A 60,441-nucleotide genomic window follows, 5' to 3' on the forward strand; every position below is an offset into this window, starting at 1 on the left:
CCTACAGTAGCCTACACGGTCTTGATGTCAAAGGGTGGTCTTGTGGTGAAAGTGTTTGCTCGTAACATCTCCCGGGTTCGATTCCCACATGGTTGCAGTATGTGGGGAACACGTACTCTTCAAATGTTCACTTTCATCAGAACGCTTAACTAGTCCTGTATTTCTGAACGTTTCTAGAACACCGTCCGGGTACTGACAACACGAGTACGTGAGTGAGCCAGATTATACGCCGCTTTTAGCAATATTCCAGCAATATCGCGGCGTGGTACTCCAGAAATAGGCTTCACACACTGTACCCATGTGGGGAATCGAACCCTGGTCTTTCGAGCGACGAGCGGACGCTTTAACCACTACGCTATACCACTGATCAGCATAATATGACTTATTTCCTTCAATGTACCCCAGTATTTATGGTTTGATGTCGGGCGTCAGGCAGGCCTGTTGTGGAGACTGAGATATGTTTTCTTCTTCTCAAATTCAACGCATGTCTATTTAACCCAACTACCCAGTTATATTACTACAACCTCAGGCACTACACCTCCACCTTACTGGGGCGGCTGGGTAGCCTAGTGGTTAAAGCGTTAGCTTGTCACCCCGAAGACTTCAGTCATCATACCCCCATCTTCCTACAGCCTTAGTCACCATACCCCCATCTTACTACAGCCTCACTCACCATACCCCCACCTTACTACAGCCTCAGTCACCATACCCCCTTCTTACTACAGCCTCAGTCATCATACCCATACCTTACTAAAGCCTCAGTCATCATACCCCCACCTTACTACAGCCTCAGTCATCATACCACAACGTTACTTCAGCCTCACTCATAATACTCCCACCTTACTACAGCCTCAGTCATCATACCCCCATCTTACTACAACCTCAGTCATCATACCCCACCTTACTACAGCCTCAGTCATCATACCACCACCTTACTAAAGCCTCAGTCACCATACCCCACCTTACTTCAGCCTCACTCATGATACTCCCACCTTACTACAGCCTCAGTCATCATACCCCCACCTTACTACAGCATCAGTCATCATACCCCCACCTTAGTACAGCCTCAGTCGCCATACCCCCACCTTACTACAGCCTCAGTCATCATACCCCCACCTTACTACAGCCTCAGCATTACTACAGCCTCAGTCATCATACCCCCACCTTAGTACAGCCTCAGTCATCATACCCCACCTTACTACAGCCTCAGTCATCATACCCCCCACCTTACCAGTCACATACAGCCTCAGTCATCATACCCCACCTTACTACAGCCTCAGTCATCATACATACCACACTTTACTACAGCCTCAGTCATCATACCCCACCTTACTACAGCCTCAGTCATCATACCCCCACCTTACTACAGCCTCAGTCATCATACCCCACCTTACTACAGCCTCAGTCATCATACCCCCACCTAACTACAGCGTCAGTCATCATACCCCACCTTACTACAGCCTCAGTCATCATACCCCACCTTACTACAGCCTCAGTCATCATACCATACACCTTACTACAGCCTCAGTCATCATACCATACACCTTACTACAGCCTCAGTCACCATACCCTCATTTTACCGCCGTGATATTGCTGGAGTATTGCTAAAAGCGGCGTAAAACTAAACTTCACCTATCTTACTACAGCTAAAGGCCCAGTTGCTTTCGGCCGCTTGTGTAACTGTCACCGTCATCATGTATTCACTGTCAGTGTCCTCGAGACGTCAGTTTCCGAAGTGTGTGTAAGTCGCCCCATTCAACTTTGTTATGCCTTTACTGTCCCTGTCTTAATCCTCAGCCTGTCTTGGGTCTTGAATGGCCTCATCCGTGGAAGTAAGTGAACTAAACGTTCGTAAAATCACACAACCCATGCCCGATGCTCGAACGGCACTATTCGAAAGTGTAGAATTGGGACCTCACGGAGCACCCCTCCCTTTCATGTACATGTATATAAGAATGGATTATTGCGTGGTTATTGTAACTGGGGGGCGTCTAGTTTGCCTCACAAAGTCTCGGTTTCGCTGCCGTAATACACACTATGTCTATATATAGCGGCGTAAAACAGCATGCGGCCAAACACTGTTGGACACCATGGGTATATATCTATTAATAACCTACTACAGTAGCTACGAGGAAGTACGGAATATCCGTTCGGTGTCAAGATCCGAGTCTTCCGTACTGTATCTTACCCACCGTCATATCACTGAGGAACTAGCTGTTAATCATTAGTTTCCTGGTCTCAGTATATTGTCATCTATGACGTTCCTATAGGTATCTTCGCAAACAGTGGAACAACTGATATAGACTGGCGAGTCTTTCTTTTAGTTAAAGGTGCTCTTAACGTTGAATCCGCTGAGCAGAATGCATAACTCCTGTGTTGGACTATTTGTAGGCCAGTTAACCGCATAGAGTGTATCGGGGTTGTGTTGACCAGTTAACCCCACGGGTTGCATAGGGACTGTGGTGTCCTCCGCCGTGATATTGCTGGAATATTGCTATAAGCAGCGAAAAACTAAACTCACTCACGTATAGGGACTGTGTTGAACTATATGTTGGCTAGTTAACCCAGCAGGGTGTATCGGGACTGTGTTGGACTATATGTTGGCGAGTTGACCCAGCAGGGTGTATCGGGACTGTGTCCGACTATATGTTGGCCAGTTAACCCAGCAGGTTGTATCGGGACTGTGTTGGACTATATGTTGGCGAGTTGACCCAGCAGGGTGTATCGGGACTGTGTTGGACTATATGTTGGCCAGTTGACCCAGCAGGGTGTATCGGGACTGTGTTGGACTATATGTTGGCCAGTTAACCCAGCAGGTTGTATCGGGACTGTGTTGGACTATATGTTGGCCAGTTGACCCAGCAGGGATCTGTGTTGGACTATATGTTGGCCAGTTGACCCAGCAGGTTGTATCGGGACTGTGTTGGACTATATGTTGGCCAGTTGACCCAGCAGGTTGTATCGGGACTGTGTTGGACTATATGTTGGCCAGTTGACCCAGCAGGGTGTATCGGGACTGTGTTGGACTATATGTTGGCCAGTTGACCCAGCAGGGTGTATCGGGTGTATCGAAATACTTTTTCTTACTCGTATAAAGTACAATTAACTGCCAATTTGAATAATGACCCTCTAAATTCTTTCAAATATCAAAAACGCATAGCCGATTTTGCTCCTTCTCAGAAAACATCGAAAATAATGCTACAATATTCCCTAATTTCGCAGTTTCTTGGTAAAACTTGACAACATATGAAATATTTGATAAATAAGCTTTCAAAATGTGTATAATATTCCGCACATAGAGTGTTCGTTTCTTTACACGAGAGTTAAACGTACCCTCACCCTCACCCTCACTGTACAAGTTGATAGCCGCTAATACAGTGGTTGATAGCGGTTGGTAGCGGTTGGTTGATAGCGCTTTCAAAATAAATCACTGTAAGGTTTCTAGTTAGTTCATGTTATCATTTCTAAGTAATTGAAGTTCTTAATTAAATATTTTGCTTCATTTTCTTAAGGTACTGCTGAATTCAACACAGACCCACAATATGAACACTTCAATTTGCTATTATTGTGATTTTCGGAGAAATCCTTTCAACATTATCATTGACCACTGTATTATCAACCACCCATCCAGTGAATTCAAATTCAAATTCCAATATCATGACGACACAACCCAAAAACCTTATCTAGAAAAAAATAATTCAAAATTATACCAGAAGTATTAAAATCTGAAGGAAAGTACATTGTACTTTGTAATGACAACAAAATAGAAATCATCAAGCATATGAGGATTAATTGTAGAATCATGTGTCATGATGTTTAATTTGCATAACTACCGGAAATGTCTGTCTTGCCACGCATGCGTCCTCTCCTTTCCGTCCCGCCTGCCATGCTTGTGCGGCGTATATCATAACCTTCATCTTTTAAGTTTTAGTATAATCAACTTTGGACTTATGCCATCGAAACGTAAGTGTTCCACTTGTAAAGAAGCTTTATCTGGACACGACGGGCCTTCCGGACGCTTCTGCAAACAGAATGAAGACAACCTTTACCTCGTAGACGAAAGTTCCTTTGCTGCACTGCAGCGGCAGGCTGGACGGGTGCGCGACCGAAGACACCGGCTCCGTGAAACGAGAACTTCAGGATAGTCTCCCTTTGCCTCAGGACGGGCAGAAATCTGCACTGGTCTCGGACTTAAATGAAACGATTCAGGCTTTAGAACGTCAAGACAGGGAGTTAGTGTCACAAATCTCAGCAGTGCGGCTGACTGGGAAAAAGCAGTCAGCAGTTCCCTTATCATCGTTGAGGAAGGACAGGACTGCCGTCAGCAGAGCGGACAGCAGAGCTCGTCAACTATTAGAATTAGACAGAAGTACTGATTTGTCCTTAATCAGGTTTCATATTCTATACTGAAACACAGGAAGTGATTAAGCTGTTTTCGATGTTGCTTGGCCACAAGAATATTATTCTGGGAGTGAAACACACATAATCCAATATGTTGAACTTTCATGCTACAAAGACAGTAGAGCTAACCACCTCATACAGTGCACGTTTTGTGTTGAGAAATTCCTGTGGGCAAATGTTTTGCGTTTCCATCAAGATGTACTGCATGAGATTGAAAGTGGTCGTGCCACATGGAGTGATAGTTTTGAACATATAAAGGCCAGGAGACTTTTGGACCCCTTACCTGCCTTCTACTGTGGCTCTTTGCAGCAAAAATGACAGGAGCACAAGAATGCTCTTGGGCATCTGGAACAACATATTTGCAGCCAATGCCGCACACGTCGCCGGGTTTCTGCGAATCATCCAGCTAAAGACTGCAAGCAGGTTAACACACCTTCTAACAGGAATGCTCAGGCCAATCAGTTCAGAAGAAACTCTGATCATCAATCATCAAGTAATGCTCAGATGGCATGACCTTTCAAGGACAACCCAATGTTTGCTCATAAATACTTCATTCAGTTACATGCTAAAATTTTCAACTCGGGACTTCTAAATTGCAAAGGCAAGCGGATACTTGTGGCCTCCAGTATTAATATAAACTTTCTCCGAAGAGAGCTTGTCAATTACAGGGATACCGAATTTTTAGATTTTATGACTTTTGGATGGCCAGTGGGCTACACGAAGTTGTCTCCTTCTTTACCAAAGGCTAGTCATCAGAATCATAGGTCAGCTATTAATTTCAAGGCACATACAGAAGATTTCATTGTGAAGGAACTTCACTATGGTGCCATTATGGCCCCTTTTGCCTCACAACCACTATGTTGTGAAATGATGTTGTCCCCTCTTATGTCAGTCCCTAAGAAAGACTCTCTTGAGAGACGAACAGTCATGGACTTGTCTTTTACTGGCAACACTTTTGTCAGAGATGGTATTCCTCAAGACAGTTTCCTAGGGGACCCTTTCAAACTACATTATCCATCCACTGATCATCTGATTCGCCTTATCAACAAGCATGGTGGAGGCTGCTTGCTATACAAGGTTGATATCAAACGGTGTTATCGTTGGATACCAGTAGACCCAGGAGATTATCACCTGCTAGGTTTCACATGGAACGGACAATTATATTTCGACACAAAGGTGCCCTTTGGAGTCCGGACAGGCGCTATGCAGCTCAGAGAACTACAAATGCCCTCATGTACATATTTGAACAAAGAGGTTATGAAGGAGTCAACTACATTGATGACATAACAAGCGCAGATACCACAAAAGCTGCGGAGGGTTTTAGAGTCTTGCAAAATCTCATCATTGACATGGGGATGCTGCCAGCAGTGGAAAAATGCTCCTTCCCAACCACTCAGTTGGCATTTTTGGGCAAGAAATTTGACACTATGGCTATGACACTAGCTATTCCTCCTGAAAAATTATAGGAAATCAAACAAGTGCTTCATAAGATGTTGTACAAGAAAACATGTACCAAACGGCAGTTACAGTCTCTGATTGGCAAGCTGGCTTACATATCAGACATAATCAGATCATCCAGGCTATTTATCGGTCGTCTCTTGGCTTTACTGCGTAGTGTGAAGAGTAACTTCCACCACATCAACATATCTCACGAGGCCAAGAAGGACATGCGATGGTTCTTAATATTCATGGAGGACTTCAATAGAGTATCAATATGCTGCTTTCAGACCAGGTACACACAAGAACCTGCACTGCCAGTTGAGAACCTATCTTCTTTTCTGTGGCGAAGTAAACTGTAAGGATTTTCCAACCACTGCTGAAGTTTTGAGTCGTTATGCATGCTTTCTAGCAGAGAACTTCAAGAGTGTTCAGTCAGTCAGAAACTACATTTCCGGAGTCAGGACCTGGTCTACCATCCTTGGCATAGACACTACAGATTTTTATGCTCCTAGTGTCAAACTCACACTAACCGGTCTGGAGAAAACGAGTACACACTTGGTCAATCAACAGTTACCTTTATGGCCTTGGCACTTGGAAGCCATGTTCCATCATATTGATCCTCACAACAATGAAGACTTATCCTTATGGGCGATGATTTTACTTCGATATTTTGCTATGCACAGAAAATCACAGTTCATTAGCTCCACTGGAAACTCGTTTGACCATTCCAAGCAGTTTACAAGAGATGACATTTCTTTGGGTGTGTCAGGATTAACCATTCGGATTAAATGGACTAAATCTCTACAGTCCCGCAGATCAGTGAATTATGTGCCTATAAAAAGAATGCCTCATTCATTATGTTGCCCTGTGCGTGCCTATTGTCGTATGGTGAACGCCATACCAGCCAGACCTTCTGATCCAGCATTCGTTCAGTGCTACAAGGGACAGCTACGTTCTTGGTCTCGACAGCAATTAGACCAAAAGTTTAGCTGCCTTTTGCACAAATGTGGCCTTGACTCTCAATCATACTCGTTCCACAGCATAAGAAGGGGTGGCGCTTCGCTGGCTGCAGCTACAGGCTCAAGTGACAGTGACATTTGTGCAATCGGCCTTTGGTCATCGTCGTCTTATAAGGACTATATCAAACTCTCGCCACTCATTCTGTCCAGAGTTTCTGGCAGAATGGCACAAACATTTAAATAACTTGGTCAGAGTACAGAACTTTCCCATGTAGTCAGTCATACTTGTATTCTTAATCAGGCTGTCATAACTTGTCACAACTATGTTCACACATTACCAGTTTTTCTATTTCCTTTATTTTCTCAAAGGCTAAATGTCAAGCCATTTCCTTCATTTATTAGTATATATTGATGACTGTTCATCAGTAAATGATTTTATTGTAATGTTGGTTCTGCAGCTGTTTGAACCTATATTTTCAACACATGTCAATCATATTTGTATCCTTAATGAGGTTGTCATAACTTGTCACAACTATGTTCACACATTACCAGTTTTTCTATTTCCTTGATTTTCCCAAAGGCTAAATGTCAAAGCCATTTCCTTCTTTTATTAAGTATATATTGATGACTGCTTTCAGAAACTGTTTTTATTATAATGTTGAATCTGCATAGCTGTTTGAACCTATATTTTCAACATGGCTTCCTTTTGGTTTAGATGTGATGTTATGTTACATATTAATAATAATACTGTAAATGTTATATCCAAGTTATCTAACTCAATGCATGTGATTATGCGATATATCTATCAACCAAAGCACGAACGTACAGCGCACTATATCCGGTTTGCACTGTATGAAATCATACACTGTGACTGCATCGCCCGCGAAACATCGCCAGGAAACCAACTGCTTTCGTCATTCGTAACTACTCGCCTCTTTCCGTGACTTACAAGAAGTTACGAATGCTGCTTTCGTGTCCGCCTTGCATTTGCAAAGGGAAGTAACTCCGCTGTATCGCCTTGTAATTCATGCTGTCAACAAACAACCATTATCTCACCCTGTTCCGTGACCTAAAAAGATAACAGAGACCATATTATATGGTCTCTGAAAGATAACAACGGAACGGACAGGTACAGCAGATTACGCAATACACTGAAGTTGTTACACCGGGCTAAAGCGAGGCATAGCGTATAAGGGCTTGTGTTTGGATCGTGACACAGTTGTTACACCTGTCACCGAACCTTCTCAACAGAGAGCGATTTCCACACGATCGAACAAGCAAGTGTCCCTCATTCAAGATCTTTCGCAATACGGATGAATATGTGTTTATGAAGAAGTGTAAATCCAGTATATCCTTGTCTATAGGTCAGTAGACGCTTTGTATCGGTAAAGCGGAAATGGCTTTGAAATTCACTCCTGTTGTGTTGACGGCGAGGCAAGCTAGACTTGCAATGGGCTTCTGTAGAGGAAAAGCGACAACAGTGACTTCGCAACCAGACATGCATGAAGCCAAGCCGATGTCACAAATCCCCGGCCCAAAAGGATTGTCAATGATAAGCAGCACCTTCCAGTCGGCCACTAATGCTGCGGCATCTCACAAATGGATCCAAGGGAGGCATGAAGAATTTGGACCAATCTTCAGGGAAAGGATGGGAGTTATGGATCTCGTCTTTATATCCGACGCGGACGCTGTCGAACAGTTGTTGAGACAGGATGGGAAATACCCGGAGCGATTACAAATTCACCATTGGTTGGATTACCGGAAGAGGCACGAGATCCCAACAGGGCTGTTCATGTCGTGAGTTTACAAGTGCATACACACACGCATGCACGCGTGCACGCTCTCAAACCACCACACACACACAAGCACACGCACACACACACACACACACACACACACACACACACACACACACACACACACACACACACACACACACACACACACACACACACACACACACACACACACACACACACACACACACTTTCGCTTTCACCTGTCCATAACAACAACTGAGTTATGTTTTAAAGTAAATGTTGCTGGGAATATACACTTCATGATTGATGATGGCTGAAAGTAAGAAATGGTTATTCGATGCATTTGATAGCGATAGCTTTGGTGTGATTATGCCTTATGTTTGCAGTGTTTTGTCGACTGTTTTCATTCTGGTACCATCTTGATATAACGGGTTTTTTCAATCCATACGCTATTTTGCCTGGCAGTGTATTTTGATACAAGGACTGGTATGATATCTATAGTCCCGTGAAGATCAAGTTTAGACTTGATCTTCAGTAACCCATGCTTGTCGTAAGATGCGACTAACGGGATCGGGTGGTCAGGCTCGCTGACTTGGTTGACACATCATCAAATCATAATTGCGTAGATCGATGCTCATGGTGTTGATCACTGGATTGTCTGTTCCAGACTCGGTTATTTACAGACCGCCGCCATATAGTAGGAATATTGCTGAGTGTGGCGTATAACTGAACTCACTCATGATATCTATAGGCTACGGTCATCTTTATGATCCACGCTCAGAAGACTAAAATTATGACACATTCGAAAACTGTTTTAACCTTTTTTGCACTCTGATTCTATCCTATTGTGTCACTGAATACAACTCTAGATATATAAGTAGATCAAGTAATTTACTAACTGCAGCTTAATATGATAGTAGCAGTTTAATCTTAAGAACTATCGCGGCGGCACCACCGACAGGAAGAACGATATTCGTTCAATGGACTTAACGTCAATTTCTAACTTGTTTTTACTCAGATCAACGCATTATCCTACACCATGTTGGCTGGCATGAGTTCATTTTAAAAATACGTTTTAGGTGAAAAGATTGAGTCTGAGAAAATTAACAAACACTGAATTTGACTTTGCTCTTTCCTATTTTATCGTTCTAGTTTCACCATACTATATATTATGCTCTGTCTAGAGATGGACCTCACTGGCATCGACTCAGAAGGGTCATAGATAAACCTATGCTGAAAATCCGAGCTGTCAACTCCTACGCCGTAGAGTTCAATGACGTTGTTGCCGAGTTCATTGCCCGGATGCATCGTGTGCGGAGTTCAGATAATTCCATACCGGATCTTGCCGAAGAGCTGTTTGGTTGGAGTGTTGAATGTACGTAAAATGCTGAACAGAAACAGAAATTGTGATTGCGGATGGCGCTTTTAGGTTTCGTTAATGAATTCGTCTCCGAAATTTGGTCCAAGGTGTAAAATTGATATTGAACCACAATGAATATCACTGGCACACATATGTATCACGTTAAAAAAATGAGTGAGTGAGTTTTAAGCCGCTTTTGGAAATATTCCAGCAATATCAGGGGGACACCAGAAATGGGCTTCACATATTGTACCCATGTGGGAAATCGAACCCGGGTCTCATACGTATCGAGCGAACACTTTAACCTACTGCCCCCACGAACACAAGACGTATGTGTTCATAAGATACATTAACTGTATTCAGCAATATTTTGGATTAGGTTTATAAGTTACGTGTTATAATTTTATGTTAAAGCTATTGGCCGACTCTTGTTTGAGAAGAAACTGGGCTGCTTGTCCGACCAGCGTGACCAAGAGACCCAAGCCTTCATTGACAGCGTCCATGCAGTGTTTGAGAGCACCAGGGAAATGATTTTCCTTCCGCCATGGGGAGCTCGGATATTCATGCGAGGTGTTTGGAAACGGCACGATGAGGCATGGAACACTATATTTAGAGTCGGTTGGTTGACTGTTTTTCTATATTTAGGATCTACACATATATTATAATATTTGAATTCAATTCAAGACCAAATGAGGCAAGATCAAAGGAACCGTCAGTCAATTATAGTACTATAGGAATGAGCAGCTGGAACGCCTTCCACTAGTTATCCTAGCTTTTACGCTGAAGTTGTTTCTGACTTGCGAGGTCTTCTACAACAAACTGTCAGTGACGTCACGAGCAGAAGACCGTCAAATCGTGCTACGTCACCTACGACAGATTTCGCCGGCTACACGAACTAGGGCTGAAGTCGAAGACATATCCAGTGTCCTAGTGCCTATTCGCGGACGGCAGGCACTGGAGACGACGTAGGCCCAATGTTGTGTACACAGATTCCGGAAGTCAGCTGTGGGAACAACTTCCTGACTTCTGGTCATCCGTGGAAACCTCACAGCTGCTTTACCGCGACAAGGTGCTCACCCCTGAACTCGTTCCTTCATATGGCGGCTCATGGCCCAGGTCTACGACCAGCATGATAATGCTCGGCTGGCAACGTCACGGCCATCGAGGTTGACCTAACCGGCTCCAGAATTATTTTCACTGTTATTTCATGCGTACGTAGGGATTCGAAACCAGCGTAAAATACGAACACTTAAATGTATGACTACGTCACTAGACTCACTACCCTTCTGTCATATGACCTGAAGTGTATCAGTCACATTATCCCTGATTCTCAGTGTTACATCATCGTTGTGATAAGTACCCTGGATCAACATGCATCAACCGTATCAGCTGGTGCACGTGTCACCATTTAAGTATCTGTTATCACCAGCTGCAATGTATTATTGTGTGTGTCCCAGCAAACGACATAATAGGCACCAAACTGCGGGAGATCCAGGAGAAGGGCGCCGATGGTTCTGAGGTGGGGTTTCTTGCCAGCTTCCTTGAAGAGAACTCGCTCTCCACAGATGAGATCTACAGCAACGTGTCCGAGCTCTTAGGTGCTGCCATTGACACGGTAACGCCCTTTGTTGAACTTGAGTTCTGTGAGTTTAGTGTGCTATATTATTTGCCATCTCAAAGTCGTAAATGTGTTTTAAGGCGTACATAACTATCGTGTTCCAGACTTCTAACACCACCCAGATGATTCTGCAGGAAGTTGCCAGCAATCCCCAGGTTCAGAGTAGACTTCTGGAGGAAGTGAACAGAGTTGTGCCCCCTGACCAGCAACCAACTGCAGAGCATCTGAAAGATATGCATTACTTGAAGGCGGTCATTAAAGAAACTCTCAGGTGCGAGTGGCTGTTTTTCCAACAATTTTATTGGAAGCATCATTTGTTCATTTGAAGGATGCAAATATCAACTTCACATTTATACGATCCTAATTTTGTCAACACCATATATCTGATCCTCGAGTCATAGATTTACTATAAGTCCATATGTTATGATAAACGTTACTACTGATACAGCAGATCTATGTTTTGATATCATAAAACGGTTGTTGATATCAAACATATCATTTCTATATATGTATATAATATATTATTAATACAATTATGATATAAATATATCATTAACAGTAAGCTATGTGAAATATATCGATGGAATTACACGTGCATTAGACACGAGTAGCCTATTAATTGCAGTAAGATGCCATGAAGTGAATTTTGATTGACTTCTATATATAAATATATATAGTTATTCCTTTTTAAAAATGATTTAGTGATATCCAACATCGAATTTAGGACGTCCAAAAATCAAATGTCAATGGCCTGCCAAACCTCGTTTTTTCCATCTAAACTGACACGCAGTGACATAAATTCAGATCCATAAACTGCAGATCCTTGCAGGTCTAAGGGAAGCAACCCTGACACCTGAGACAACTAACATATTTTGGTTTTCTATGCTGAGACCTATGCATGTTTTAACATATCCTCTGAATGTTATTTCAGGATGTACCCTACCGCTGCCGTTGTATTTCGGAACCTGCAGCAGGATGCCACCATTCTAGGTTACTCTATACCTAAAGGGGTGAGTAATTTATACTCTCCATCTATAGACTGTGAAACTGTGGGGATCGGGGTTAGAACTGGTCTTCAACCCTTTCTTGTCGTAAGAGGCTACTAACGAATCAGATGTTCTGGCTCGCTGATTTGTTTCATACATGTCGTCATATCCCAATTGTGAAGATTAATGCTTTTGAGTGTCAATAACTGTACTGTATGGTGCAGATTTTATTATTTACGGATTACCATTGGAGCAGTAAGAAATACACCTTAAAGCAAACGACGAGGAACAATCAATTGCACTGACCTTGGTCCCATTTTGACACCAAACCGAAAATTGCTTCTTGTCCATATTACTAAAATCACGGTCGTTGGATCGATTAGGTGCCTGACTCTGAGGGTGTGAGTTCGAATCCCGGATGGGGCTCAACTCAAAAAGTACTAGAATTTGTACTTCACTATGAAAGTGTAATCCCAAATATAACATATGTTACATATTACTGAAATCACGGTCGTTGGATCAAACATATATATGTTTGTGTAAATTACAAGTAGATAAGTAATGTCTTCAGTAATATATAAGGTGATAAATGACTTAATGCTTCAGTATCAGCCTCCGTGGTATGCGTGTAAATTAGACTTTTCATAATTTCATCCATACAAACTATCGGTTACGGGAAGACCTTGTCCTGTCGCGTCAATTAGGCTGATTATCTCAAATTATTTCTTTTGCTGCCCACGCGCTTATTTAGAGGGAGGAGTAGGTTTTGAAACGGTTGTAACTCCCCTACTTTATACAACGCCACGCCCACTCTACACAGGTTTCCATGTGTGTTCATCTCTATGCTCTGGGGCGTCATCCCAAATACTACGAACATCCAGACGAGTTCCGACCAGAACGTTGGCTCAGGGACGAAGGCAACAAGAAGATACACGCGTTCGCCTGGTTGCCTTTCGGGTTTGGACCTCGGATGTGTGTAGGTGGGTAGAACTACTTGTTGGTATACCGATTTGTCATAATGGTGGAGTGAGTGAGTTTAGTTTTACGCCACATTTAGCAATATTACAGCAATATCACGGCGATGGACACCAAAAATGGGCTTTACAGATCGTACCCATGTAGGGAATCGAACTCAGTTTTTCGGCATGACGAGCGAACGCTTTAACCTCTAGGCTACCCAACTGACCCTCATACTGGTGGAAACTGCAGATGCATTTAAAGAGGAAATTGTGTGTTTAACCCCATCATGTTCCTTCAAGATGACACGGGAGAGAATAGTTACATAGGTTTCTGCTAGATTTAAACAACTGGTGGTCAGTCCCATCGAACTGGTTCATTGGGCGTTGTGGTACCCCACCGGGAGGCCGCTGGGATAGCTAAGTGGTTAAAGCAGTCAGTCGTCACACCGACGACCCGGGTTCGAGCCCCTACATGGGTGCAAATACTGCAATGTGTGAAGCCCATTTCTGGGAAAGAGTTCCGCCCGTACCCTCCTCCCCCATGAAAAACCAAAATTACAAACAAACATGCACACCTCACCCTAAATATACATTAAAAAGAGAGGGACTCGATTCCAAAGAGAGGGGGTTACGGGCGGAACTCTTTCCCATTTCTGGTGTCCTCCCGCCCCGATATTGTTGGCATAATGCTGAAAGCGGCGTAATGTTCATCATACTCACCCAGTAACCACCCCACCTCACATCCGTCACTGCCTTGTCCGATCCAGGTTCAGTTCTTTCCAGGACAGATGGAACATTAGGGGACTTGAACAAAGTACAAACAATCTTAAATTTATACATTTTGGGAAAGGTTTCAGTTTTTTACACCACTGTGCGGTAGGTCTAATGGATGCAGTAATGACGCATATGGTGTATGTTAAGTCTCCTCCTGTTGTCCTCAAACCCTTTCTGTGTACACTAAGTCTCCTTTATACTGATATCTACAATGTATGACGTATGTTGTTTAGGGCGGCGTGTTGCTGAACTTGAAATGCAGTTGCTCATATCACAGGTAAGCACACTTCTGACACTAAATAAACACAAGTACTGTCACTATACTTCTTTGGAACATTTACCAGCTTGACTGCGTATATGTTGTATATGAGCCATCGCGTTTTTGGTTGTTTATATATTTTAAGAAATCCACATTTTGTAAATTCAAAATCTTCTGTGATTTCTTATTCACAGGTTATGGCTATGAATGTATGCCTCACTTCCCTCTCACTTAAAATACACTTTTTTCAAGGGTAAATTCCATTGAAGGTCTGTCTGACCTTTAGTTCGTGTGCCTCCCCTCACTGTCATGAATGTTCTTTTTTGTTTGTAAAGCTTGTTCGGAAGTTCCACATTGAACCATTGTCTGACAAACCGATGGAGATGAAGACGAACCTTCTCCTGATGCCTGTACATCCGGTTGAAATACGCCTTGTAGACAGAGCCTAGTCTGAAACTACACACGACAAACACATGTGGTTTGTAAGCCATGTATAGAGAGAGCCTTGTCTGGCAGCGTAGTGGGCTTGGAAGCGTTGACTCGTCACGTCGAAGACACGAGTTTGATTCCCAAAATGATTACAATGCCACAAATGCACACTGACACCATAAATCCGTCGACAATTGTTATAATGAGTACAGTTCACGCTCGTTCCGTGATTGTTCCACGACAAAGGTTGTAACTGACTCCCTCACTCATATATTCATATATAATGCACCTCACACTATCGAGATTTACACCTGAAGCAGATATAAAGGCTATGCTATGCTGATATGTTTGGTTTAAAAACAATATATTGCACAGGCAGAACAGCAGCTACGTTTCTCAAACTGATCATGGCATCTACTTGCATTTTGTATTGGGAATAAAATATTGGCGTTTTGTTTTTTTGTGTTTTGTTTCTAAAAAAGAAAGTATTTCAGTAATAGGTGTTGTTTTAATATAAATGATTACTAAAGATAATTTTTAGTGTTGATTTAATGTCGCTTCATGTCGCTTCAAAGTGACGCAGGTCTGATATGTTTACCATTTTGGTAAAATCCACAAGCACGGTTGTAAGTATAGTGCTAATGGACCTAGACACGCAATCATGCTGATCCAGGATTCGAACCCACGATCATAGGTTCCAAAGCCATAAAGCGGCGCCTTGGAATATTGCTAGCAGGAAAGCTCACTCACTAAACCTTGATACATTATATTTTCATATACCGTACATTGAAATACCACGTGTTCTTGGAACCAATCACCATGCTTAAAACATTGAACTCACATTGAAATATGTCTAAGATACCCGAAAACAATACATTGTACTAATGGTACAAAACATTGCGCGTTTCGTCAGATGGTCACACGTGCTAAGACATATGTGAGGTAAAGGTGCGGGGGAAGTAAAGGGTAAACAAGTAACAGTTGCCATGTGAGTGAGTTTAGTTTCACGCCGCACTCAGCAATATTCCAGCTATATGGCGGCGGTCTGTAAATAATCGAGGATGGACCAGACAATCTAGTGATCAACAGCATGATCATCGATCTACGCAACTACGATACGATGACATGTGTCAATCAAGTCAGCGAACCTGACCACGTGCACCCGATCCCGTTAGTCGCCTCTTACGACAAGCATGGGTTACTGAAGACCAATTCTAACTCGGATCTTCATGGGTACCATGGAACAGTAAAACGCAGTGTATTTTAATATGAAATAGTTTGTAAACAAAACTTTTTTTGTTTAAAACCTGAATACTGTATACGAATATTTAAATCTCCCTTTGAGCTGGAATATATAGGAAGTGGTACTACATCTCATCATGTTCCATCTCATTGTTCATAACAAATGGTTTATTGCATACAGACCACATTATAGGTCTCAAACTTTGAAACATCTCAAATTGCTTGGTCCAGTTGATGTCCTGAAGTGGATCGGTCCAGTTCGGGCCTGTGTACTTATATGTCCAGATAGCATCGGACGTTGGCCCAACGTTGGCAATGTTGACAAAACCATTGCCAACGTTGGGCCAAAGTCTGAATGCTATCTGGGTGGTCCAGTTAAAAGAACCTTTAGATGTCTCAGCATAGTGAATGAGTATTGTTTTACGCCGCTTTTAGCAATATTCCAGCAATATCACGGCGGGGACCCCAGAAATGGACTTCACACATTATACCAATGTGGGGAATCGAACCCGGGTTTCGGTGTGACGAGCGAACGCTTTAACTACAAGGCTACCCCACCACCATTGTCTCGGCTTTGACAGACGCTGTATCTGAATATATATAATTTTGAAACAAATAATTCCATTTAAATTGAAAAGCAGCCTCAGTGAGATAGGAGATACTAAACCTGGGGAAAACTAGACTTGCTTCATTTAGAGCTTTTGCATTGTAAAGTGGGCTGGGCGGAGGGAAAACGTAGTTCGGGGACAAATGTCGACCCTGTTACTGGACACACGTAAACAAAGATAAGCTATCGAGGCCTCAGCTCCCATGTCAGTATCTGGCATGTGTGAGTGCAGTAAACTTTCACTCAGTGTACTAACTCCCTTAATGCAGACACCCTCGGTGTAAATTAGTTCTTAATTTGTGAATTATGTGTCACCAAGTGGGGGTGGGTGTGTGTGGGGGTGGTGGTTCCACCACATATGTGACTGTACTTGTTAACAAATCTATCCCAAATGAAAGTCCTCTTTCAAACACCACAGAACAGATAGGTAAACCCGACCGTTTATACCTACAGGCGGCCTGTAATCTATTACAAGCAACATTCGCCCTGTGCGTTTAATCCGGGGCAGTCAGACAGCTATTTCTTGGTAGGCTGTAAATGTACTGGTCAGGACGAGTGAGGATACGGTGTTCTCAAAACTGCCGTACACTGACGGACTCTGCACTCGCTGACAAGTTATTACAGGTTACTCCTGACAACCTTAGGACTGGTCGGTAAACCAGGGCGGTCGCTCAAGCTGCAACACGTGACTGTGCTGTTCATAGGCTTACAGTGTAAACATTGCGCAAATATATAACAGTTTGTGAAATACAGAGTTGTGATTCGTCGTGCTTAACTTCTTTTTCTGCGGTGTCGGTGAACTGACAAAACCACAGACGTACAAAAATGTCAGTGTGTCGTGTCACAGGCGGAGTCCGATTCGGACAGTGTAGGTCAGCGCTCCTGGTCTTCAGGCGACACAAGGCAACAGCTGCGGCTATCCAGTCTAAAGAAGATGGCGAGGCCGTGAAACCTTTTTCGGCACTTCCGGGACCGAGAGGTCTGCCTTTCATCGGGACTCTGTTCCACACCTTGAGAAATTCCTCACGACTGCATGAATCTATCCAAGATCGCCACAAGACCTATGGACCAATTTTCCGCGAGAAGCTCGGGGTCTTAGACGCCGTGTTCTTGATGGACGTGGATGCTGTGGAGTCGTTACTGAGACAGGATGGGAAATATCCATCCCGTATGCAGGTTGACATATGGCACGAGTACAGGAACATCACGGGCCTAGGAAAGGGACTGTTGTTGAAGTAAATGAATATCTGGATTTTAGTACGTGGGGATGTATCGACTGTTTATGCCGCTTAAAGGCAAGAATATTGGTGCGGGGACGTAAACCCGTTGGTCAACTATCTGGTTTAATTCTGATTTGTAAGTTGTCGTTTTGGAAATGTCCACAGTTAGTAAGTGGGTATTAACGCCGAATTGAACAAAATTGACCTACATCAGATCGTTACTTATCTTTGCTTGAGGAAAACCTCAAACCTATGCACTGCAGGATCACGACTTCCATGAAAGCCCAGACAGTAAACCACGGGCACAAGCAGTGGTGTTAAACCCCAGAAACATAATCAGGGCAAACCTCTCAAAGGTGGATTGAAACACACATTCATAGGATTCTGTCTCTCCCAAGGGAGCTAACTCAGTGAAATGAGGCGACTAAGAGATCTGAGTCCCCCAATTCCAGGGTGGTCATGTTAATATTTTTATGAATCACAATATTTTCCTGCAAATACAGACATGATGTAGGTACGGTAATTATTACATTCATATCTGTCTATTCAGCGAGGGTGAAAAATGGCATTCTCTGAGGCGTATTGTGGACAGACACATGCTGAAGACTAGAACTGTGGAGTCTTATGCTGGGGACTTCAACACGGTGGTGGCTGAATTCCTCGACAGACTGGACAGGATCCTACCCGGCGATAAAGAGATGCCCAGCCCTGACGAGGAGCTGTTCAACTGGTCCCTGGAGTGTAAGTATGTCAGTTGTGTAGACCCCATTATCTTTGTTACTGACAACCGCGATGGGAAGCTGGGTATTATTTTATGTTCCAGAGGTTGGACCGATAATTGACCAAACAAGGTGGAGGCTGTAGAGCACATCAAACATTTCATTTACAGTGTTAGGAAATCATGAAATTCATGTTTTGCCAGTTTCTGGCGTATTTTGTTTTTGAAACCTGATGAACTGATGAATGTGGTGTGAAACAAAATCGCCACAAGTCAGTTTCAAGATAGTGTACATCTATTTATATCCTATTAGGAGTGGGCTGCTTAGTGGTTCCTCACGATCCGGGTTCGATTCCCCACATGGGTACAATGTGTGACTTGCTTGAATATTGCTAAAACGGCGTAAAACTAAACTCACTTACTCCATTGTTGTTAGTGAAGTTCCATGTTCCTTCCACAGCCATCAGCAGAATTCTATACGAGAAGAAACTGGGGTGTCTGTTGGATGGGAAGAGCAAGGACGCACAAGATTTCATCAACAGCGCTCACGAAATCTTTGCGACATCCCGAACACTCGTATTGTTCCCTCCTCAAGTTTCTAAAGTGATCATGCCAAAACTTTACAAGCGGCACATGGCATCCTGGGAAACTTCATTCCGTGTGGGTGAGTCTGACACACCATCCTATGTACCTCATTCTGTGTAGGGGAGTCTGACACACCATCCTGTGTACCTCATTCCGTGTAGGTGAGTCTGACACACCATCCTATGTACCTCATTCTGTGTAGGTGAGTCTGACACACCATCCTATGTACCTCATTCCCGCTTAGGTGAGTCTGGCACACCATCCTGTGTACCTCATTCTGTGTAGGTGAGTCTGACACACCATCCTGTGTACCTCATTCTGTGTAGGTGAGTCTGACACACCATCCTGTGTACCTCATTCTGTGTAGGTGAGTCTGACACACCATCCTGTGTACCTCATTCTGTGATTCTGACTCACCAAGTTGACGAACTCACTATCGAGAATATATCATCCTGTACACCGCATACCATGCGGGCATTCCACGTGACTATCCAACTTTTATGTATCATACTGAGTGCTTTTAGAGTGATGGTACGACGTATCCTGTCGGTTGCACCGGTCATAAACAAATGCAAAGGCTAGTCAATCGTTAAATTCAATTAAAAGCATGGGAACAAATCATCACAGGGAATCACATTGGACGTAATTTTTGTCTTTGCTCAGATATTGCTTGACACAATGATAAAAGAGATTAACCCATCCCGTCGTCCTATCGTGACTGTGACTAAACGTTGATGGGAAGCAATGCCAATATCGAAGATTTCCGCATCAGTACCGCAAATGCAGTTCTCGGTTTTGACTTCTACACGTGATTGTTGGCCATTGTATCTATTTGTTGTAGAACCGGAAGACGGACAGCCATCCCGCCTTCCTAGTGCGCACATCTTGCATGCACTATTTCATAGTAAAACCGGAATAATACAATGGCCTCTTATAATTATGATGAGGGTGCTTTCACTATTATTTCAGCTAAAGGAGTAATCGATGAGACAATTGAGAGGATTAAGAACAAGGCTGAGATGGATGAAGGAGACGTTGGTTTCATCACTCACTTCCTGAAGGAGAACATGGACATTGAGGACCTGTACGTCAATGTGTGGGAGCTCATGGCCGCCGCCGTGGATACGGTGAGTCCTTATGGATACGGCAGATCTTAATGGACACGGTCAGTCTTTATGGATACGGCAGATCTTCATGGATACGGTGAGTCTTTATGGATACGGCAGATCTTCATGGATACGGTGAGTCTTTATGGATACTGCAGAGCTTCATGGATACGGTGAGTCTTTATGGAAACGGAAGATCTTCATGGACACGGTGAGTCTTTATGGATACGGCAGATCTTCTTGGACACGGTGAGACTTTATGGATACGGCAGATCTTCATGGACATGATGAGTCTTTATGGATACGGCAGATCTTCATCGTGGTGAGTCTTTATGGATACGGCAGATGAGTCTTTATGGATACGGCAGATCTTCATGGACACGGTGAGACTTTATGGATACGGCAGATCTTCATGGACATGATGAGTCTTTATGGATACGGCAGATCTTCATCGATATGGTGAGTCTTTATGGATACGGCAGATCTTCATGGACGCTGTGAGTCTTTATGGATACGGCAGATCGGTGAGACTTTATGGATACGGCAGATCTTCATGGATGGATGAGAGTCTTTATGGATACGGCAGATCTTCATGGACACGGTGAGTCTTTATGGATACGTCTTCATGGACACGGTGAGTCTTTATGGATGGATACGGCAGATCTTCATGGATCTTCATGGATACGCGTCTTTATGGATACGGCAGATCTTCATGGACATTTTATGGATACGGCAGATCTTCATCGATATGGTGAGTCTTTATGGATACGGCAGATCTTCATGGACGCTGTGAGTCTTTATGGATACGGCAGATCTTCATGGATACGGTGAGACTTTATGGATACGGCAGATCTTCATGGATATGAGTCTTTATGGGCACAGTCTTAACTGATACGTTGACACTTTAAGGATACGTTGAGTCGTAACTTTTATTGGGAGTCCTTATGGATAGAAGAAAAACGGGTATAATGAATATTACCTATACCGATAGGAAGAGAAAACTTAAAACATACAATTTCAACGAACACTGATCTAAGCCTCTGTATGTCGGTGTGCAGAGTTGTAGCTCTTAGCTGGAGCAGGGTCTGCTGGCCGTGTTTTCCATCACATTCCCATGTTTGGGGGTTTCACAAAGGAAATAATGATCGGCATCACTTGGATTCTTCCATGCAAATAAAAAGGAAACTTTCTGCTGCAAACAAACAACCCCCTCTCTCTCGTTGTAGACGTCATACACAACGCTGGCCATGCTGAACGAAATATCACGTTGCCCGCGTGTACAGGACGCCATCTATGAAGAAATCACACGAGTTGTTCCCCCTGGCGAGCACCCCACAGCTGATCATCTGAAGGAGATGCATTACATCAAGGCGGTCATTAAGGAGACGCTCAGGTACACGCAAAGGCCGTTATATCTGTCTCTTATACTTCAGTAAAGGTGCTGTGGAGCTGTGATATGGGATAGAGCTATTATCCCCTACCTCCATATGTTATTTTCCAAATGTTCCTATTTCCATGGCACTGATTTTATCACTATTGGAAGTAACCTTCTTTTTAGTAAACATCAGTTGGAAGGAATTTTTTCAATGTTAATTTAACTATATAGTGAAAATGAGAAATTGCCTATATAAGTATATCTTATAATGTCCGTAAGGGACTTTCCATTAGATGAACAAATATTTTGGCTCCTGTTTTACCAAGGGAAGTTAACTGTTCACTGAACATGCTGGATGTTCTGGCAAAAATACTGACTTTATTCCTAATTTAGTAACATAACATGTATTTATTTAGCTTGACATTGATACCCGTCTTCCAGGATGTACCCGACTGTGGGTGGTATCTCCAGGATTACACAGAACGACCTTGTGCTTATGAATTACAGTATTCCTAAAGGGGTATGTATTGGCACTCGGTCTTCAAACACATACCCCACTACTTCACTCTTTTTGCGTTCACTGTTTCTTAATAAAATGATCCATACAAACCGATTAAATACAGGCGGGTGTTAGGGTGAGGTACAGGTCAGCATATGGTCGTTGTTAGGTCAGGAAACGGTAGCCCAGTGGTTTAAGCCTTCACACCTCACACCAACTACACCGGTTTTGTAATCTAATGGTCCGGACCGTGATGTAATTTTTGAAGAACAAACACTACCGCTTCATATCTTAGATATATCCACTACACCCGACCCGTTGGCTTGTTCACTCAAGACATCGCTTTGTTATTTATGATATTTTACATGTGAACTTAGACCACTGTCTGGGTGGACCCTTACACCATGGGACGTCTCCGATGTCACTACGACGACCCCGACACCTTCCTCCCCTGAACGCTGGCTCAGAGCTACTAGGACGACCAAAACGCACCCTTTTGCATGGTTGCCATTCGGGTTTGGAGTCCGCGCATGCGTGGGTAAGTATCATCCAGACTTCCGGTTCCGGTACTGGCATCTTGTATTGTTTCAGATGCAAAATACTAAAATGAACAGAAAACAGCGACAACTCACCATACGCGATCTATATCGGTAGCAGCCACAGTATTTAATTTGCCAATATACCAATTTGCAAAACGTGTTTGAACGCACCTGTTTAAAGGTTTAACATTATAACAATGTGCTATATTAAGCGGAATATTTTAACGCAATTATCTATTGCACAATGCGATTTTTCGCTATATGTCATCTTCCTGCAAAGCATACATGGATATATATTCACTCTCGCACTCTTTTTCTTCATCATATACCGACGGTATGCTCCGCTCTGCTTTACTTACGTTTTATGATTCGTGAAGGTCCGGGTTAGAATGAATCTTCAGTAACCCATGCTTGTCGTAAGAGGCGACTAACGGGATCGGGTGGTCAGGCTCGCTGGCTTGGTTGACACATGTCATCGGTTCCCAATTGCGTAGATCGGTGCTCATGCTGCTGATCTCTGGATTGTCTGGTCCAGACGCGCTTATTTACAGACCACCTCCGTATAGCTGGAATATTGCTGAGTGTGGCGTTACAACAAACAAACAAACCAACCAACTTACGTTTAAAGTGTTAGTTTTTTTAATGAATGTCCATGCCATTGTCAAACGAAGTGTCCATACCATGCTACCGCCATATAGCTGGAGTATAGCTGAGTGCGGCGTAAATGTAAACTCACTCACTCGCCCATACCATGCTAAGTTAGCGAGTCTAAATCACTTCAAGGTCAGAGAATTGAAGACATATTAATTCGAATATTCTTATCTGTTCTGTTCATAACTATGCCATCGTAGATTTACTAAAATGGCTTCCAGTCATCAAGGTAATGCTAACGGTTTGGGTTATCATCTATTTACAGGCCGACGCGTCGCTGAACTCGAGATGCAACTCTTAGTCTCACAGGTGAGATTGTTCAGAAAAAAGACGTTTACTGTTTACAAGAAAGCAGATCTGAGGAAACTATAAACCGTTTTTTCAGGCTTAATGATTCTCTTCATCAAATATTGCCTATGTCCGCCGCCTTGAATTTGCTAGAATATCAATAAGATTCTTATAAGCTACTCACTCACTTATCAAATGAGTCATCTTTGATTTGCCAAAGTTAAATCTGAGTGAAGATATTTGGTTGCATATTTGCTTACAGTCATATCATTTGGAGTCACTTTGTGATTGCTATTAGATCACTCTTTTCTCTTGTGACAAACCATGCTGGACGATATTGATAAACCGTTTGAAGTCTTTGAGACACATATCAAACTCAATTTAAGTTTAAGTAGTCGGGCTTTTAAAGATGATGTTAAAAGTACACTGCCTACTCCTCAGACCTCTAGGATAACTCCATCAACACAACACCACGTAAATATGCAGTGTTCCTGTAAAAAAACATATGTGAGAAATGCATTCCTAGTACCTTTTTCAATTAAACTTAATTGACATGACGGTATTCATATTTTTTCTACAAATGTAACCATATATTGATTACGGGAATCTGCCTTCCAATTACACATTTTGTATGTTTCAGTTTGTGCGCAAGTTCAAGCTGGAGGCTATTTCTAAAGAACCATTCCGGATAAAATTCGACCTACTTCTTCTGCCAAAGGATCCTGTGAGAATCCGTCTCTTAGACAGAGATTCGCACTAGCTTGAATGTGCTCTCACACATTCGGATTGTAATCCCGAGACAAGCCGAATGAAGGGCGGAAACAGCAACTTCCACCTGTGCTCCTCGTGCGTTCTGTTGGCTTTCGTCTAAACTGTTTAGACATGTGTTTTTATAGGGTCTGACTCTTTAGAGTAGAGGATCCCATCAATGGTTTCTCTCAAATTGAAATCCAGGTACAGAGTTACGCTTTGTCTCCAGTTGTCCGTTAGTTCATCCTTTCTACAATATGATCTGTGATTCTTGCCTTTGTCATGTCATAAGTTCGTTCAAATTATCAAAACTGAAAAAGCAATCATATCAATTTCATTAAAAATACAATTATGAATATGCATTTCTGTGAGGGGTTTTAAAATATCTGATTGTGCGTGAGTGTCTGAGATTTGACGGTGACATGGGTTAAAGGGTTATAATTGGGAAGAATGCCACAGCTCTTCGCACCAAGAACACAGGTCACACCATGTGAGGAGTACAGAGTGTTTCACGTATGAGCATGTCAGCGGTTACAGTCTGTCTGATTACTATCCATAGATGACACATTCATATATATACATATATCAATTTTCTAGCATTATCACTCGGGGAGCACCATAATTGGGCTTCACACATTGCACCACTGTGGCAATCGAACCCTTGTCTTCGGCGGGATGAACGAACACTCTAACCATTAGACTACCCACCTCCCCCAATCGTGGTGTATGTATGAGCAGGTTAACAAACAGGAGGTAAAGATTCAAATTCTGCCAATGTTCAAGCAAAGGTTTGTCACCATATAGTGGGGAAGCGAACCAGGGTCTTCGGCGGGATGAACGAACGCTCTAACCATTAGACCTCCACCTCCCCAAAATCATGGTATATTCATGACCTTTATACCTTCAAGGAAAGGTTTGTTTACACAACGAAAACAAAGATATAGAGAATACAATGAAATGGCGGCAGCCTTGTCCAACGAATGATATTTAGTTACTGTACGTATCTTCGTTTTACGTTTCTTGACAATCACCTCGACCGTGATGCAAACTGATGGTGAGTCAGCAAGCCGTCCATGATGTCGCAACATCTAGGTCGACATATGACATCTAGTACGAACGGACAAGGACGTCTCTCGACATTCAGTGGTGACAAGGCAGACTGAGATCTATATAAGGCCTGTGTCCCAGTTAGGGTATCAGCGATTTGACCTTATCCTGACACCCCTGTCATTCGGCACTCTTACAAGGCAATGAGTGAACTTTACTATCAGCGGTAGCCTCCCAAATTTAGACAGCCATATCTTAGACAGCTTAATACAACATTTCTGGTTCAGTGCACAACTAATCCTCAAGCTGATACCTATTTCTTATAATGGATCAGTCCAGTAGAATCAATTAGAAAAGACGTTATGTTCATTCAGCATATTTATTATAAGTTCAACAGAGATAAAAAAAATAAATAGTAAATAATAAAATATGGTATGTTGATCATGTCCATTCTTGGCAAGTAGCATTCCACCTAACAATCATGCAGAGGTGGATAAGTCCAAAATTTCATATTCACTTAAATAAATAATTGACATGATACATTGACATGAAAAAGATCTAAAAGTTTGGAAAAGAACTGATTCCTGTTGTACATATACTGTTCACAATGTAGAGAGCTGTATCAGATATACACAGCGATCGTTGTTAATAACCAAGATGTTGACGGCTTGAGCAATATGTCACTAGCTGGTCGCACATTGTGACCAACCGATCCCCCGACTATAGTCGGCTTTTCGTGTCAATTTTGGACGAGTTAGACTAACACTTAGTCTCTGAATATATGTATAATTTTGATAGTAACAAATAAACCCATTTAAATTGAAAAGGAGCCCCAGTCAGATGGGAGATTCAGAACCTAAGGACTCTAGACTTGCTTTATTTGGGGCTTTAGCATTGCAGGAAGGGCTGGGCAGTAGGGAAATTAATGTGGTTCAGGGACTGTGAGACTGGATGAGCCTATAAGGACATATATAGCCTTTACTATAGTAAGTCAAACATTTCTACTTGTATGCAGCAGGCGAAATTCAAAATTAACACATCGTTATTAATATAAACAAATCAGTTAACGCCCTATTATGCCACTGGGTAGTCTGGCCAAGAGCCAGTTGTTTACAGGCTGGCCTCGTAGTGCTGTGGATTGGGTTGGAGAACAGACACTTTCTGGTGTTACGCAAATTGTGTGAGGATCGGGTACTACTGGCTTTTGGGCCCAATCGATTCTGTTTCGGCAGATGTATTATCAGTTTTATTCCCTGTCGTTGACATTTCATATTAACTATATACTCTTCACGTACACATGGATATAGACTAACGCTTAATCTCTGAATATACAGACTTTTCATAGACACAAATACTTCCTTTTAATTGAAAAGGAGACCCAGTGAGATGGGAGATGAAATCTAGACTTTAGCATAGCAGAAAGGGCTGGGCGGAAGAGGCAATAATGCCACTGAATACGTTAAACATTAACCAATACCTCTCAAACCCTACAATCACCATATGGATGCACTCTCTGAATACAACCTAGTGCCAATAGAACTGTGCTCCTGAGTCAAGAAGGGCTGTCATTAAATAAGAAAAATCTAGAAAACCTGGTTAAAGCTAACATTGTATTTATGACAGCCAACTGTATCTGGAGACAAATAACACATGGTGAAAGTTATATTATTAACAAGTAATTGTTACTAAACACAAGCAATCTCAGGGGTTAAAGCCCCAATCAAGAGTGAAAAACATCGCCAATTTCAAAGACATATTATCCAAACCAACATACAAAGTCACTATAACATCTTCAATACATGAATACGCTTTCTTATCCAACCGATAAAACCTAAAAACAATGCAAAATATAAAACTTCTTAAACATAATGTATGGACAGTAAATTCCTTATGAGACATCTAATACGTATCATGAAGCCGAACTGACCATTGGGCAGCGTTGAGCTGGAAAGCCGCTATTGTCACTGAAACATGAAGAGCCTCGTTTATCGACCCGGTGACAGACAGTATGAAAAGGAATTTACTATATTTGGCATGCTCTTAAGTGAATGAGTGAGTTTAGTTTTACGCCGCACTCAGCAATATTCCAGCTATATGGCGGCGGTCTGTAAATAATCGAACCTGGACCAGACAATCCAGTGATCAACAGCATGAGCATCTATCATTTGGGAACCGATGACATGTGTCAAACAAGTCAGCGAGACTGACCACCCAATCCCGTTAGTCGCCTCTTATGACAAGCATGGGTTGCTGAAGACCAGATCCAACCCGGATCTTCACGGGTAATATAAGTATGAAGTCAAATCTACCACCACAGTATGTTATCATCTTTTCTCAGTAGCAGACCGACTACTCACGATTTCACATATATAAATGTACCTGTTTCACAAAGTGGTCCAAAATATATAGTATTTCTCTGGCTGTTATAACTGAAGGTAAGATCGTTTTGTGGGCCATAGTTCCCTTCCCTTCACACAGTCCCGCTTATAGCGTGGACTCAATAACGCGGGCTGGGCCACTCAACGCTGTAACTATTGTAAACAGCCTGATAAAGAAAGTAGGTCAGATACCTATTCGCTTCAACGGTCGGTAGCCCTCAACCAGTGGAGGTTGTCAGGCGAAATTCTTTCGATCGTTTCATCATTCTAATAGAGTTTATATATCACCCGCCGTGCAATACCAGTAACTTGTGATGAAGCTGTGTCCAGCGCATCTACTGCTTGCCTAGTCTCGCAGCTGTACAACATGTTGTCACGGGTCGTGTTGAGCAATGTCCGACCAGGACAGGCCATATCGGCCGCGTCTGTCTTGTGTCGATTCAAGGCGACGACGTCGTCAACCCAAGCCGACGATGATGTTGCAGACGTCAAACCGTTCTCGGCGCTGCCCGGTCCGAAGGGTTTGCCTTTTGTCGGCACTGTGTTCGACGTCATAAAGAATTCGTCGCGGATGAATAAAATGATCCAGAAACGTCACGAAACGTATGGACCCATCTACCGGGAGAAGATGGGAGCGATAAATGCTGTGTTTCTGACGGACGTTGAAGCGGTCGAGCAGCTGTTCCGACAGGATGCGAAGCACCCACGTCGAATCGACATTGAACACTGGATTCAATACAGGGAGGAACGAGGGCTGAATAAGGGACTTCTCATGTCGTAAGTAGATTCATATAACCATTGTTGGGTTTGAACATGGGATCTTTGTGCATATCAATTCCAAATTGGATGGTACCGAACACAATCTAGTGAGAAGCTGGTTGAGAGTATTGCATATCATTAAACATTTCCATCGCTATTGTTCGTGCCAATGTGTCCCTTGGTTGTGATAATTTAAAGGTCACATGCAACCAAAAAATAATTAAACATAATTAAAACGCAATTATAACTTATTCATGACATATAATATACATTGCTGATTATGAAATAACATATTAACAAAATTATAAGCATACAATCGCAAATCAAAAGTGCAATATTTTGTACTTGGGTTAACTTCCCTCGAAACGAAGCACCCGGGATACCGAACCCAGTCAGAGCGGGTGGGTGTGCACTCAAGTGTAACGAGGAGTTTCATTGTCTGGTTCATTTGCAGATGCCCTCACGGCTCATTGTGTGTGTGTACATAGAGATGTTGGGTTTTGTAAATACATGACCATTTTGTGTGTATAACATTTTGCAATCAACAGACATCATAACATGTCATGTGTACAAGTATCACACCTGCCTGTCTGTGTAATTACATAATGTGACAGAGACCGAACTCGGGCCATAAATCAATGCGTTTTGTTTATGGTGTATAGCCTGATAGGTGTTAAGTTCAAATTGCATGTGGTCAGTGATCGAAGTTGTGTATTGAATATTGTCATTAGCAGACAGGCAGGCAGACACATAGGTGTCAATAAAACAGACATTGAGTTTTGTCTGTGACAACGACATATCTATATCACAGTTAGAAATTCTGTCAATGCTAAATAATGACATTGCTTTTAAGTATCGAACTGAGAAAGTGACTCGGTAAGAAGAACGTGTGGTGAAATAGACAAATGAAATTATATGAACAGTTAAATCGGTAATCTACTGTCATAACATATAAAAAGCTCGCGCCTGTGAAATATCAACAAAACATTAGAAAAATAGCTCACATCAAAGCCTTCACCGAGTATTCACCGCCAGCGAAGGTTTTCCGTCTTGAAATGTCGAACGCCTCACTGGTTGACACATAGCTGAGTAGATCTAGATCCTAACAAGGTTCTTTTATGTAATGAGTAGATTATTTACTATTTGTTTTGATTAGACTACTCCTTCTCACGACCTTATATTAAATCCGGAATCCCGCTTCCAAGCTGCGCGAACCTATTTCACTGCACATGCGCTATGAGCGCAGCCCAGCGCAGCGCAGCACAGCTGTTGAAACCACTTTTCACCCCAAGCGCTGGGATGAATTTAGTGAATCGTTTGAACTCAGATTTCGCGGGTTTTTTTCATCGCGTTATTTTTCAACTTTATAAGCTGAATTTGCATTTTTGATGATTTGTATCTGTAAGTCCATACCGAAAGGTATCAGAATCTGCAAAGTTGTGTTTTACGTTGCATGTGACCTTTAACCTGTGGGTTAATCAAAACCACATCACGGGCTTTTGATCTGAAGCAAGACTTTGAACTTTCAAAAGTTCCCAATCCCTTTCAACATTGAATAGAATATGTTCAACAAACCTGTGGGTGAGTGAGTTGGGTTGAACGTCGCTCTGAACACAATCGCTTTAAAATCATATATTTACTCACAAATTTTCTCCTTCAAAGATCTGACCACACTGGGGTTCTTTTTGGGTGAACTTTCGGATCAGACGATCTGTGCCTCCATGTTACCGATACTACTGAGAAGAAGTCGGAGCAACATTTCTGATTTCAACCTGTGAAGATCCGGGGTAGAATAGGTTTGCAGCAACCCGTGGAGATCCGGGGTAGAATAGGTCTGCAGCAACCCGTGGAGATCCGGGGTAGAATAAGTCTGCAGCAACCCGTGGAGATCCGGGGTAGAATAGGTCTGCAGCAACCCGTGAAGATCCGGGGTAGAATAGGTCTGCAGCAACCCGTGAAGATCCGGGGTAGAATAAGTCTGCAACAACCCGTGAAGATCCGGGGTAGAATAGGTCTGCAGCAACCCGTGAAGATTCGGGGTAGAATAGGTCTGCAGCAACCCATGCATGTCGTAAGTGGCGACTAACGTGGTCGGGTGGTCGGAATCGCCGACTTGGTTGACACATGTCATCGTATCCCAATAGTGTAGATCGATACTCATCTCTGGATGGTCTGTTCCAGCCCCGATTATTTACAGACCGCCGCCATATAGCTGGAATATGGCTGAGTGCGGCGGTAAACAACAACAACAACAACAACAACAACAACAACAACAACACAGCTGACGATACAGCACGGACATAGTTTGTTCCCATACTTTTCGTTGGCGTCAAACACCAAACATAATATCTAATGGGCATATTCAAATGGCGAGTGAATTGTGCACCTTGGCGTTTCTGAGCGCCATTGCGTCTACACCCAAGATGTACTTCCGGAGTTTACTTGTGTTCAGTGATTTGTTTTGTTTTAAGATTTGCGAATGGACGGGGTGAAGAAATGACGCCGAAAAGTTTTGGGAAGTTAACATCCATTTGTGTTGGCAAACTAATCCACATATCGTTTCATTTCATTTCATCCGGGTCATAGAACTCACAATTCAGGGTTTGTCGAATCCTGACGGAGCGATGTTTTGGGTATAACACCTTAACGTGGGATTCGAACCAATGTCAGAATTCTGGACATGCCAAAGGGACGTAATTCTTCACGTGGAATGGCGGCGCCTTAGATGACAGGGTCTATGGTGGCCCCTTTCATCTAAGGATGTTCTCTGTAATTTATTTAAAGCATTATCATTATTCGGTCACACCCATTACAGTAATTATCACAGTGTGTATGAGTTTCAGAGTAACACCGCACGTTGTCATTTATATTGCAGATCAGGCGAAGACTGGCATTCCTTGAGACGAGTGATCGACAAACACATGATGAAGATCAAGACGGTGGAGTCCTACACCGGAGAGTTTAACAAGGTTGTTGTAGAGTTCTTGGACCGAGTAAGCAGGATTCGAACCTCGGACAATGAGTTGCCTGCCTTGGGCCTGGAGCTGTTCAACTGGTCTCTGGAATGTAAGTGTCTGTACAGAGGTGTTCTGAGGAATATAAATGTGTTCTGGAGTACGTGTGTTCTGGACGTGTGGTTAAGTTTGCAAATACATATGATTCTAAAGAATGTGAGTGAGTGAGTTTAGTTTTACGCCACTTTTTGCAATATTCCAGTAATTTCACCAGGGGGACACCAGAAAAGGGCTACACACATTGTACCCATGTAAGGAATCGAACCCGGGTCTTCGGCGTGACGAGCGAACGCTTTAACCACTAAGCTACCTGTGGCACGGTTCACTGCCAAATATGTGTCTACAAGTGTACATTGACTGCTTTGGAGAAAACGAAAAACGAGTTAATTAAGAGGGATTGAACCACAGATTTCCCAATTCCACTGAACGTCTCTCCCATTGGCGATTCAGCCCAGAGCAAGGTCTTAATATAGATAGCGTGTCGATTTCCTAAGATGTTCGTTGATACTTTAAAGAACACCACGCTTGTCTCCGGGAAATTGGCCAGATCAGGATGTGTGCATGAATGCTTGAAGCTCATATTCCAGTTGTGGAATGTTTCCAAAAGAGTCATGCAGTAACATTCACTGACATTACTTACGTTTGATCCTGCACCTGGTATATAGGAAGTAATACTTACATTGGCACAAAAGATCATTTAAAACTACCCGGGTAGCTTATGTTTAATGCTTCAATTATTTTGCGAGAAAAAGCAAAAGGTCCTATCCCTTAATTCATGTTCACCATTTACTACACCTTACATTAGCTAGTTCGCCTGTCATTAGACGCGAGGGTACATTGATGACCTTATAACACATCGTCCACAGCCATCGCCCGTATCCTGTACGAGAAGAGACTCGGGTGTCTGTCGGACGACAGGAGCGAGGACACCCAGGTGTTCATCCAGAGCTCCCATGACATCTTTGAGACAACCAGGAAGATAATCTTCCTTACACCGAGAGCAGCCCGGATCTTGAGGCCGTTCGCCTACAGGAAGCATATATCTGCCTGGGATGAAGGTTTCCGTGTTGGTAGGTCGTCGGTATCGCATGCTTCAGTTCTATAGTCTAGACAAACAAATGTCCCGATTTTACAGCCTATTGTCAAATCACTGCCATTTGTACAGACATATACTACCCATCAAAAGTTTAGACTCACTAGTGTAAATGTAGCCACTTACTTCAGTCAACTGTTCTAAACTAGATTTTGCAAAATATTCCATACTGTTTAAAGGTACTGTTTACAATAACTGATGTATTGTAAAACAAATTCGTAACGTTGAAAAGATTATTGTCAATAAATGATGAAACTCAGTGAAAATCGGCGAATCCTTAACAAAACTTTACACCAAAACGCAGCTGTTCACATGCACGACATTTGCACATGCTTTTCAACAATTTGATGGATGATCCTCATGCAATTCACCTGCATAAGGTTTGCAGTTGGTTCCTCCAAGTTAGGGAAAAAAATTCATCTTCGATGTAACCACATATATATGCATAACATATAGTGAATGCTTTAAGTGAGTCTAAACTTTTGATGGGTGGTATATTACTCTGTGTCTTGTTGCAAGGCAGGATTGTTTGGGTTGCTCATGAATTTTGTGCACACATTATCTCTGCTTCTAACTGCGCAAGGCAGGTTGGATTGTTAATGTTTTGGGATGTGTACAATTCAAAGCAAAATTTACAGGTAAAGTCTTTTCATCAAAATATGCATTGTCGTGCCCTGGATAAGATGATTTGTGACCCTTTGTGTCAAGTTCGAACATATTAGCGTCAAAAGACACAAGTCCATGATGTTGTGAGGCTGGAGAAGGAATGGAGAGAAAGTGGGTATTGTTTATCCACATTGTTGTGTTGGTAATGGCAGTGCCAGACCACAAGGCACGCGTTTACTTTCTGATTCTTGTTTATTAAAAGTCCCTAGGTGTTTCGTGTGTGTCTTTTTAGCGCACAAGACCATAGACGAAAGAATCAGGGAGATACGAGAGACGAAGGAGGAAGGAGAACACGTGGGATTTATCACTCACTTCCTGAACGAGGACAGCATGTCTCTGAAGGACGTGTACGCCAACATCTCAGAACTCATGGGGGCAGCCGTAGACACGGTGAGTTAGTGAGTGAAAACTCTGAACTTCCGGGGCAGCTCAACAAGCACTTATTACATGAGCTCCACCCCGGAACTCAAGAAAGCCACTTCAGCTTACGCCGTGGCCTGTTTGTCTTTTGACATGGGTCGCAAACATCTTCTCCTCAGATTCCTCTGGACCCGTGAAGACCCGTAGAATTGGTCTTCAGCAACCCATGCTTGTCGTAAGAGGCGACTAATGGTATCGGATGGTCAGTCTCGCTGATTTGGTTGACACACGCCATCGTAACCCAGTCGCGTAGATCGATGCTCATGCTGTTGATCACAGGACTGTCTGGTCCACACGAATATTTACAAAATGCCGCCAAAATGAAGCTAAAACGTCAAATACATCCTCCCACCAATGATGACGCCCAAATTTTTCATGAATTTTGAGTTCGGTTTTTGTTATAGCCACCAGGACAGGAATGAGTTGTACATTAACAGTGTTTACATTGTCGACATTAAATACTCTTGACTCTAAATCAGATCAGCAAACGCACTGTTGCACAATTTTGGAATTTGGTTCTTTACAGACATCAAACACCGCGCAGATGGTGTTGTATGAGTTGTCGAGAAACCCACATGTACAGGACGCCATCTATGAAGAAATCTCACGAGTTGTTCCCCCTGGCGAGCAGCCAACAGCTGATCATCTGAAGGAGATGCATTACATCAAGGCGGTCATTAAGGAGACGCTCAGGTACACGCTAATGACGATATAGCTGTCTCTTATAAATCAGTAAAAGCACTGTGGAGCTGATGTATGAGAGCACAAGACCTCCATGTGTTATTTTCAAAACTGAATGAGTGCTTATTTCGATGCCACTGATTTTATCACTATTATCAGCAAACCTTCCTATTTGAAAAGACCCGTGAAGATCTGGGTTAGAATTGGTCTTCAGTAACCCATGCTTGTCGTAAGAGACGGCTAGCGGAATCGGGTGGTCATGCTCGCTGACTTGGTTGACACATGTCATCGTATCCCAATTGCGTAGATCGATGTTCATGATGTTGATCACTGGATTGTCTGGTCCAGGCTCGATTATTTACAGACCACCGTCATATAGCTGGAATATTGTTGAGTACGGGGTAAATCTAGACTCACTCACTCACTCGTATTAGAAAACATCAGTTTGAAGGAATTATTTCGATGTTAAAATTTAATTATATAGAGAAAAATAAGAAATAGCCTATAGAATGGTGTATATAAAAAAGGTTTATCTCTTATATATGCGTAAAGGGACTTTCCATTAATTTAACAAATATTTTGGCTCCGGTTTTATCAAAGAAAGGTAACTGTTCACTGAACATGCCGGATGTCCTTTGTTCCTCATTTAGTACAATAACATGTATTTATTTCTCTTGACCTTGATACCCGTCTTCCAGGATGTACCCTTGTCGTTAGTTCCGTATTTTACTTTAAATTGAAGATTGATTTGTATGGAATACTGGAAAGGAGACGGATCTTCGTCGTCTGTTAGTTTTAGATTTATCCAAACTTACCCTAGACTTCGAGTGAAGCGGACCTTGGACTTCGGAGTTGAAGATGTTTAAGACATTCTGCTATGTGTATGCCATTTGACACTGCAGGCTGTGTCTCACCGGAACCTCTGCCATGTATCTGCACAGTGTTTTAACACTTGCCTTGTTGTTGATTAGGTTGTACCCGACCGGAAGTGTAGTGATCCGAATCCTACAACAGGACGCTGTGCTACTGGGTTATCAGGTGCCAAAGGATGTAAGTAGGATATCTACTGTAATTAGGATATCTACTGTAAGTTCGTTAAATCGAAACTCATTGATCGGTATAATCACCATTGATTATAATTAACCACTGATCTGCATGACCATTGATCTGTATAATAATCAATGGTTATTATACAGATCAATGGTTAAGTATAATCAATGGTTACTATACAGATCAATGGTTAAGTATAATCAATGGTTATTATACAGATCAATGGTTATGTATAATCAATGGCTAAGTATAATCAATGGTTATACAGATCAGTAAAGTATAATCAGATCAATGGTTAAGTATAATCAATGGTTATTATACAGATCAATGGTTAAGTATAATCAATGGTTATATCAGAGTATCAATGGTTATTATACAGATCAATGGTTATATAATCAATGGTTCAATGGTTATATTAAGTATAATCAGATGGTTATATACAGATCAATGGTTATTATATCAATGTTAAGTATAATCAATGGTTATTATACAGATCATCAGATCAATGGCTATATAATCAATGGTTATTTATTAAGCAGATCAATGGCTACAGATCATAATCAATACAGATCAATGGTTAAGTATAAATCAATGGTTATTCATACAGATCAATGGTTAAGTATAATCAATAGTTATACTTATCAATGGATTAATGCATAACTCAATGATCTGTATAATAACCATTGATTTATATAACCTATCGATCTGTATAATAACCATTGATAAGCATAATAACCATTGATAATCATTGATCTGTATAATTATCCAAATGCACTCTTCTTCGATTCAATCACAGTACATCTTATGTTCTGCATATAATGATAGCGTTCGGGACAGTTTAATCTATGCAGTTCGATTGGAGGATATCAGAGTGGATTTTATTCATTTTGACAGACTATGGTATGGGTTGACCTCTACGGCTTCGGCCGTCTAGGACGTCACTACGAGGACCCCAACACATTCCTCCCTGAACGCTGGCTCCGAGCTACCAGAACAGTTAGCCCACATCCTTTTTCCTTTCTGCCGTTTGGATTCGGTCCTCGAATGTGTGTCGGTAGGTAATACTCTCTCTTTCTCGAATTGACTCTTCAAGGGTGACAGTAAACATGCTCACTGACTGATTTCGTGAGATGTCAACACTCCCTGCACATCGTTTCAAAACACATCATTACTGCTGGCTTCGTAATTATTTCGGCAGGTGTCGGTACTACATGCACGTGGACTATTTCGGCAGGTGTCGGTACCACATGCACGTGGACTATTTCGGCAGGTGTCAGTATAACCTGCATGTGATTTTTTTGGGTAGATGGTCTTTGAGTATATCAGTGTAGTACAAATTTATAACCTTGTAGTTCTGTTACAGGTCGGCGAGTAGCAGAGTTGGAGATCCAGCTGCTGATATCCCAGGTGAGTTGGGAGACTGAGCGCCTTCTTGTGTTCAATACAGAACTAATCATGTTATGATGAAATGCCAGTAAGAGTGCAAGTGGAACCATTCTCACCTGAAGCAACTCTTTAGCTCACATGTACCTATCTTACATTCAAGATGTGTGTGTTGAATACCTATACCACAACAAACCCTAATCTTAAAGTCATTTGTGTTTCAGATTGTGCGCAAATTCAAGATAGAGCCCGTGTCTATGGAACCAGTCGAAATGAAGACTGACCTCCTACTATTGGCCAAAGATCAAGTCAGAATCCGTCTACACGAGAGAGACTAGACTCAAATTCGCCTTGGAAATACGAACTCATTGCAGTCTGATGTAGCCACCTGCATTGTGTGTGGGGATATTTTAGAAACGCCATCGAAAAAAACTATATACGAGATCAAACGTCACGAGTAATAAGTTTGTTGTGTTATTGTATTGTTAGGAACAATTAATAAGATCGAAACTGTTATTGTTGAGTTAGGCGCCGTTGACATAAAATACATCGTTGCATCACGTGTACATTGAGGGCTAGTATTCTATTTCCCTCTGTTATCCATGTACAGTTTCTTATATTCACCAAGGACCAATAGGTTTTCTTAATATAGGTGTTCAGTGGGTGTATATATACATATGTGGTGTTAAACACTTGCCTACCTCAGCTGGGACACAACTCCATTGTATGTATTAACGTTTTTATAATCACAATAAATTCATTCATGCAACACTGACTTGTGACGTCACCATAAATTGTGCAATGACACAAAATGCCTCAGTGTAAGCAGGGTTGGGGTTCTAATCCAGTCAACATTCCGTATCTTGATGACTACAGATACTCTCATGGGGCGTTGCTCACTTTGTCACAATAAATTAATTTTATCCCTTATATACACTTCGAATGATGTTGGGGACGCCATTCTTCTATACTATACTGCACCACAAAAGAAATGTCGCACTGATAGGGTTTCTTAAAGCACACACTTTAATTCACTCTAATTAACAATCAAATAGGAGGACTGAGTTTAAACTTGACAATTATGGTTAACACATTTTCGGGAATCACATTTAGAGTTCACACAAACAAATCACCAAAAATGGTACCATTAAGATACCTCAAAGTCAGTATCGTGTGTGGCCTCTATGGGCATTGGTGAAATCGTTGCATCGTCTGTACATGGAATGAATTAGCCGGTCGATGAAGGCCATAGGCACTTGGGTCCATACTCTGCGAAGTCCAGCCACAGTTGTCGGCCTTGGTTGGAGGCCATTCAGTCTTCTTTGAATCTCGTCCCAAAGGTGTTCTGACTGGACTTAAATTCGGAATGAGTGCAGGCTATTGTAGGGTTTGGATGCCATGTTGTCTTAGGAGGTCCAATGTTGCTCTGGCAGTGTGGGCACGACCGTTGTCTTGCTGGAAGATGTGATTTCTGTAACGTCCAAAATGTGGTACAACGTGGGGTCTTATGATTTAATCAATATAGCGAGCAGCTGTCATGTCATTGCCTCATCCTGGATTCTGGAACACCGCGGTGTCAACTAACTGTTCAGACCGATTGCACCCCACACCATGATGCTTGGACTACCCCACAAGTCTCTTTCAACAATACACTCATTGGAAAACATTTCACCACGCCCTCGCCTTACTCTCACTCTGCCATCGACTGTCGAAACACAATATCGGCTTTCATGAGATTGTTCTCCATTGTCGATAACCTCAATTTCGATGCTGAGTTGCCCATTTTGGTCGGTTTGGGCGGTGATGAGCGGTGAGGAAAGGACTACGATATGATCTGTGACAGCAGAGGTTTCTTCCGTTTTGGTCTGGCGTGCTGTTTCCGTTGCTTTTGGGAAGCGATCCTGCAGATGGTTGCGCACAGCCTGTCATTCTTGACGTTGTGATGTTACTGAAGGTCGCCCACTGCGTTGACGGTCCTGAATGCTCTTAGTGACCTGATACCACTCCTGCTGTCCTAACATGAACATTAAAATGATTGGCTACCCTCTGATCTCCTTGGTTCCTCTGATCTCTCGTAAGACGTGCCATGGTGGTTATGTCAAAACAAAAATGATTTAGGCGAGCTTGGGACCCGCTTTCATTGGTAGGGTTGTCACGACATGCACGTGCATTTTCATTTTCACGAATGTCATACGGAACCTTCTACCATGTCTGCCTCTTTCGGTGCGTTTGGTCGATATGCGTTTTCATCAGAAAACACACTGATGTTGGTAAAAACTGTCAATTTGGATTGCAAAACATGTTAAGAAAACGGTACAAACATAATAAAAACACCACCTTGCAAGAACAAAATTTTGCATGTGGTTTTGCAAAGCGACGTTTCTTTTGTGGTTCAGTAAATTATAATCTGCATGATGGACGCCATTCATCTTGAAATTAGAACAACTAACCTGCATGATAAGTATATCTGATCACAACAGATAAAACTATGGACACTACAACATTTGCTTTTATAACTGCCTACCTCCAGCAATGGCCTGGTCTTGGAGTTCTGTTATACACGTCCAAAAGAAACTTGATACCTGACAAAATACTGACTGTGTGCAGAATATCAGTCCCATGGCACTAAAACCTTTTGTAATATGAAGATAAATATGTTAACAAGCAGTTTACAAAATTTAGTTAAGTTTTATTGAACATTAAATTATGTCATGACGTGCCGTTTATAGAAGGGGTGAAATTTGAAATTTACATATCTAAAAGATAAAGACTTTAAAAGTTATGAAGACTTACAGAGTAGTAAAAAAGCATTGTCAATAACGGATGTGTCCTTTGGCCTGGATGCATGCAAACACACGTCTGCGCACTGATGACGTCAGCCGTCTGATGACGTTGTTGGGGATTCTCTGCCACTCCTACCTCAACGCTTGTTTCAACTGTGAACGTGTTTGTGGAGGTGGTTGTCGTTGTCTGATACGGCGATCGAGGTGGCTCCAGAGGTGCACGATCGGTGACATATCAATAGACCTAGGGGGCCAGGGTAGAACGTTGACGTTGCGATTAAGAAAGTCCTGTACAACTCTAGCAACGTGGGACCTGACGTTGTCATGTTGGAAGAGAGTCCTTCGCTGCTGTTGCTGCAGGAACGGGAGAACTTCCGGCCTCAAAACCTGGTCGATGTAGCGTTGACCAGTCAGTGTCTCGTGAAACACAAGTGTAGTGGTCCGGTCTCCAATAATGCTTCCCCAGATCATCACACTCCCTCCACCGAAAGGCCCCGTCTCCTGAATGCAACAAGGAGCCATTCGTTCGCCCACTCTCCGGTAAACTCGTGTCCTTCCGTCATTATGGAACAGAGAGAACTTGCTCTCGTCAGAAAAGAGTACTTTTTGCCAGTCATGTATCTGCCAGCGTCGTACTTGACGTGCCCACTGTAATCTCTGCTGGCGATGTCTAAGTGTCAGGAAAGTTCCTCTGTACGGTCCGTAGTTCCTAATCGCTAATGGCGTAGGGACGAAGAAGTCTGGCCACTGTCTGTCGACTGTGGCGGCGAGCCAATGCCGTTGTTGCCGTTGACATTGCCGCCAGGAAGCGTTTACATTGGTTGAGATTACGGATGTTCCGGTCTTCCTGTGCCGTTGTGATGCGGAGTCTCCATGATCTGGGCCGGTCTCTTGTCTGGCCAGTCTGTTGGAACCGCTGGATGAGGTGGGATATGGTCGTAGTAGAGCAACCGAAGGTTCTTGCAACGTGACCACGAGAAGCGCCCATTTGGATCATACCGATGGCTCGTTCACGCTGTTCTGCTGTCAGTCTGGACATTCTCGCTGTGGTTTTCCAATGACACTGATGACAGCGGGTCATATGGAGGCATTTTATACTAAATATTGCACGTGCGGTTCGTGCAGCTGCGAGAAAACCGATTTTACAACAACCTTGCCTATGAACCATGATTTGGAAATGTTGCGTTCCCGCTATACATTTCAAGTCACTATGAACACGGGAGAACTCGGGACATGGTATTTTGCAATATTAAAATAACATTTTCTTTAGAGCGAAAATAATAGGCGTCAAGTTTCTTTTGGACGTGGATATATACTATTAAGTTGTGTTTTTGATCATGAATTGGCATGACGTAGACCTGAAAGGTCGTGACAACAGTCGGGAATTGATTATACATAAATCATAATCAATAAACAGGCACTCGTCCCACGCCTGGGGTGAATAACTGTGGCTTTTCTATAACTGCTCTTGTTGTAACCTATTCCAAAGTTCACCAGCTTCTGGTGCACATTCGTAGCGAAACACCATGATAACTACATGGATATATAGCCACTGTGTGCATATAATAGGCAAGTCTAGATCAGCGATTTATACATCTAAGGACGTTTGTCTTTTATAGACATAACGTGTTCGAAACATAATCTATTTTTTTTCAACTTAAACTGAGAGCCCCGGAGATTGGTGCAAGTCAAGCACTTTCCCAATACCCATGTCGTTTAAGGTTGCAGTCACCCAGTGAGTTAAACCTAACTTGTCCTACATTGACTAATATGGCCAGAACGTCCACGGATGCTTCTATTTTTAGTGTCCGTGGCTATGACAAGCATGTTGTCACGAGTCGTGTTGATCACTGTCTGATCGGCCATATCTGCTTGGGACCAGGCTGCGTGTCATCGTGTCTCGCCGGAATTACCTCCTTTTATTGTTGCGCAAACATACAAGACACAAGCTAAATTGGTGAAAAATAGAAGACTTTACTACCAGCAGCTATAACACAGGCACAACCACACGATCTTTCTCATGTCACTGAAGCAAACACTAACGTGTTAACTAAATAGGCACAATCACCGAAGTGACAGCACGATTAGACACTAAACACTTAAAGCCTGCTATATACCCTGAAAACCAATATATATTGTGAATAAGATACAAGTATTGAAGTAATACAACTTACAAAACATCTTACAGAAGATTAAACAAGCCAATTCTGACTGGAAATGAAGTTAACTTGAGTATGGATTTAGTAACACATATGGCATGCGTATCAGAGCCAACTGTTGTAACTAGCAAACACATGTACACAGGGTGGGTTCCCGAAGAAGGTCGCCCGAAGATGGTTGTGGGTGGGTGCCCGGAGTAGGCGGTTGGTGAATGGGTGCCTGACGAAGATGATTGGTGGATGAGTGCCCGAAGTTGCTTTGTGGGTGAGTGCTAGAAAGTGGTTTGTGGGTGGGTGCCCGAAGGCGGTTGGTGGATGGGTGCCCGACGAAGATTATTGGTGGGTGGATGCCCGAAGGTGTTTTGTGGGTGAGTGTGTGGGTGGGTGGATGGGGAGGGGGAAGGTGATTGGTACGGGGGTGAGAGAAGATTCAAACCACCCGCCTTGCGGTCATGTAACAATGACTTTTGACATCACCAATTGTGCAATGACACATTCTATACCATAGAGTAAGCAAGGATGGGGTTCTAACTCAGTCGACAATTCCGTACCTTGATGACTACGGATCCTATCATTGGACTTGCTCATTACACCGATAACTGGTTCGTGATCCATGTTTGATTCTTTACATGGCGCCGTGGTGTAGTTGGAATTATGGGGACTATGATGTAAAACAACCAAACAGAAGCTATATTTATGTTATATATTACTTCCTTGACTGTAGAGAGCGCATGGATGGATGGATACCCATGTAATAGAGTATCTTTGAGTGTTTCCTTACAAGAGGGGCGAGTGTTTCCTTACAAGAGGGGCGAGTGTTTCCTTACAAGAGGGGCGAGTGTTTCCTTACAAGAGGGGCGAGTGTTTCCTTACAAGAGGGGCGAGTGTTTCCTTACAAGAGGGGCGAGTGTTTCCTTACAAGAGGGGCGGTGTGGTAGCCTAGTGGTTAAAGCGTTCGCTCATCACGCCCCACATGGGTACAAAGTGTGAAGCCCATTTCTGGTGTCTCCCGCCGTGATATTGCTGGAATATTGCTAAAAGCGGCGTAAAAAAAGAACTCACTCACTCACTCCTTACAAGAACCCTCTCTGAATGACAATTGTAAATCTGGCATACCATCCCTTGCATGTTGTCCGAGGTCACATGCTTCATGACTGTCACGATGTTGTTTTTTCGAGCAGGATTTCTTTGGGAATGATCTTGTCACATAAATCACTTCCTTTATTGCTAGGCATTGGTGTTCGTTCCTTTAAGTTTAACTAAAAATACACTGTTCTTTTTTGCATAGAACATTAGTATTTTAGTCGCCTTTTCTTAAATTGGATTTCAGTTGCAACAGGGCTGGTCCGTGTTTCACAAATTGATCGCTGTAACCCCTATACTTTACAGAGGTGATAGTCGTCTTCCGCAGAGCGCTTTGAGAAAGGTGTTGGAAGGGTTACGTTGAAGGGTTGAACAATTAAATAAAAGAAATGGTTCATGCCCACCCTTCAGCATCAACTCCTTAAAAATGCTTTTTTTCCCCCAAAAGGGGGGCAGAACTTCAATGTGGTCTTAAGTCATTTTAAACAAAAAGCGGGGTTCGAAACACACACACACACACACACACACACACACACTCTCTCTCTCTCTCTCTCTCCTACTCTGGATCCGTCGATGGGGCTAATAATACTACCCGTTAAGGTCCGGGTTAGAACTGGTCCTCAGTAACCCATGCTTGTCGTAAGAGGCGACTACCGGGATCGGGTGGTCTGATTCGCTGACCTGGTTGACACGTCATCGTATCCCAGTTGCGTAGATCGATGGCCATGATCACTGGATTGTCTGTTCCAGACTCGATTATTTACAGACCGCCGCCATACAGCTGAAATATGGCCGAGTGCGGCGGTAAACAACAACACAAAACAACAAAGCTAACGATACAGTACGGACAGAGTTAGTTCCCCTACGTTTCACGTCGATGCAGGTTTGAGGCGTCCGATGCTACATGAAGCGGACCTACAATCTAAGATTGCTGCTAACTTCTTCCTGCGGATTTCAGAACATTGCAGGACTGTACCAGCTAAAGGCGATGGGTACCACACTGGCACGTTGCTTGGTTCACTGTGTCTAGGCGTTCCCGTTCATGCAACAGTTAGATGTGACTGTAAACCTTCTGGCGCCTAACCTGCAGTTCGGGTTGTTGCCCCAGAGAGTGAGCATAGTTTTACGCCGCTTTAAACACTATTCCAGCAATATCACGACGGGCGACACCAGAAATAGGCTTCACACATTGTTAACATGTGGGGAATCGACCCTGGGTCTTCGGCGTGACGAGCGAACGCTTTAACAGTTCGGCTACAGAAATGGGCTTCGACATCACTGAGGGGACTACAGAAATGGGCTTCGGCATAGTGTGCCCATATGGAGAGTCGAACACAGACCTTCGGCGTGAAGGCGACCACTAGACTACCTCACCGCCCCTTGTCGAAAGGGAGACTATTATACTCAGCAGCAAAAAAACCCGTCAGTACTAATTCAAAATTACATAGGCCCTGTAATCAAATTATTACAAAAATGGACATAATAAGCGGTTCCAAAACATTTTTTTGTTCAATATCTTGACACATCAATAAATAACTCAAGACAATTTCAAGACATTACGTGAACGTTTGCAGTCCATTCAGACTCTTGACTTCAGTATCTAGTGTGACCACCACGAGCGGCAATAACTGCAGCACAGCGTCTATGCATGGAGTGCACCAGTTGATTGATGAAGACCATTGGCACTTGGAACCACACTCTGAGAAAGGCCTGGCGCAATAAATTGGCTGTGTTCGGCCTTGGTATAACATTATTCAGTCTCCTCTGAATTTCATCCCAAAGATGTTCAATTGGGTTTAAATCAGGACTAAGGGCTGGCCACTGCATAATGTTGACACCGTTCTGCTGTAGGAAGTCCCGTGTAGCTCTGGCAGTATGGGCCCGGGCGTTATCATGCTGGAAAATGTTGTTCCGGTGACGTGCGAAATGTGTTATGACGTGGGGTCTGAGAGCTTGGTCGATGTAGCGCACCGCTGTGATGCCGCCTCCTCTCCCTGGACCAAGGTTCTGGAACACCACAGGACCCACTCTCTGGTTCAGGCCTATTCCTCCCCATACCATGATGCTTGCACCTCCCCATGAGTCTCTTTCAATAACACATTGGTCTGAGTAACGCTGGCAACGTGGTCGCCATATTCTTGTTCTGCTATCTGCAGTTGATACGCAGTATAACGACTCTCATCTGTGAACAGAACAGTTCTCCATTGCCTGTATCGCCAGTTTTGGTGTTGTAGTTCAAACTGTAGACGTTCACGCAGATGACGAGGGGTGAGGATAGGTCCACGGATAGGAATACGGCAATGGTGGTTCCCGCTGTTAAGACGTCGTGTCTTCCGTGTGTTCCCATTGTCTGGCGTGCTGTTTCGGAGGCCTGCATGAAGGGATTCTGTACATGCTGTCGCACAACATGGCGGTCTTGTCGTCTTGTGGTCACCCTTGGTCTGCCAGTAAGGGGGCGATCATTTGTGGTGTTGGTGGCCCGGAAACGTTGCTGCAGCCTGTAGATGGTCCGAACGTTCACCTTGAAATGATTGGCAACGGCTTGTGCAGTGCGGCCAGCTCCAAGTCTACCAAGCGCCTGGTTCCTCAAAGCTGTCGTGAGTCGCGGCATCCTGCTGACGTTGTAATGTGAATGTTTCAACCAGGTTTGGGGGTGCATTTCATAGGGCTGGTCCTTGTGAACAGCACGTGCAGCATGAGTTGCATGAAAAACATGGAGAACACCGTACCATCTCCGAGATCAGGTTGCGTTTTTGAGACCGTTTCCTGGGTTCCATTCTGAGTTTGGGAAGGAATGTCTTTGCTCAGGTAAAGTTGAAGATGTTGTCAAAAACATACAATCAAAACATTAAATGAGTTTACAGTTATCCGTCTCTGCGAAGGAAAATTCCAAACTGACGTTTCTTTTGCTGAATAGTATATGTAGTGAGAAACAAATATATTATCCGTGGCGGTGGGGTAGCCTGATGGTTAAGGCGTTAGCTTGTTATGCCGAAGACCCGGGTTCTATTCCCATATGGAATGTGTGAGACCAATCACCAGCGTTCGAAATACCTGCCTGCCCGACCGCCCGGGACGGGTTATTTTCAACACGGACTGCCAGATTCTCAAATTCACATACCCGACGGTCGGGTTAAAATTTAGACATGTATATGAAGATATTTGTAAGACTTGACTAATTGCTGCGGTTGTGTAACAATTACGTCTCACGGGAAAAGGGATGGGCAAGTGTGTCTATTGCGCTAAGTGCTCCAGTCAAAGATGACACAACACAAAATGACAGTAATAATATATATTGAAACAGAAGTCTCGGTTACAGAGTTGCAAGTTCCGACTGCACAGTCCAGGTGAAACCTAAAACACAATCCACAAGTTAAGTTGGCTTGTTGTCACCTAGACAGTGCAGGCAGAAAGAGCCATTGTACAGATACAATTATGAAAATTAACAATAATCTGACTGATATACAGGATGTGACGACAATACTTATTTGGGGAAACAATATTATTAAAGAATATATAAACACAATATTGGAATAAAAGCATATGTGCATATGTGAGCACACAATTCCAAAGAGTATTTACATAACTTACTTTAATTATATAACCCGAAAGGATCGTCACACCCCTCCTATCAGAGGATTTACATAGGGCCCCACCTGAGGTGAGGCGAAAGTCACATAAACAAGGGCCAATGGGAAATATATAAATACATATATCTACACAAAGTGGGGCAATATTTATACCCAACACATTTGGAATATATGATACAGAAAACCGGTTTTGATTGATATAAACAATAGCCACGACAGGTCACCTGGCCTGTACGACACATGTGGCTAAGGGAAATGGGGTATGACTGCCTGTTGGATGATCATACTAGTCAATATGAGGCTAGCTCCAACAGAATGTCAATACACCCAGTAGGTACACCACTTGGGGCTACTCAGAATGAACACCTAATTATAGTAAATAAATTGATAAGATGTAATAAATGGATATTACATGATTTATATTACTACAATTTGTAGGTATATTATTGGCCATGTAATATAATACATTATATTATTATTGAATAAACTGTGACTTCACTTTCACATCAAGTGGGAAACATACTAAAATATGATTGATATAACAACATGTAGAAATACTACATATTTAGCAAGTCATAACTGTGATTCGTATTTCACAGAACAGATTGATATGGTTGCATGGTAGTCAATGCTAAGCCTGTTGACAACGCTGGATTACATAACGCCAGACGCGAAGAGAACGAGAAAATAATCTTTTTCAGAAAATAAACAAAGTTTGGAGATGACAATAATATTCAAATGCTGAATGATTATGCTGTGAATATGCGATTACCACCAGTGGTACTTTACAGATATACTGGATAAAGTGACATGAGATTGTAGTAGGCTTTTGCGATGTTAAGATAAACATGAAGCAGACGGCGGACCCTAGTTTTGTTTACATCCGGTGCAGCCATTTCGTAATGAAGCCGGACGGGGGCCGAAGACAGCCAAAGTTGTGTGCTGCTCAGTGGAGAGGTCAGCACTGTCAGTGAGCATGGTCGCCACTAATTGCTTCCAGATGATACTCTAACTGAGCACATGGTTTGGAAACCGGGACAATGATACAACCACTTTTTAATTTAGAATAAAATGGCAAAAGAGTTCTGTTGTTAACAGCAACAAGCTCTAAATAAATGGAATTTTGAATTTAGCAATGAGCTAGAGACAATTTTGACTGGCAGGTCAAATAAGCAAATTAATGCTAAACACACAAATTACTTTACTAAAATGAATTTCTAGAAGAAAATATATTACAATGAGTACATGTCATTTATTCTTGCCATCGAGTGCACGTTTGGACAGTCACAGATGAGTGACCTTTCGCCAGTTTGGCACAGCAAGAATAATTGATGACAGTGACCCAACACTTGTTTTAATTGTGATTTATCAAATTAAATAATGCATTATTTTAAAAGCCGCAGATAATTACTTATCCTGCTAACAACATAACTATGCAATGGAATTTAATACAGAAGACCTAGTTGCAATTTGGAAGCAAACTGGGGTTCTTACCTAAAACACAATCCACAAGTTAAGTTGGCTTGTTGTCACCTCGACAGTGCAGGCAGAAAGAGGAAGATTTCAGGCTTGGTGGTCCCACGCTCCCTCTTGCCCCTGTCATCTGACAACATGGCCCCTGGGGATTGGCTAAAAAACTGTTGCTATGGAATCCATGGCACCAGTGCCTTGAGCCCGTAAACCCTATCAGATAACTGGTAAAGAGCGGGATATTGGGGGAAAATACTGTGGTTCAAGTGAGACAGACTTGGACAAAATATCTAGCCTTTACATATTCATCATAGTTCAGGATAATCATTATTAATTCACTCGTAAAAATATATGATGAATTCCAATTGGATGATAAACTTCGTCGCTTGTCAAACCTAAATTATTTGCGGGCAGGTAAGTTTTGGTCATGGCTGGCAAGTTTTACATCTAACCAGCCCTGAGGTCTGGCTGAAATTTTTGGGAGTTTCATACCCTGCAACCACCCGCCATTATGTGGCATGACAACTGCTTTGAGCGGCGTAAAACATCTATCGCTGCCTCACCTCACCTCAAAGCACATCCCGCCTCTCATCTGATGGGAAACCTTCACCTGTCTTAAATTACTTTGTGTCCGTTGGTACTTACTGATTAATGAATGCGTGCTCTCCCTACACCTACCCCACCTGTTCCGCCGCTGCATCACGCTCAACTGACGGCGTACAGGAAACAAACAGCCCCAGTGTTTGTCTGAAGTTTCTCACGTCACGTAACTACAGCCTATCATCTGATCGTTCAACTGTCAAAAACTCGTTATAAGTAAAAAGAGGAAAACTAGATTTCAAGCGACATTAAACAACTTAGATGTTGCATATGTTGCTGAAAAAGTTGTCTTTCTAGTTAACGCCCACGTACGTAGTCATGGCAACGAATAGGCTCTTAGGGAGGTTAAGTCTTCTCATGGACCTTTACTGTGTTCATTTAATTAAGTGTTTTACTCTTGTTATTTACGAGTGTGTGTTGGCAATGATGTACGACAAACAAGGGTTTGCAGATGAAGGGGGATAAAACACCTAAAGAGTGAATTCTAAGTAGAGTCTCAATATATGGCACCTGTTGATCGAACCCCGTGGGTTTCAAAGGTAGTATATTTGTCCATATTACACTTGTATATCGAACCCCGTAAGTCAGTGAGTTTAGTTTTACGGTGCCTTTTGCAGTATTCCAGCAATATCACGGCGGGGACATCAGAAATGAGCTTCACACAGTGTACACACTTGGGGAATCGAACCTGGGTCTTCGGCGAGACGAGCGAACGCTTTAACCACTAGGCTACCCGGTGGTTTCCATGGTAGTATCAATGTCCATATAATCTCTGTAGATCGAAGGAAGTAGTGATCCGGGATTGTCTAGACTTAATGCCGATATCACACATTTATAACACCACGCCTTCCCATTTACTTGTAATCTGTCTAACAGTCCCTGAACCGCATTATTTTCCATACTGCATATCCCTTCCTGCAATGTTAAAGCACTAAATGGAGCAATTCTAGATTTCCTCAGGTTGAGGATCCGACATAGAACTCCTTTTCAATATAAATGTGATTGTTTATTACTATCAATATTATATGTATTCGGGGACTATGCATTAGTCTGAATTACTTGATGACCCCTTTCAAAACACAAGTGCATATGCTATTCATTATAAAAGACTGACTGACGCCGCTTTTATATTCCAGAATCAATACCAGAAATGGGTTGTACCCATGTGGGGAATCGAACCGGGTACGATGTTATGAACCATTATCGCCCCCATAATAAAAGACGTGAATAATAGAGCTTGTAGTATTACGATGTTATGATGATTATCATCTTCATACCTGAAGCTCGTGAAGCTCGTGCTTTTCCATCAAGTTACAGTGCAGGTGTTACAAAGTGGAATGTTAATGAATGTCCTATTTTACACGTTTCACAGCTTTATTTGTAATCTAATTTAAGACGTACAAGAAAGTAGTGAGTTAGTTTTACGCGGCGATCTGTAAATAATCGAGTCTGGACCAGACAATCCTGTGATCAACAGCATGAGCAGCGATCTACGCAATTGGGATACGATAGGTTCGGATAACACGTGTCATCCAAGTCAGCGAGCCTGACCACCCGATTCCGTTAGTCGCCTCTTATACCCCTTCACACTTGAGGCGGAATGAGCCGGAATGCTGTCGGAATGAAAATTCCTAGGGATTCTTGGAAATTCGAACTGCATTCTAAAACTTCTTACTCCATTCCGAATGCACTCCATCTATTCGTGTCAATTCTTGTAACATGCCCGAATGTTTTGAACATGTTCAAAACTTTCGAGGTACATTCGAAGTGGAAAAATATCGAACAGCATTGGAAGCGCATTCTAACTGCATTCTAAGTATTCTTACTGCACTCTAACTGCACTCTAAGTATTCTGAACGTATTCGAGGGAGAATCGAAAAGGCAAGCTACTTCAAATCCTGCAAGAATGTCCCGAATGCGCCTCGAATGTACTTCGATTGCTGCTGGAATTTAGGTGGAATATTCTTCAAAGGTATCGGAATATTTCGATTACACTTGGAATACAGCTCGACTGTACATCGAATAAACCTCTAATACAGTCAGAACGTCCCGAATGCTTTTCAAATGGTCATATTTCATCACCATCCCCTGAGCACATATATACACAATACAAGCCCCTGTATTTTTGGTTTTAATGTTTTGCCACTTAATCGCTTTTCTTAATTGCCCCAATTATCCAATTTCGAGCAAGTATTTATTTGGCTAGTATACAGACGCCTTAAAATATGTTGATTTTATTTTATTTGAATCCTTGCAAATAAAACACATTTCAACAGATTTCTTCTATCTAAGTCTCATTGTTTTTGAAAATAGGTTGTATGTCTTACTAATAAAGATATGTACATTTGAAATGTTGTCTGTTGATCTGTGATCTTTTTGTGGCATAAAACTTTATTATTTAGTAGCGGTGAAATATTGATATCATTGTTTTTATTTGAAACAAAAAACACCTGAGAAGGCAGTCATTCCAACAAAACTAATGTAAATGGGAAGTACATTTAATTGAGGACAGAGGACACAAATTGACTGGTAACATCATAACACGTACATTAATATGTTGGTGTCATATTTTTATAAGAAACCTGATCAATGATAAAAAGTCAGCAAATCGAATGTCCATGTGTCACATATCCATCAATCATCCTGTTCTGCCAGGGCATGGCTCCAACTGGGTTGTTGAAGTAATGCTTGAGGATCTCTCGCTGCCTCTTCCAGCCTGGGTGTCTCTGTTTCCTCCTGCAACATGCTGCACATCTTCAAGCTGTGCAAGTTGTCTCCAGCCTCCTGGCACCACGTTGTGCTGCTCATCTTCCTCATCCACCCTACCATTGTTGAGATAAGGATAACGGATCCTCATCAAGTTGTGCAGGCAGACACGCCATTCAATGATGTCCTTCACAACGGAAGACCTTGGCAGCATGGTGGTGAGGAGGATTTGCCATCTCTGGGCCATGATTTCAAATGCATTTTCCACTACCCGTCGGCCCCTGCTGATCCTGTAGTTATAGATTCTCTCGTTTCTCTGGAGAGTCCTCTGACCATACGATTTCATCAAGAAGGTCCTTATTCCAAGGCATCATCTGCCAGAATAAAGCATGACATACGCTAGTCATCTTGGGGTAAGGAGAACGGATCAGGAAATCCTATGCTCCCGTCTTCAAGACAATCCTTGAGCTCGCATTCGTTGAAGATCAGAGCATCAAACATACTTCCGTAAGCACCAACGTCCACCCACAGGAACTTGTAATTTCAATCCACGGGGACCATGAAGACCACAGAGAAGTAGCCCTTGTAGTTGTGATATATTGAGCCGCTCTTGGCAGGTTTACTAATGGCCACATGTTTGCCATCTAAAGCTCCTACGGCATGAGGAATATTCCATCTGTTTCTGAATACCTCTTCAATGGGTGCCCATTCTTCTGGAGTGGTAGTGGAAATGGTAACCCCATCATTGTATTCCTCCACAATGGCCTTACATACTTCTGGGATGATCAGGCTGATTGTGTTCCTTGCCACGCGGAAGCTGCACATGATGCTGGGGTACCTATCACCTGAAGCTAGGAAGCCTGGAGGTAGCGCCTTTCTCATATATGTATCCTGCTTCTTTATTCTTATCCCCACTCTCTGCACCATTAAACATGACAGGCTCCATCCCAAGGTAGTTGAAGAAAGACTGCGTGTCCTCAACTCTGAGCTCTTCCATCAGTCTTGTGTAATGTCCATACAGTCCTCTGTCAGCCATGGTCTGGCCTGGAATCTCCTGGTCTCCTCCTGGTCTCCTCCACATCTCTTTCAATCAGGTTTTGCTGGAAGACAGCAATCTGGAGCAACGCAACATGGTCCAGGGGTCCATACTGTATTAGTGGGGTAACGATTCATCGATAGTATTGATGTTTACATCGTTAACTACGCGATACGAGTGCGTCGATACAAAACACATTTAAGCAATATATCAGGATATCTATATCGCTAGGGTCCATGATAAATCGATGTATCGCCACAAGAGACGATATATCCCGACACAACTTAAATACTACTTAATGTTGTAAGGAATATTTCATTAGTAATAGGAAAAAAGTCTCTTTGAAATCCTTCTGAATTTTAAAAACAAATTGAACCTTAAAGGAATTTGTTTGTGTCTGTTATCTTTGTTACATGAACAAAGGAGTTGGTGTATAAGTCACAGAGTGTGAACATTTTACAAACTCTGTGAACTGTAGAATACTTGTCTTCAAGTAATTGAAATATGATTTAGATGTTTGACAAATAACACTATTGACAACTGAACAAAGAGAAGATACAATTTAGAAGACAGACTTAAGATTGTTTTTCAGTGATTAGGAATTCTGATATAGATTACATTGAGTTGTTTGTGAAAGCATTGGTGTAGAAACACAACTTCCCAAAGGAAACTTCACTTTCAAATTTATAAATATTAGATCAAGGTATTCTGAATATGCTTGGCTGTACTTTGATAAGCATTAAATGCTGAAACGTTATTAGATCAACAGCTGTTTAAGTGAGTGTGAATGGAACACAAGTTCTGCTGTATAACAAATAAAGTTTCAGTCATTTTATCTATCATATCTGTTCTGCTTATTAGAAATTGTAAATTATCGGGATACGTATCATATCGCCACTATTGTATCGTGATGATAATCGTCTCGCAGGTTCCTTGCCAATACTTTCGTGATATATCGTCTCGCCTCATTAAACTGGTATCGGGATATATCGTCTCGCAGGTTCCTTGCCAATACTTTCATGATATATCGTCTCGCCTCATTAAACTGGTATCGGAATATATCGTCTCGCCACTTAGGCCACGATACACACTCTATACTGTATAGGAGTTGGGCAGAGACTGATGAATAATCCAGGTTCAACAGGCTTTTATACCCCGTCGTGGAACATTCCGGCAGCATTCTTGATGCATTTCGGACATTGGTGTTACATTCTAAGTGTATTAGAAGGACATTTGAAATATTCGAGCTGCATTCTGTATTCAGGGGTCATTCCAAGAGGGTTCTGAATGCATTCTATGTAAATACGTACAGCATTCGAGGTACTTTCCAACTGAAATTCGAGTGCTATTCACGCAGCAATCGAACCGGACTCGTAGGGCAGTCGAAATTCATTTTAAGTATTCTTAGTGAATTCTAACGGCATTCTAACTATTCCTACTGTATTCCGATTCATTCGAGCTGCTTTCGTGATCTAGTACATTTTGAATGAGTAAGAATCATTCGAGACGGGTTCGAAGTGCGTTCTAAGTTTTCCAACAGCATTCTTACAACCTTGAAAAAATTGTTTATTTTGACATTCTCTCCCGAATGCGGTTCGAATTTAGGAAATATTTTGTTTCTGGCTGATTCTCCTTGATTCCTGTCAATTCGAAATAAGTGTGAAAGAGCCTAGACAAGTCTGGGTTACTGAAGACCAATTCCAACCCGTTTCTTCACGGGTAAAATAAAGTAGCAGTAGCACTATATCTTAAACTGGTCATATTCTGGCCATGTCAAAGGGTTATATATCTGCTATCTCTGCTTCTCTGGTAAGAGGGGCGGTGGGGTAACCTAGTGGTTAAAGCATTCGCTCGTCACGCCGAAGACCCGGGTTCGAATCCCCACATGGGTACAATGAGTGAAGCCCATTTCTGGTGGCCCCCGCCGTGATATTGCTGGAATATTGCTAAAAGCGGCGTAAAACCAAACTCAGTCAGTCAGTCTCTGGTAAGACATCATATCCTTAACATCCTCTTACGATACACAATCAGGACGTGTCTCACTTACATATCGCATTACCACGTGTCAATTAGAGGTGTTAACACTGGAGCGTCAACACCAAGGGTGTTGATGTAGATAACAAAGCTGAAGCCGGTCGAGAACATGTGTACATGTATGAGGGCTGCCATAGACTATAGAGTGCACCTTGTTTGAAACAGCTACAGATGGCTTTGCTGTAGGTGCATTTCTTTGCTGTTAGCATGGATTGTGCAGCTGCAAGAAACCTGATTTTTTCATACTACTATAGTTGATTTGACTGCACTAACCTTTATATGGTAATGGGCTCATCCGTCAGAAAATGACTGATTAGTTTGTAATATGAAAGGCGTTCTTTACTTTGAGTCGTAAATTTCCGCACGATAGCGCGTAAATTGCAGTGGGGGTAGCACAGTGGTTAAAGCGTTCGCTCGTGACGCCGAGGACCCGGGTTCGATTCCCAACATGGGTACAATGGGTGACGCCGATTTCTGGTGTCCCCCGCCGTGATATTGTTAGAATATTGCTAAAAGCGGCGTAAACCTAACTCACTCACTCACCCTTTCAGAGGATTGGTTACTTTATATTTCTTATTGACATCCGCCTCATCTCATTTAATAACTTGGGCGACACCTTTACAGAACCCGGATGTGCTGTAGTTAAACCGTGCACCATCAACATTGCATTTTCTCACAAAATTGCCTGAAATCACCCTGTAAAGTAAGTACACCATTGGTCGTTGGGTCAGCAGGAGGTGAGGTGAAATTGGATTTAACGTCGTGCTTGAGAATATTTCGCTCATATGACGACGTGCATGCGTGTGTATGTGTGTGTGCGGCTGCTTGTACTAGCCCAGACTGAAGCTGGTTTTATAGTGCTAGCCCACTGAGATACCATGCCGCAGTGAAGCATGAATACCCCACTCAGACACATTATACCGACTCCGAGCCGACCAGTCCTTGTTGAACCCATTAATGCCGAGCGCCAGGCAGGGACCAACAAGTACCATATTTTAACGCCTTTTGGTTTGACGCGGTCGGGGATCGAACCCTCGACCTTCCGCTCTCCGGGCGGACGCTCTAACCACTACACCACGGAGGCGGTCGGGTCAGCAGGACATGCCACCGTAACATGCTGTGTGCATATATAATTGCCTCCGTAACATTTGCTCATGGTAATTTGCCATTTAACTCAGGTCTTTATATAATTTCATAGAGCAATTTTCTCATGACCCCGTCTTTACTTGCTATAACGGGATAGACACACTGGGTATTATATTCACGCTCTCCGATTTTCCGGTACATTCCCGTATCATTGTTGCTTGGACGCATTTATACGAATTGTCGGAAATGTGGGTAATTTCGCACAATTTACATGTACTCTCTGCATTGATGCATCCACGTCATTTATTTAATTTGTAGCATGTATATACATATATGCGAGCGTGCGTGCGTGTATTTATCAACAATTTACCATGTTCCAAAAACGCCGACTTTAAGTCGATATACGTTCTCGGACTAAATATCACAATCTGCTTTCGGATATCTAGCGTGTTCGGAATGGCTGTCGCCCGGGTTGTGCCGTATAGTGGGGAAGGGCACTGGTGTTATCACTTGCTGCTGAGGAGGGAGAACCTGCTCGACAGTCGTGTATGTTTCAGATTTCCGCAGATTCCTCAAATTCCCTACCGTCAGCTCGTGTGGAGAGATATATTGTGTATCTGATAGAGGCTTGTCATGAATACTAAACGGCGCCGACAGATAACTTCTTCTGGTTATCAGGAAAACTGATACCATTAATCGCTTAGGTACCACCAAACTCTAACGTGAAGAAAAGAACCATATCCTCAAGGCTATCTTGATGGACATCAGGTTCATTATCAACTCTTTCGGCTAATAGAATATACGGTGATTGATAATAAACCGTTACTTTCTCTCATAAGTTTGATTAGAACGTACATGTTACTTGTTCCCTTTCAACACACGAGATAACAAGGGTTTTCATCAAGTAGGTGATACAAATAGGATTACCATTTGATACACAAACAATGCTTAATGCATTAAGACCTTTGTGTCAATGCAGTTGTCTCTCTGTTTCACTTGAAAATTAATCACTCTATTAGTGAATTCTATTAAATACCTCTATATATTCGTAAAATAAAGGTTTGAAATATAAATCCTATATTTCGATATTTTTCAATACGGTATACCTGTGTCAAAGACTGTCAAAAAAGTATGGGTAAATAATGAAATGTTTGCATCAACATTCGACGGCTGAAGCTAGACAGGTTGTCTGTATTATGTTTCGACAGGTCCCTAGACTAACGCTTAGTCTCTGAAAATATATAATTTTGATAGTAACAAACAAACCCATTTAAATTGAAAAGGAGACCCAGGGAGACCAGAGATTCAGAACCTGAGGAAATCTAGAATTGCTTCATTTAGGGCTTTAGCACTGCAGGGACGGCAAGACAGTAGGGGAAATAATGTGGTTCAGGAACTGTGAGGCAGACTACACTGCAGGGACGGCAAGACAGTAGGGGAAATAATGTGGTTCAGGAACTGTGAGGCAGACTACACTGCAGGGACGGCAAGACAGTAGGGGAAATAATGTGGTTCAGGAACTGTGAGGCAGACTACACTGCAGGGACGGCAAGACAGTAGGGGAAATAATGTGGTTCAGGAACTGTGAGGCAGACTACACTGCAGGGACGGCAAGACAGTAGGGGATATAATGTGGTTCAGGAACTGTGAGGCAGACTACACTGCAGGGACGGCAAGACAGTAGGGGAAATAATGTGGTTCAGGAACTGTGAGGCAGACTACACTGCAGGGACGGCAAGACAGTAGGGGAAATAATGTGGTTCAGGAACTGTGAGGCAGACTACACTGCAGGGACGGCAAGACAGTAGGGGAAATAATGTGGTTCAGGAACTGTGAGGCAGACTACACTGCAGGGACGGCAAGACAGTAGGGGAAATAATGTGGTTCAGGAACTGTGAGGCAGACTACACTGCAGGGACGGCAAGACAGTAGGGGAAATAATGTGGTTCAGGAACTGTGAACTGTGACAGACTACACTGCAGGGACGGCAAGACAGTAGGGGAAATAATGTGGTTCAGGAACTGTGAGGCAATGTGGTTCAGGAACTGTGACTGCAGGGACGGCAAGACAGTAGGGGAAATAATGTGGGACATCAATGTTGATGGAACTGTGAGGCAGACTACACTGCAGGGACGGCAAGAAAGTAGGGGATATAATGTGGTTCAGGAACTGTGAGACAGACTAAAAGGACCCTAGCCTTCAGGGTATTACAGTATCAATGTTGATGAATACTTATCTATGGAAACGTGTTATTGTCACTATTTGAACTATCCACGAAGGTGATACAACTGTGTGTAAGTTAGTGTAAGGAGGGGCGGTGGGGTAGCCTAATGGTTAAAGCGTTTGCTCGTCACGCCGAAGACCCGGGTTCGAATCCCCACATGGGTACAATGTGTGAAGCCCACTTCTGGTGTCCCCCGCCGTGATGTTGCTGGAATATTGCTAAAAGCGGCGTAAAACCAAACACAGTCAGTCAGTCAGTATACAAGGAGAAGGAATCATCTACTATCAAATTATCAACTACAATTTCTCTCGTAATCGACAATAGTCCTGAGTCAGTTTTATATACCCTGTGGCTTATTTAATAGTGACCGATCTTTTTACTTGTAACCTCGAGATGTGTTTATTGAGGTAATATCAGAACATCCCATAAACTAATTCTTCATTTAGAAGTTTCGTTAAATGAATTTATTGGAAGTTGATTTTGTTTAGACTTTGGCACTAATGCGCTTCCATACCTATTTGTCTCATCATAGCCGAAATCGATATGTTTGAGTTGTGTTTGGTCGTTGGAAACACCATTCCGCTAAACGATTACGGCAAAGTCCATTTAGTCGAGTGAATCACAGTATGGATGATTATCCTCTATTGATTTGTTGGCTGAGGGTGATGAGAGTGGAATAGAAACATTTCTCGAAATGCAGCTGCAAACTAATTTTAACATAAACAAAAGGTAAGTTTTTCTCACGTTTTAACATACATGAACCAATCTGAACGACTGTTGCAAAACGGTTGTTAGTTTACACGAGAAAAGCCTCAAACTTCATATTTTACTCTGCCATGATATTACTGGAACGTTGCTCATTAACGTTGCTCATGGTTTTATTCACACCACGAACTGCAGAAGCTCACTGCACGGTGTAAGGTGCTAGAATTCCCGCTAGAGTTATGTCCCTTGGTCGTACCCGGAACTGCCGGTTATGCGTTAGCGTTCCAATCAGGTCCGAATATGATCCTTGGTTTGTCATCAGGACCACATCTGTGGTCCCGGGTTGCATCAAAATAGTCAGCTAGTGTCTTCGCGAGTTACTTTGGATTCATAGAGCTGCCTAGTCTGTGATAAGACTCTGAAACAAATATATCTAAGACAACCCATGCAAGTCCATACTATTTGGCAAGTCTAAAATACTACAGTTTCTGAAAATTATTATTTTATTATTTAAGAAAAATCAAGAATTTGTTTCTGTAAAATATGTTCATTTCAGAGGCTAGAGGTTAGTCTAACAGCCGCCCAACAGATTGTGCTATTACCGAGATATTGTCCAGGGAGATGTTAACTTACACGTTCTTCACACGTGCCGGTCAGTGCCCCACACCGTCAGATTCCGCAGAAATCAAGTGTATTTCATGCTAAATTGGCCTTCAGCCACGCATACATATTTATGAATCGTAAGAGCCGAAACGCGGGGTCGACTTAGTCTGTCTCACAGTCCCTGAATCATACAATGCTCCCAGACCCTATCCCTACCGTTACCGTAATGCTACAGCGCCAAATAGAGCAAGTCTATGTTTTACTCAGGGTCACATGGGTTCTGGCGGCCAGACTTGCTGACTCGGTGGAGACCAACGGTTAGTCTCTGAATGTATATACTTTTGATACAAACAGAGCAGTCCTGCTGAGTCCTACGTTTGGATGACTGAAAAGTGAAACAGAAGGCTTTCTGCTTGCTGATCCGGACTAGTCGCTTCACACTCGTACCCATGTCAGTGGATGCACGGGCGGTGGGGTAGCCTAGTGGTTAAAGCGTTGGCTCGTCACGCCGAAGACCCGGGTTCGAATCCCCACATGGGTACAATGTGTGAAGCCCATTTCTGGTGTCCTCCGCCGTGATGTTGCTGGAATATTGCTAAAAGCGGCGTAAAACCAAACTCAGTCAGTCAGTCAGTCAGGGGATGCACAGTGGTAACGACTTTGAGTGGCATTTTAGAAGCTGGGAAGTACACACCTTATGGATAACAACTTCTTTATTACGAGAGTGCTGCTTGACAACGGTACAAGAATCTGTATCGAAACGTCACACTGTCGTAACAAAGAAGTTGTTATCCATAAAGTTTGTCTATATTTTGATGCACAGTGTTGACACAAATACAGTGTGGTTCGTCTCTTTTATCATTGTCTTCGGCGTGGTTTTGACTTCGACGTCCATCCATGGTACAACCCAGACTATGTAGAGGGCGTCATGGGGAAAAACAATTGTATAATTCTGTGGAATGGGCACGGGTACAACTTCAGACGTATCCAAGCACCAATACACCCCAATGACTTATTTTTATATCACTGAAAGTTTTGTCGCATTTGACACGAATGTGATTGACAAGATTCAGGAAAAACATGGGAAGTATGCAGACCTCGCTTACGAAATGTCAAGCTTCCCAAGCACCAAGATGTCTGACTCGCCATTGTTCTTGGCACCTTAGGTTTGGTACCTTGCAATCTCTTGACTTAAGAAGAGTACCCGGGTTTGCCGCCACGAACACAGCCCTTCTGACACTCTACGTGATGCAAAAGAGAGATATTTTTTCAATATTCGCATTCTCCGATACGCAAATGGTGGGTTCGACTTGGCAGTGCTTCCAGTCAGAAGTCCCATTCACTAT

At 42.7% G+C, this 60,441-nt stretch overlaps 4 protein-coding genes across 4 annotated transcripts; 3 read left to right on the plus strand and 1 right to left on the minus strand.

Annotated features, from left to right (window-relative positions):
* The first annotated feature begins 7,692 nt into the window (after positions 1-7,692).
* LOC124282301 (1,25-dihydroxyvitamin D(3) 24-hydroxylase, mitochondrial-like) lies at positions 7,693-15,398 on the plus strand. Its single transcript, XM_046718260.1, has 9 exons — positions 7,693-8,597; positions 9,745-9,935; positions 10,335-10,538; positions 11,378-11,535; positions 11,643-11,809; positions 12,470-12,548; positions 13,345-13,504; positions 14,491-14,534; positions 14,852-15,398. The coding sequence occupies exons 1-9, from the start codon at positions 8,197-8,199 to the stop codon at positions 14,963-14,965; spliced, it is 1,518 nt and encodes a 505-aa protein (XP_046574216.1). The 5' UTR covers positions 7,693-8,196; the 3' UTR covers positions 14,966-15,398.
* Positions 15,399-17,135: 1,737 nt separating this feature from the next.
* LOC124282302 (1,25-dihydroxyvitamin D(3) 24-hydroxylase, mitochondrial-like) lies at positions 17,136-24,499 on the plus strand. The gene is made up of 9 exons (XM_046718261.1): positions 17,136-18,029; positions 18,565-18,755; positions 19,193-19,396; positions 20,287-20,444; positions 21,650-21,816; positions 22,240-22,318; positions 22,675-22,835; positions 23,753-23,796; positions 24,416-24,499. The coding sequence occupies exons 1-7, from the start codon at positions 17,620-17,622 to the stop codon at positions 22,750-22,752; spliced, it is 1,287 nt and encodes a 428-aa protein (XP_046574217.1). The 5' UTR covers positions 17,136-17,619; the 3' UTR covers positions 22,753-22,835; positions 23,753-23,796; positions 24,416-24,499.
* Positions 24,500-27,993: 3,494 nt separating this feature from the next.
* On the plus strand, positions 27,994-37,785 carry LOC124282300 (1,25-dihydroxyvitamin D(3) 24-hydroxylase, mitochondrial-like). The gene is made up of 9 exons (XM_046718259.1): positions 27,994-28,727; positions 31,585-31,775; positions 32,590-32,793; positions 33,715-33,872; positions 34,429-34,595; positions 35,555-35,633; positions 36,528-36,687; positions 36,997-37,040; positions 37,241-37,785. The coding sequence occupies exons 1-9, from the start codon at positions 28,318-28,320 to the stop codon at positions 37,352-37,354; spliced, it is 1,527 nt and encodes a 508-aa protein (XP_046574215.1). The 5' UTR covers positions 27,994-28,317; the 3' UTR covers positions 37,355-37,785.
* Positions 37,786-40,508: 2,723 nt separating this feature from the next.
* Positions 40,509-40,838, minus strand: LOC124282329. The gene has a single exon (XM_046718296.1). It carries the CDS (start codon positions 40,836-40,838, stop codon positions 40,509-40,511), a length of 330 nt encoding a protein of 109 aa, XP_046574252.1.
* Positions 40,839-60,441: the final 19,603 nt, after the last annotated feature.

The sequence above is a fragment of the Haliotis rubra genome, unplaced genomic scaffold (assembly GCF_003918875.1).
Source record: "Haliotis rubra isolate DU_JTF1 unplaced genomic scaffold, ASM391887v1 Scf298, whole genome shotgun sequence".
NCBI classification, from domain to species: Eukaryota; Metazoa; Mollusca; class Gastropoda; order Lepetellida; family Haliotidae; genus Haliotis; species Haliotis rubra.

What these genes read in the sequence shown, in the direction of transcription:
- LOC124282302 (XM_046718261.1), top strand. Translation starts at nt 17,620, where the DNA reads ATGTCAGTGTGTCGTGTCACAGGCGGAGTCCGATTCGGACAGTGTAGG. An exon ending in GGAAAGGGACTGTTGTTGAA is followed by an intron (nt 18,030 to 18,564) that starts GTAAATGAATAT and finishes CTGTCTATTCAG; the next exon opens with CGAGGGTGAAAAATGGCATT. An exon ending in TGGCCGCCGCCGTGGATACG is followed by an intron (nt 20,445 to 21,649) that starts GTGAGTCCTTAT and finishes CTCTCGTTGTAG; the next exon opens with ACGTCATACACAACGCTGGC.
- LOC124282329 (XM_046718296.1), bottom strand. Translation starts at nt 40,838, where the DNA reads ATGTCCAGACTGACAGCAGAACAGCGTGAACGAGCCATCGGTATGATC.
- LOC124282300 (XM_046718259.1), top strand. Translation starts at nt 28,318, where the DNA reads ATGTTGTCACGGGTCGTGTTGAGCAATGTCCGACCAGGACAGGCCATA. An exon ending in CGGTCCTCGAATGTGTGTCG is followed by an intron (nt 36,688 to 36,996) that starts GTAGGTAATACT and finishes GTTCTGTTACAG; the next exon opens with GTCGGCGAGTAGCAGAGTTG. An exon ending in TCCAGCTGCTGATATCCCAG is followed by an intron (nt 37,041 to 37,240) that starts GTGAGTTGGGAG and finishes TTTGTGTTTCAG; the next exon opens with ATTGTGCGCAAATTCAAGAT.
- LOC124282301 (XM_046718260.1), top strand. Translation starts at nt 8,197, where the DNA reads ATGGCTTTGAAATTCACTCCTGTTGTGTTGACGGCGAGGCAAGCTAGA. An exon ending in GTCATTAAAGAAACTCTCAG is followed by an intron (nt 11,810 to 12,469) that starts GTGCGAGTGGCT and finishes ATGTTATTTCAG; the next exon opens with GATGTACCCTACCGCTGCCG. An exon ending in TGGACCTCGGATGTGTGTAG is followed by an intron (nt 13,505 to 14,490) that starts GTGGGTAGAACT and finishes TATGTTGTTTAG; the next exon opens with GGCGGCGTGTTGCTGAACTT.